Source organism: Eschrichtius robustus, chromosome 5, assembly GCF_028021215.1.
Source record: "Eschrichtius robustus isolate mEscRob2 chromosome 5, mEscRob2.pri, whole genome shotgun sequence".
Lineage (NCBI taxonomy): Eukaryota > Metazoa > Chordata > Mammalia > Artiodactyla > Eschrichtiidae > Eschrichtius > Eschrichtius robustus.
In genome coordinates, this window is record NC_090828.1 from 130,101,928 (window position 1) to 130,172,554 (window position 70,627).

Below are 70,627 nucleotides of genomic sequence, written 5' to 3' on the forward strand. Positions count from 1 at the left end.
AGTGGCTTTCCATTTCTATTAGGATAAAGTCCAAACTCATCACCACTGCCCACAAGGCTAGTTTTGACTTAGCCCCTGCCTGCCTCTCCAGCTCCATCAGGACCACTCCTGGCTCAACCACACTGACCAGCTTTGGGGTCTTTGGCTGAGCCAAGTTCCTCTTCAACTCCAGGGCCTTGCTGTGCTTTGCCTCTGTCTGCAAGGCTCTTCCTCCTCCATTGTCTCCTTAGGTAACTCCTACTCATCCTTCAGGCCTCACTCAAAGATTTCTTCCTCAGAGATACCTTCAGTGCCCACCCCATCACCACTATTGCTGTCTACCACAGAACCCAGACTTTTAATTTGAAGTGCTGATCCTGTTTGTAATCGTACATTTATTTGTGTGGTCCTTTGTTTAACGTCAGCTTCCCATACTGGACTCCCCATCGGATACTCAGCATTTAGCATAGAGCCAAGCACACGGTAGAAAATAAATGTTTTTCTTTTCATTGAATGAACACATTAATGGTCTATAAGCCCAAAGAGATAAGCAAGATCTTCATGATGGCCATTCCCAGCATTAATCTTTCAGGAAAGAGGAGGAACCCCAGAGAGAAAACTAGAAGAGGGCAGGCATGAGACCACAAGGGAGGCACGTGTCTTTCCCTACATCTAGGGCCTCCCTGTCTTGAACTTGGACTTTGAGGAATCAAAGAGTCTAGACACATGTCCTGGGTGTGGGTGCTGAGGAGGTATGCACCCGTGAAGACGGTTACACCTATAATTCAGGTCCCCTAAAGGCCCTGGTTTGTTCCCCAGACTTGGAAAGAGTGGATGCATTTAAGCTGGTTAAGTGGAGATCAGGAAGCCTTGAACCTAGAATCTTCTACTTTTGTGATGGGATCAGGAAAGGAATGCATTTTCTGTCTGTGTTTTGGCCAAAGGGTAAGAAAGGAAGCAGCAGCCGTCCCTAAGGTACTACTAAGTGGTGGTGATGGGAATTAGCAGGAGAGCTCAAGAGGCCTGCTGAATCTCCGGACCAGGACCAGACGTAGAGCTCTTGGTCTCACTACGGCCAGCCAAGTGCAGCCTCCCTCCAGGTCCAACCTTGAAGGATCTGGTCCTGGTTTCTATGAGGCATAACAGGAAATGTCTTTATGGTCCTGTGGCCTACAGTCTCTGATCCTCCAGTGTAAGGGCTGTAGATCCGTGAGAGCTACTGCATTCAAGGTCAACATTAAGGGGCCAACTGTAGACGCAGGGCCTCGGGCCATGACCTCTGAAGGAACTATGCACTGGCCTAGACAGGGTGGCAGGATTGTCCCTGGGAAACAAGGAAACTAGGACACATAAGGAGCTCGGATGCAGTGATGGCAAGGCAAGGACGGACATGGATGGGCCTGGAGAGTGGCAGGCAGATAGGCCAGACCCTGTGGCTCTGCTAGGAATCAGCGTAGCATCAACCCCGTCTCCCCACGCCCATCATGCTGCTCTGGCTCACCCTCTGTCCGAGGAGGTGGGCTGTCAGTCTCTGCGGGGAAGGAGAGACCAAAAGGGAACCCACGCCTTCCCAGAGGCTGCCCAGGGGTCCTGCCATGTGGACCCGAATCAGCTCCTCTCTCACTTCCAAATCACTTCACTCATCCGATGCTGACATTCCAGCCCACTTTTCTTTTTCTTTTTTTTTTTTTTTAACATCTTTATTGGAGTATAATTGCTTTACAATGGTGTGTTAGTTTCTGCTTTGTAACAAAGTGAATCAGTTATACATATACATATGTCCCCATATCTCTTCCCTCTTGCATCTCCCTCCCACCCTCCCTATCCCACCCCTCTAGGTGGTCACAAAGCACCGAGCTGATCTCCCTGTGCTATGCGGCTGCTTCCCACTAGCTATCTATTTTACTTTTGGTTGTGTATATATGTCCATGCCACTCTCTCACTTTGTCACAGCTTACCCTTCCCCCTCCCCATATCCTCAAGTCCATTCTCTAGTAGGTCTGTGTCTTTATTCCCGTCTTGCCACTAGGTTCTTCATGACCTTTTTTTTTCCCCTTTGATTCCATATATATGTGTTAGCATACTGTATTTGTTTTTCTCTTTCTGACTTACTTCACTCTGTATGACAGACTCTAACTCCATCCACCTCACTACAAATAACTCAATTTTGTTTCTTTTTATGGCTGAGTAATATTCCATTGTATATACGTGCCACATCTTCTTTATCCATTCATCCGATGATGGACACTTAGGTTGCTTCCATGTCCTGGCTATTGTAAATAGAGCTGCAATGAACATTTTGGTACATGACTCCTTTTGAATTATGGTTTTCTCAGGGTATATGCCCAGTAGTGGGATTGCTGGGTCATATGGTAGTTCTATTTTTAGTTTTTTAAGGAACCTCCATACTGTTCTCCATCAGCCCACTTTTATTAAAGTCTACACCACATAACTCTGCAATGCATATCATTCTGGATTTGTCTCCAATTCATTCACCTCCAGAGTAGGATGTATGAAGAAAGAATAGGAAATCCTACTTGTGTTATTATCTGGCTAAAGAGTAACACAGACTTTACAAACGTCTAATTCAGGATTTGCCATTGTTGGCCTCACTGGTTCATTAAGTCAGACCCTCAGGCTCACAGTATGGTGGGAATGATAATGACTCCCTCACTCCTCTGATTGTTTCAGCGTCTTGTGACCTACACAGTGTATGTGGAAGTTATGGATTACATCATCTTAAGTAGTAGAATATTTACAGCACTTTGTAATAAGATGTGGAGTGACCATGAATATCTTTTGTACCCTAAGAGGACTGTAGGTTATCTCTTGGCAAAGTATTTTGTTAAAAGTAATCGATTTTAACATGAGTTATAGAGTCTTCTTTTGCAAAAAAAAAAAATCGTTCTAAATTTGCTGGACTTTTTTGTTACGAAACTGGCTCTCATAGTGTAACAGCTGGAATATTCTTAATTAAAAAAAAAAAAATCTATCCTTTCCAGGTAAAAGTAATATTTTAACAAGGAGTAATAAATAACTGTTTTGCCAAAGTAATGTGTGCTATAGTAAAAGTACTCTGAGCACAGATGTTTGGAGATGTTTCCATCACTGTGTAATTTTCTTCTTCAAGATAATATATGTAATACTTTTTCCTTAAAATGCTCTAGTATTTGCATACCTAAAAAAACCTTGGAAACAAGTTTCTAACCTATTTAAAAATTTTCTGAAAGGAGAGCTTCAGTGGATCTCGAACCCATTTGTTAAAAATATAACTTTTGATTAGCTTACAAGAATTGACATTAAGGAAGATGGAAACTGATTAGCTGACTAGATGAATTTCAATAAAAACCTTTGCATCATTGCTGGATGGGATTTTTTTAAATGAGCATCTTGGTTTAGTAAGCATAGCCAACATTGCATTTCTTCCATTTGGATTTCTATGTCTTTATAAAGATTCTTTTTTCAGCTCTGACAACCATTAAAACGAAGTGTTTTTTAAAAACTAAACTTAGCACCAGAACTTTGAATCCAATGGTCTATCACAAAGGGTTAAACCAACATTAAAACATATTCAAATACATTTTTCTAAAACTAATAATAATTTTGAATGAGAACAAAATGTCTTCTGCCATTAATAAATAAAAATAACTTTTTAAATACTAAAAAGTATTACTTAATGCACCTTTATTGCATCCCCTTTTGTTTCTATAAGTATTTAGTTTCCTTTGAATTTCTTTCTTTTTATATTTAGTTCCTTTTGTCCCATTGATAAATGCAATCTTTTAAAATTTTATAAGTATTGACACTTCTTACTTTGTTTTTAGCTCACTCTCATTAGTCTCTAACTTTGTGTATGTTTTATCCTGAATATAACACTAGTGTAGAAAGAGATACATATGGTTTATAAATAAGTAATCATAATGGGGGACTGATGGGGCTGCATGATCAAAAGTGTATAGTGATCACTCTTGCTTCATGTGAATGCCTTGCTTCACCAATAGACTGAAGGCTCCTTGGTGACAGAGAGAGTGACATAATTCTTCCACCACTTCTCTATCCCACCCAACACCTGGCCACTGCTGGTCAGGAAACACTTGTTGAATGGAGGGACGACAGATCAGTGCAGTCAGGAAAGGATGAATACAATTGTCGAGGAGGCTGGGAAGATGCCCTCCCCTCCTTGGAATTCCACTTGCCTGGGAGTCAGAAGACCTGTGTTCAAGTCGTAGCTTTGCCACCAACTTCTTTAGTGACTTTGGTAAGGGTATTACTAATTTTTTTTTCCTTAGCTACAAAATTAAGTTTCTCAAACTTCAGGCATTTATGTACCAAAAGGATTTTTGCCATTTTCTCATAATCCTTAGCCTCTGATTAACCTAATACTTCTCTTTTTAAAAACTCACTTTTTTCACAAGCCTTACGTTAAACAACAATAGCCTGAAATCATGGGATTAATGAAATAGTTATTTTTGTCTACTGTACATTAAAATAAGTATATAACTATTAAAGTATAAAATGTTCATATCCTTGTTAGCCAGAGTGTATGCACCATTCTTTGGAAAACGTGGAGCCAGATGGTATTTCTAAGGTCCATTCAGCTCTGAGCCTTGTGAGTCCGTAATTCTATAAATGGGGAGATCCCTGACTTCCTTAGGGCTCTACAAGTCTGGGCATCAAGTTGGGACAGAGGCTCCCACCTTATTTCCGAAACTCAGGAAACACTTCCTGCTTTCCATCTGGATCATGACTTCAGACAAACTCTTGAGGATAAAAGTAGGATCACTTTTATTTCAATATGACAAGCTCTGTCATATTGAACCACTCCAAACCAGAGCAATATGATACTCTACACATGAGTTTCTGATGATTTCTTCTTAAATTCCAACTTTTAACTCAAATCTTCCTTTCCACCCACAAGCACTGAAGCAACAAAGTAGTATTGCCAAGACTGTGGACTTTATATGCGAAGTGACAAGGGAACTGAGACCCATGCTTTGAATCAGGGGACTGGTTTCTGGGTCCAGACTACCAGCAACTTTTCAGCACTGTCACAATGGGCAAGTCACCTAAAGTACCTCAGACGTAAGTGGAGCTGTGACTGGTCCCGTCCCTTGCGCGAAGGATGGAGACACATACGACTATTTTAGCGTGTGCACACACTGCTGCTTTTATTCATACGACAAACATTGCTCTGCTCCAGGGCCTGCGCTGAGCATGGGGGGCACAGCAGCAGCCAAAACAGAGAGCTCTGCCCCCATGGAACTTACATTCTACTAGGAGGAATCAGACAATAAGATACTACATCATCAAACAGTGGGGGATTTTAGGAGGTGGAGAAAAATAAAGCAGGATGGGGGGATGGGGGATACTTGACAAGAATCAGGGACTCATTCTTCCCCCGACTGCAATTCTCCTCCACACCCTTCCTATCAGCTCCCCTGTTTCTCCCTCCACACTCTCCCCCAATTTCTAAACCCCCTCATGAGTCAGGCCCCATTACTCAGTCACAACTAGTAGCATGAACCATCCACCAGCCCCCAGACCCAGACATTGTGATGTTCCCCATCTGGTCCTTGTCAGACAAGCTATTAGCCTGGCCCTGAACTAAACCAAGCCAGACCTGGAACCTCAAATCTAACCACAGCTAAAGCAGAAGCCCAAGCAGCCTGCTTGTAGGACCTGGGTAAGTCACTCGGCTTCTCTGGGATGTCAGGTCCCCTTTTCTGTGAAATACAGAGGTGGGATTAGGTTATTTCTAAAGGCCTTTCTAGTACGAAAATTCCTCAAGTGTAATTATCAACCACAAATGAGAATGCAAAAAATATTGAGAGAAGCGGATTATACCCAAACCATGATGATACTCCTAAGACCCTATAATGACATTAACCCTGAAATGGGGGCAGAAGATGGAACTGATGTAGCCCCCAAAGCCATCGCTGACCTAAGAGATCTTGGGGAAATATTCCCTATAGGACATACAACACTACAACATTGAATTCCTGTCATCTGCCAAGCGCTGGGCTAGACATTCATTTAATTGTGCCCACGGTCCTACGAGAGCTGGCTTAGATCTTTACAGCACTTTATACAAGATGAATCGCCTAGTAGATTCTGCCAGCTCCTGCCATTCTCGGCTCCACGGTGCCTCCTGCCTGTCCAGAAGAGGGCAGAGTTTCTGGGCCAGAGGTCATACACTGGAGGCCTGCATCTGGCCCACAGACGTTTGACTTGACCCACACGTGCAGTTCACCTGTACCGTATTTTCAAAAAATATTAGCTTGTAAACAACTAATTTCACACTGAAAAAAAAAAAAAAAAAGACTTTATTTTTTTTGCAAAAATCTGAGAGTTTAGCCCACATTTATACCTGGTACTGGCTGGATATGGGCCACAATAGCCGCATGAGACAAGGCATGTGCACACCAGTTTGCCACAGACCCCACCACTCTCTATTGCCTCTGGGTCAGCCCCCTTCACTCATTGAAAATACTTACCTGGACTAGTTCCAGACTCCTGTCCTCTGTTCCAGACTTTTGCCATGCCAGGATCCAATGAGTAATGGGACACTGAAAGGTTCTTGGCCAAGTGAGCTGTAGTGAATGTACATTAGATTTATGTAGAAGCCAGAAATGAAAATAATAATAGCTACCCTCCATGGAGTGCCCACCCCACCAGAAACCTGTGCAAAGTGCTCTCACTGGGCATTTCATCTTGTCCTCGTGGCAACCCCTAGTAAACTTCGTTTCCAAAAAAAAGGACATAGAAATTCAAGAGAGGTTAAGTGACTCATCCAAGGTCACACCTTTGATATTTCGAGCCTAGATCAGCCCTACTTGCCTTAAGCCAGACTTCCCCTCATCCCCACACCTTGCATTTGTCTAGTCCTTTTGACTTTTCCAAGATGTGAACTCTTGCTCCATTATCAAAATCAGGATTTTGTTCTAAACTAAATGGTGTTTGAAGGGGTCAACCAGACATATTTACTCACTTGTACTGATGGCGAGGATGGCAGGGCAGAGGCAGGGCTAGAGGCAGACGGAGATAGCCTGGCAACAGTTGAGCCATGTCAAATTTGGGAGTGTTTGTGCGACCCATTAACAAGCATGCCTGTGTCTTTTGCAAGACTTCAGACATTCCAGGCCACCAGGCTGATCAAACCAATTTAACGGGGCTAGAGGTGAGGGTGAGCTCAGATTTGCTCAATGTTAGGCTGTGTCTGGGCACACAAAGTCGTGCATTTCTCCCTGACTGGTCAATACCACTGCAGCAAGGAGAGAATTAAAGAAAAATGAAAAATGAAAACTGCACATGTTGCTGGTGTTAGATCATCCTGCTGTTTGCTGGTTTGTTTTTGTGATAGATGATCCTCTAGAATCGGCTCTCGGCCCCGATCACGATGGGACAGTTGTCCTTTGATTCAGCCCGTCCTCACTGAGGGTCGTTCTGTGCGAGGTACGTGCAGCAGACGACTCAGACGTGATCCTTGCCCTAGGAGAGACTCCCATGCCACTGGGGACAGACAGACGTGGAAGCAAAGTGCTCTGGGTGCCCCTCTAAAACTCTGAATGAGGAGTTGGGTCACTTGGCCATGAGTTTTGTGACCACTCCGGGGCTCACTTTTCCTCTCTCCACAAGGGTGACAATGTAATACCTACCCCACAAGTTCATTGTGAGAATGACCTCACTGGGCACCAACAAATTTTAGTTCTTCTCTTCCCGATCAAAAGGGAAATTGGAGGGCGAATACTTCCTTTGTCCTCTCACCTCACCCCAACGAAGCTTGACACCTTGGTAGATGCCCCTGGGGCTCTCAGAAAATCCTCAGGCCTTGGGATCTAAGGAAGGATGCTGCGACCCAAGATCTCAGCATCTTGAAGAAGAGAATCTAAAGTCTGCAGAACAAAAGAGGAAGGTCCTAAAAATAGCTAAGGGGAGAAAAAGAGGTGAAGGGGTTCAGGGGCCTTTTGCGAAGAATATCCAGAAGGGCAGATGTCAATTTCAATTCAGTTACGCATCTAGCTTTTGAGTGCTTGTCTCCTCAGCTATCAGGGTGGGAGTCACAAAGACGAATCATATCCCGCCCCCTCTCCGAGCGGTTAGACTGTAGATTAGTGAGATCTCTGGGGTCCAGCCGCTAGTCAGTCAACCTTGTGCCTTGCTTACCATGCAGACGCCCAGTAAGGGTTTGATAAAGGTGTGACTAGACTCCTGGTGCCCTATCATAGAGCCTTCTCTGTGTTCTTCAAAGCCTACCCACCACTATATCCCTGCTCCATCATCACGCATGTCTCCCCAACCTGAAGCCACCCCGGGCCCTGCAAACCCTTCAGACTTCCTAGGATCACACTCTATACCAAACGCTTTGAGACCAAAGTTGATTCTGCCTGTACAGTGCACAAACTATCATTTGCCAGCACACAGTAGGAGCACAATGAAAATTAACGAATCAAAGCTCCTTGAGAGCAAGGACCGTGTCTTTCTCTACGTCCCAGGCCTATTTGGTATGTTAATAAATTCTTGTAGCTGAGCTGTGTGCTTGCCACAGACAGAGAACATGCAGCAGCCTGGGAGAAGGCGGAGACAATGTCAGTTAAGTGGGCCTCGAGGCCAGAAGTGGCACTGGCCGTCCATCCCAGGGCGGACCCATGTGGTCACACACAGTGGCTCAACAGCCGGGAGTGCCTGCTAAAAAGACCAGCCCTCTGACTCCTTCCGCAGCTCAGAACCCCGGGCTGTACCTGCCCGCAGTCTGAGCCGCTGCCCTGCCCAGTGAGTGCACAGCAAACGTTCTCTTGGTGAACAATGCTGAAACCTGAACCTGCTCTGGGTGAAAAGCCCCATAGAGGGAAAATGGTTGTTTGCCAAGTGATGCTTTTCAAAGCACGCATTTGAAAAGTTTAGAAGAGATGAGTCACAACCCTTAGCCTTTCCCCTCTTTGGATCAGGGCGATAGTGATTGAAGGATAGCTTTAGTATTTTTCCCAAATTCAGTGGCATTAACCTATTTAATTAATTAGACAAAGGCAACATCTTTCTGGTTTGCATATTTAAAGAAGAAATGTGAAACTGTTTAAATTTCCCGGAGCTTGGCACTCATTATTTTCCAGTGAAGTGATGAGATTTGTAGCTCCAAAACCAAATTCAAGCCATTTAAGAAATTTCATGTCAAGCCCCTCAAGGCCAGGTTTGGTCTCACATAATTTTTCTGCTCAGGCTCAAGTCTAGGCGAGGAAATGGCCCAAGGAACACAGGAGGTCCCAGACTTCTTAAGGCTGGATGGTCCTCCCACCCGGAAATTCTCTTCCGAAATGTAAGTAGCCGAGAACCAACCTACATCCTTAAACTCCAGGGAAAAAATATCTCATCCTGGTTGCGACGAATTTGATACTTTTGTGCTCTGTGCAATATGTGTGATATATAATCCGTATCAGGATTTCTAATCCTGCATGTAATATGCTTCCTGGAAAGAGAGTAATTCTTTGCTAATCTTTTTGAGTTTATTGCATTTTCTGTCTGGGAGTACTCGATTCTAACGAATCCACTTCTGGCCTTAAAAATCGCTCACTACATTGTTTGTCTATCTCGTAATGTTATCAATGGAGTCCGGTTATTTATTTGATGAAGAGCAAGGATTGTCCTCCGAGACCCCTTTCTCTGGTTCTTTAACAATTACAATAACTGAATCATTATGCAGGAAACTAAACTCCCATTCAAAATGAATTTTAGATTTTGTTCCTATGCTTTCTGCACATTGAATTGAAAGTTCATGAGTTTTATGACCCGGTTGTGAGGGTGCAGACGAGTGCTAGGGAGGGGAGGGGGGGATTCGAAACCTCTTGGCTTGTCATACCGAGAAATCACTGTATAAAATTTTAATTATCTATCTTGAAGTAATAATAAATGTTTGATGAGATAATAATGAGACATGCAGGGAAATGTTAATGAACGTGTGGAACATAAAGAGTTTAAATAAAGGAGGAAGCGGGATCGCTTGGTAATCTGCTGTTACTATTCATGTGTTTGCGACAGTGTCCTGGAAGGATGCCTCATGGTCTTCCTGCAGTCGGAATAATATTGTGTTTGTTTACGGTGGAAACAAAGATCTTTGCATATTTTTCCACTGGCAAAACTGTTACCAAAATAACTCCTAGGTTTCCCTGGGATCTGGAGCCCTGTCCTGAAGTTCCATTTCATGATTTTCTCACTGTATCTCTGGGCTGGTTCCTACTTCCTTGTTGCTACCGGCCAGAGAGAACTTGCACAAGAATGAGGACAGTATCACAGTATCGGAAGCCTCAGGTCGCTGACGTCATCAGCAATCGAGGTGCTGGGGGAGGTTCCCAAGTTAATTTCAGCAAAAAATCAGAAGGTGTGTTCTCTTTCGGTGGCGTTGTTTACTTAGAAAAACACCATATAATTAAAACCACTTTATGAGTTGTTGCAAGAAGAGAAATGATGACTCACGCGGCAAGATTTGTGGTTGGCGGGGAGTAGGGGGAGAGTCGGGGATGGGGATTCTACTCAAGTGAGAAATAGAAAGTTGTGGCCAGATGGGACATTTGCAAATAGTTTTAATTTTTCCCTTATGCTTAGCGGGGCCTTACCCCACCCAGGACTCCAGGAAGAGGCAGAACCAGAAATAAGTAGGATGTGCGAGAGCCTTTATCTGCTGCAGGACCAAACACCTCGGCATCAATTCTGAAGCAAGATTTGAGCAACACAAATGCCCTCGAATGTGGTAGAAAGAGGATGGGGGGAGGGGAACACTCAGAACTGGCTCCACGCAGACTTTACATTTGGCTCTTGCCGAAATATTTAAACGACCGAAAGGAAATTTTCATCCGATAACAGAGGGGTGGCCAACACTCCAAGTCTTGCAGTAGCAGAGGTAACTTTCGGTAGGTACTTACCATGTTCTAAGGCCTGTATTAAGCACATCACAGGTATTAGCTCATCTGGTCCTCAAAGCCCCAAGACATAGGTACTCCTACACCCATTTTGCAGATTCCATAACTCAAGGGTGGAGAAATTAAGAATTTGCCTCAAATCACAATGCCAGTAAGTGGAAGAGCCAGGATCAAAATCTAGTCTCTCTTAAGTTGAAACCTGTGGGTTCTCTCTGCGCGAGGTGGCACTGCCCCTCCAAGCCCTTCCCTTGCACTATTGGGGTGACATATTCCATGCATCGACATGGGGCACGCCTCCAGCACCTACTGTGTTACCAGCCCTTCCAGACCCATATGTACTTGCTGCAGAGGTTGGGGACGGATGGCCACCTGGACTGTCAAAGGCCTCAGAGTGGAGTTTAGGGACCACCTTGGACAGACCACTCACTTTACAGGCCAGGAAATGGGGAGGCCTGGTGTGGGTTGGGTGGGAGGGGGTAGGAGAGTGGAGATAGGAAAGATCTCTCACCTCAGTGCCTGCTTTTCAGGACCTAATTGTTCATGCACTTTCTGGTCAACTTCATAAAACCACCTCTCCCAGCACACAACGCGTCAGAAGGGCTCTGCCCTTTAGAGCATCCAAGTAGGGGCTTGATGGGAGGAAGGGGAGGAAGGAAGAGAGTAAGAGGAACTAAGAAAGAAAAAGGGAAGAAAGTAAGAAAGAAAAAGCTGTGCCTGAATTCCAACAAAACATATTCCGTTGGGACTGAATTCCTTTTTGTTTGCATGTATCACCGACTCAGCATTTCAGAGGGCACACCAACGGCATTCTCACACAAAACTGAGTCAGACTCAAATTCCACCATTACGACTTAATACATCCAGTATGTAATTTGCACTTAACGGAGAGATATTTGGGACCGTCTCCCCTCCCACTCCACCCTTCAGACTCCCAGCTCCACAGCGGGAGGTAGGCCTCAACGCAACACGACCTTCGTGTTCAATCTTCTGATGCCAGTGGCGGTTGGCCGGCTGGAAAATTCCATCAGTCTCCTCCGAGGTCCTTGGGCCTGGACCCTGGTTCTCTGGCAAGAGAGTGGACCCTCCTGGGTCCTGCTTCACTGACATTCTGGAACAAGCCTCCAAGGCCCAGAGCCCGGAGAGAAACGGGGAGCAGAGGACCCCAAGCCCTTCCTCCAGAGAGAGTTACCTCATCAAGTTGGGTGCCCTCCCTCTTCCCTAAAGTTAGAGACTAGCCTGGCGGACGCCGGCTCTGAAGGTGGCCACAGAGGCTGGTTTCCCTTCCGAGGCCCGCTCTGTACTGCCCACAGTGTATACGTTGGTCCTCGTAGCTCCTCACCAGGCCAGACCAGGCAGGCTTTGCAGAGATGCCCCCGCCCCAGCATCTGCAGAGCAAGCTGGGTGGTGACAAGGACATAATTTAAACTGTTGCCTAGTGTTCTCCTAAGCCACGGCCTACTTTGCGGGGGGGAAAAAAAAAAAAACCCTTCATCTTCAGGCAACAGCTGGAAGGCTTGGATGAATGGTGTGGCTTCAATGTGGAGGGTCACAGAGTCCTGATCTAAGGGCTGCGAAGGCTTGCTCACCCAACTGTTGACACTCAGTAAACGAACGGGGCAGGCGGGGCTGGTGTGGGCATCTGGGGAAGAGGGCGCCCACGCCCCCCAACCCCCCCAGCCAGAGAAAGAATAGGAAGCGACTTCTATTCAGGCTTCCCAGGGGTCCCGGCTCCCCCTCCGGCCCCTTCCAAAGCCACCAGGCCCTATCCCTGCCTCCAAGTTACCTTGTATTATAACAGGATTAAAGTATATTTAGCTCCTCTATTAGCATACTTTAGCCCCATTTTGGCCTACTTAAGGCTTCCGGCTGGCTTTGATCACTTTTGCGTTCTACTGGCCAACAGGAGGGCCTGGCACACCAAAAAAAAAAAAAAAAAAAAAAAAGGGTTGGGGGGAGGGGAAATCAGACTGTGAAATTATCCCGAGGCTCCTTTTCTTGTTCCGAGTATTCTGTGGGCTTCCTTAAACGGCCCAGTTTACACCCAGAATGGACAGGAAAAGAGGTAGTAGGAACCAACAGTAATTAGGTCTTAGTTGGAAGAGGAGAGAAAGGGTTTGAGCATCTCCTAAGAAAGGAGGGGGGGAACCCTATAATTTCTACAGTGTCTGCCTTTTTATTGCTTGCATTTGCATATAAATTAAATCCATATTGTAGCTTTAAGGCAAGTCCGGGCTTAGAATTCCACACAGCTCGGGGTCCCATTGTCTTACAACCAGTTCTAGGCGGCAGGGAAATGAAAAGGGAGGGGACAGCAGAGGAAGGCGAAAGTCAGCTTTGTACCGGTTTTAATTGCCTGTTTGTTTTCTCCGCCAATTACGGGCAAATTAATATTTAAACTTTGGGAGGCTGTGAGGAAGTGCTTACAAAATAGGTTTCAGCCTCCGCGGTGTGCGGCCCGCTGCTTTCAGCCATCCTATGGTTGAAATTTCGTGGTGGTGAAAGAAAAAAATCATCATCGGAATGAAGGAACAGCGTGGACCTAGATCCTGTTTCAATTTCTTCTCTCGTGGTGCCCAGGGCGCCGAGATGTCCCTGTGCTTCTGGAATGACCCAGGGTTGCCGGGAAGGGCGCCGGCTGGGTGTCCCTCGCTTTCTTCAGTTTTCCTGTTGACCAGAGGTCTGGCCCAGTGACACTCAGCTGTGTGACAAGTGGTCTCGGGTTAAATTCTGATTCAGTGGCGTGTCGCCAGGGAGCCTTCAGATGCGGGGTGAAGCCACTTTCAGAAACCCACATGCCGTCCTAGCAAGCACCTCAGGACGGGAGTGATGTCGCAGGTCTGCGAGGAACATGGTGGGAAAGGGTCTCCCTGCTGTCTTAAAACTATTCCGAAGTAGTGGGAAGGAGTGGGCTTCTCCCTTGATGTTCAGCCTGGTCCAGCCATGGAATGGAAGCACGGAACCCCTGAATCAAAAAGTAATCATTTACACAAGATTCTAATAGAATGCCAAGAAGGCAAGAAGTCCCAGCTAGGCCCGTGTATCCCTTTTGTGGGATGTGTCATTTGGGTTTATTTCTTTAATTAATATAGGTACCCTACACTGATCCCTCCTCCATCCCACTCCCCTCATCTCCCAAAACATTTCTCCTCCTTAGTGCTGCTGTGGACGTGTGTCGTCTAATTCGGGAGGAGGGGTCAAGTGAGTTATTGTTGTTATTAAGTTCCTCTTATAAATCTCCATTCTGACATTACTTCAATAAATGGTTCCACGGAGTGCTTGGCACCTCTTTGGAGTTATTTGCCTTTGTGAAGCCCCCTCAGAGCCAGTTTGTCTAAGTTCTGTAACCGTCTACACTCTTGGAGTTGATCTGTCTAGAGGTTTTTTGCTCCCACCCGTTTCCTTTTTTTAATTTCCATAATGTTTCTTTCCTGGAAAGAGAGCCAAAAATGCTTCAGCTTCCCAAACACAGCCTCTCCTTTCCTTTGTACACAGAATCTCAGAAGAAATCCGTAGTTTCCCCCCATGAACAGACACTGCTTCTCCCCTGCATTGAGGTCTTCTGATTCTCATTTTCCTTCTCTTCAAAGACTACTCCAAAGGCTCCGTGTTCCTCGCTGAACTGCACAGGATTTTTTACTTCTTTGAAACAGACCCTTCATGACTCCTCCCTGACCGGGTCCCACGTGGGCACTGCCAGATGGGATGCAGTTTCCTGGGAAACAATGGTGAGTCTAACTGGGTACATTTTGCCCATTTGCCTGATCTGTATCTCCGGAAAACGTAAGCTGCCCACACGGGAGATGCCAATTTCAGCACCTCCCACTGTGTGTCCAGAAAAAAGAAAAGTTCAACCTGGTAACCAAATTTTTTTAAGATCAGTCATTGACTGACTAGATGTTATCAAGTTGTTTCAAAATAATGAGAATGATAAGAATGGAAGCAAATATTCTTGAGTGTTTACTCCAAGTCAGGCTCAATGCTAAGTGCTTTAGGGCAGAACATGTATCTCGTTTTAATCCTCACGACAACCCTAGATGAGCTATGTACTATTTTTTATCCCGATTTTACAGATTATGTAACACAGAGAGGTCAAGTAACTTACCCTAAGTCCCACAGCCTACAACATGCACAGCCAGGATTCAAACCTAGGCCACCTGCCTAGAGCCCATTAGTTAACATAACCATCTGCCAACAAGGTCACCTCAGTGACACCAGGTAACACGGGCATCTGGGAGGGGCTGAGACTCTGCACACCACACCCCGACTCACATCGCCTAGTGACAGCCTGCAAGGTGCATCCCCATTTCGCTGATCAGAAACTGAGGCTCAGAAAGGTGAAGGATCTTGCTGCTATCTATTGTTAAAAGATCAACTGAGGCATATTAAAATGTTTGAGTTTATTTGAGCAAAAATTGATTGGAATCAGGCAATGCCAAGCCTGAAGTAATTAGGCACCTCACCAGAGGAGCCAGGAAAGATTTTATACAGAGAAAGCACAGAGGCAAAGAAAGGAAGTTATTTGATTGGCTAAAGCTTAAAGCCTAGTTGGCTGTTTATGACTGGTCGTCTTTAGTGTTTTGATTTCATAGCTTTGAGGCATTTATAAGCTTAGATTTTGGTCGGCTTCCTTAGGTCACCACCAAGGCTCATCAGTGTAACGGCTTCCTCGCCTGCACTTAGCACGATATTCCTCATATGCGTAGAGCCCGCACTCAAACCCAAGGCAGCGGGGCTCCAAATGCCACCTTCTTCCCACTGTACCACCTGCTCGCCGTGTAGACGACACCTGGGCGTAAACAGCCATGTTGGTAATACCCACTGACCCCAACAGCTAGCTGACTCCATCACCACCCTTGTAAGTACCCGCAGGGCAGGTATGCATGCAGCACTGCTGGGGCAGGTCACACAGGTCATCACAGATTCTACACAAAAGGCTGCGTGACTGTCCCTGTCCTCACAGACCACACCCTCCGGGGTTGGGGGACAGAGGAAGCCAGACAGACACTGGGAAATGGGCCTGTGATTTGACCTAGCCATGTGTTTTCAAGATCACGGGCAATTCCAATGCTCTGTTTTGATTCCAGTGGATGTGAGGGTTCCTAGACCTGCTGAGCCAGCCCGGCTCCTCCCCACCCCCAGGCCTTCTGTGGCCCGCAGCTGAGCCAGTCCCAGACACAGCCTCACTCCCAGACCTGCGCCTCATCAAGGCCACTGTCACCCGGAGTGAGACTGTCACTAGGGGGTGAGATTGGCCTGGAGATCCTCCTCTCTGAATCTCAGATAGCTGAAGCCTTTAAAACAGGGAATATATGCCCACGACACAAAATTCAAAAGGGACAAGAGAGCACACAGTGAAAAGTTCCCCTCCACCCCCATCTCTCAGCTCTGCAGTCACCCAGTTATCCTTCCCAGAGGCAACCACTGCCACTATTTTTATGAGTATATCCTTCCAAAGACATTCTGTGCATGTGTAAGCAACTTCGTATATATATGTATGTCTATGTAGATACACAAACACATATATATGTATATATATTTGTTGCTGTTTATAGAAATAGTAGCATTTGTTGTGCAATTATACTTTTCACTTAACAATATATATGAAGGATTATTCTATATCCATGTACAACGCTGTCTCATTCTTTTTAATGGTTATGTAATATTTTATTATATGGATATACCATAATTATACCATAATTTATCTAATAAGTCCTCTAAGTTGTTTCTTAATTACTTGACTCTTATTTGTTGTTCCCAGTGCTGTAGTGAAAATCTTTGTATATGATCACCTTGCAAGTGTGCTAACATATTTATAGGAAAACTTCCTGGACCTAAAAGGAAATGTGCATTTTTCATTTTGATAGTTGTTACCAAATTATTCTCTGCAGAGATTTTATCAATTTATACTTCCAGCAACATTATATAAAAGTGCCTGTTTCCCCACAGCCTGGGCAGCACAAGGTGATATGGAACTCTTTGCTCTTCGCCAGTCAGGTGAAAAGCATTATCTCATATTTTAACTGTGTTATTTCTACTATTATGAGTGAAGCTGAGCAACTCTGCAAATGCTTAAGAGCCATTTGAACTTCCTCTTCTGTGAATGATGCACATGCTTTGTCAAATTTTCTGTTGAGTTGGTGGTTCTTTTCTTATTAATTTATAATGGTTCTTTATGTACAAAGAAATTCACCCTTTCCTGGTATGATAAGTTGCAAGCATTTTCCCAGTTTTTAATTTAATTTTGTTGGCTTGTTTGTCTGTTTGTTTCACCTAAGTGGCCATTCTACAGCCTGGATTCTACTTTCACGTTCCCAAACTGCGAGTTACTTGATAAACACGATGGTGTTTAGAGATGCTGATACTATTGACATTTTAAGGAATCAGAAGTATAATAACACTGCTGAAATTCAAATTGCCAGCAGTTCAACAAACAGCTCTAGATCTCAGTATCTTGGCCTGTGGGATGAGGGGATTAGACTAGATGCTATGTAACTTCCAGTCAACTCTTGCCTCCTGTCCTTCCCTAAATCATTCCTACAGCTCCCGGGTACCCCTGGGCCAAGGGTCTGGCTGCCCACTCTGCTCCTGGGCATTGCTGCTGGATGCAGATGCGCGAGGCTTCCTTGGCACAAGGGCCTTGCCTCGTCTGAGCCACAGACTCTCGTCCCCCTCCTTTGGGGTAAGCCTCTGCCATCACCTCCACTGGGCAAGTGTACTGAATTCACACCCAACGCTCTCTGGCCTGCAGAGCACAAAGTAGACAGGAATCTGGGTCACCAAATATAGCCTTTAACTTCAGCCTTCCCCGCCAAAACCCCCCAAACATCCTCTTACACGTGGATGGTCACCGAAGCTCCCTGGCTCTGCCTTTGGAGTTGCTTTTTCGATCTACACTCAGCATCTACAATCGCATAAGAAGATACCCACTGTTTGTTTTCAATTACCTGGATGATATAAGCAAGATAGACTTGGGGGCTTGGGGTCAGGTAATGCACTCCACAGAACCTGAAGAGTGGTGACTGTGCTGGCCTTTGGTACTGCCATCATGCTTTTCTGGACAAACGCTGATTTCCTTCCGTTGGTCTGTGTCGTCCCCTGGGAAATTTATATTTCTTCCTGGCATCCATCCTACATCTTCTCTGGCTACCACGGAGACAAAGAACTCCTTCCCTGGCTTTGAGAATGGCTCGTTTTAGAATTCCTCGCCAGCCTCTCAAACAAGGCCCTGGTCTGGAATTTAAGAAGCCCCTTTTCTCCCTCCTGCCCTAACTCACAGCCTCAAATGACATTTTCTGAGATCAAAAACTCCTCTTTGAAACAAAACAGCATAACCCCTCTTCTGGCCTCGTGGCAAAGGCCTGTCACTTAAGCACATAATTTAAAGGGTATCGGGGTCTTTGTAAAAAGGAATATTCTCTACACCCCTCGAGCTGAGCTGGCCAGACATTTTTACCTTCAGGATCACTCCTTTGAATGAGAAATAAGTAAGACTATTATATCCAAATGCTCCACTAGGATTGACTATTTTGAATGCCCTGGGCCAGGGCTGGGTGCTGGGGACAGAGAGGTGAGGGGTTCGGTTTGCCCCCTGGTGACCCAGTGCAGGCAGCCAGGAGAGCCCAACAAAGTTCTAGTGGATCGGACTCACAGCCCTGCCTGGGAGAAGAGCTCAGGGTAGCAGGCTTTCTGATGTTCACCTTGGGAGGCCCAAAGCATCTCTGACCTTGAGAAGATGAGTTGTGGGGCAGGGGAATTTCATGCTGTACAGCTCTATTTGTGCATCAAAGGGGAGCAGAGAGAAGAGGGACAGTCGGAAGGAAGGAGGTGCCCAGAACACCTCCCAATTTTGCCAGAAGTAAAGCCTGGGTCCAGCCTTGATGCAGCATGCCTGCCAGAGCCAGCCCCAAACACCCCTCTCAGCGCTGTGCTATAAACAGGTGTAGTGCTGCATACGTACAGGGGGGGACAGACCCTGGGCCAAGGGCTCTGCAGGCGTTATTTTACTTAAACTATCCCCACTAAGAGGGAGAAGAAACAGGCTTGGATGAGTAGAATGATTTGTCCAAGGTCACCCAGCTAGGAAACTAGAAGAGATGAGACTAAAATGCAGGTCCGTTCACCCCAAACTGACATGTTTAACCAATTGCACTTGCTGAGCGGGACAAGGGCCAGAGGGACACAGAAACCTTTGTTCTTTCACTGTTACCCGAAACAGACCAGAGGCCACTGCGGGCCTGGACATGTGATCAAGCTTCTCTACAGAGCAAGGACCCGTCTGACAAGCAACAGATCACACGCTGTCGGGCTAGATGGAGTCTCAAAAAGCATCTCGCTTTGCAAGGGTTCACATGTGCTCCAAGGAACCCGAGGGGCCAGCACAGCATCCAGGCCGACCACGAGGCTGGCCGGGGTCTCCATTCTCAGCCACGTCAGTATCCTCGTGGTCTTCACAAGCTTCTGAATAAGATACCATTTAAACAAAGGGATCCTTGGCCCCAGATGTTTACAGACCACTGAACTCTGGAACCCTCAAAGTGTCTGGTGAGAGGATGTCAGAAGGTTGAGTTGTGTCAGGGGCCTGGGCTGGGCTGAGCGCAGATCCCAGGTCTCTCTGAGGTCCAGCTCCATCCTCGGCCTGGGAGCACTTGTGAGAAAGCAGAGTATGCAGGGAAACCTGCTCCTGTCAGGTAGCATGTGCCCCGGATGCCAGCATAGGGTGGGTCAGGGGGCCAGGGGATCTGAGGGGCCCCCAGGCACTGAGGACCAGCAGAGAACACCTGTGCTTCAGGTCAGACGGCCTGGGTTCAGCCAACAGCCTGCACACAGCATGAATGCAGTCAAGGGTCTTCACGTTACGCACCAAGCCTGTTTATCACCCACGCTCTAGTCAGCAAAGCGTGGATTTCTGTGTATGTCCAAGTGAGCCTGGTTACCTTGGCCTCTGAGTTTCATTTTCTTCAGCTGCAAAATGGGGCTCATCAATCCTTCCTCACAGTATGTGCCCTCGCTTTGGAACTGAAGGCCTATTATTTGATTTCCTTGTGCCTCCGTTTCCTTGTTAGCAAAAGGAGGTTAGTAATTCCACCTCCCTCATATTCTTCCGGGGGGTTAAATGACTCCACATCGCTAAAGCACCTGAAACAGTGTCTTGCACGTACTAAGTGTTACACATGTACATATACATACATACAAGTATCAGCACTTGTTCTTCTTGTTGTTGATCATGTTAAGTCACCGTGGCTGTGTCTTTGTGCGTTTGGGTGGCTCTTGTTCTCTGGCTGGGGAGGCCCTCATCTTCTGTGTTGTTTGGTGCCCCTGCGGCACCTGGAATGTTCTTCAGCCCACAGTGGATGCTCTGTGACTTCAACCCTTCTTTCAAGTCTTCAGTGTTCTTTCACCGAACACCTCCTTAGGTATCTCCGGTCCCCAAAGGGTCCGGCAGAAAACCGCTACTATTCTGCATTGGCCAAGTGAAAATAACGATTGTGGCCACACAGCCGAGGTGATCTGGGCCAAACTCAGAAGGCCTTCGCCTTTCACAATGCGTTAAAATGACATCTTCTGGATTACTACCCTGACTCTGCACCTGGGTCGACAGACAAGAGAGATGCAGGAGGCTGTCTTCCTTTGCTTTTCCCACAGCGGAGAGGAAGCTCTGTCCAGAGCCTCCCAACACCTACGGCCAGCCAGGCCTGCTCTGGGCCTACGGCACACCCACCTCGGGCAGGCCCAGATGTGCGGGGTCTCCCAGGGGGCAGGCCCCGGTCCTGGGCTCGGAATCTTGCCCATCTGCGCTGGCATTGTTCCTTCCAGCCTTTGTCTCCTGCCTTTCCTTCCCACAGCTTCATGCGGCTTCCAGAATGGTCCTTTCCAAGGACGTGTTGTCATCAAACACACACACACACACCCCACCTCCATCAGGCTCACGTTCATAGAACCTCCACCCCCGGCAGGCCTCTGCCTGCCCCCCGCAGCCATGCCCTGGCAGCCTGCGAAGGCCCCTGGGCCCTGCCACGGTGCCTGCCCCTGCACACAGGCCCTTTATAAGTCCCTTCAAAGGGACTTTACGGCTGAGTACTTGCGGAAAATTTGCCACTTCCGGAGTTTTCTCTCTCTCTCCTGTCTGCCACTGGGGCAGGTAGGCCAGCACCCTTTTCATAACAGCCCAGTTTGCTTTTCCATCCAGAGTTTTCCCCAGAGCCCTCCAAGGCAGCCCATCCTCCTGAAGGAGGGACAGGAAAGCCACTATCCCTGCATCTGCCTCGGCCAAGCTGAGCAAACTGGGTACTCAGGAGTGTCAAAGGGATAATCCCCCTGCCTCCAGGCAAGTTATTCCAGGGCATCAGCTGTGCTTCCAGAAACTGAGATTCAAAATCCATTCCAGAATTTCAGAGCTGGGTGGTGAGCCTTGGTCCCGTGCGGTCTGAGTCCCTGTGTTTGATAGTGAGGGAAGCCCAGCCTTGGAGGTGGGCGTGACCGCCACCAGCCGCAGCAGCATTCCCACTACCACTTACTGGGCACCCACTGTGTGCAGACACTGCTCATTCAATCCTCATAACAGCCCTGCCAGGAAGACTCCATCAGCCTTGCCTCTTTAAAGAGGAAGAAACTGAGGCACAGAGAGCCTAAGGAACTTGCCCCAGATCCCTTGGAAATATGGGATCCAAGATTCAAGCCCAGGCAGAATTCACCACCGCACTGTGTGCCCGGGAAAGCTTAGACCCAAGTTCTAGCTCTGCCACTCACTTGCTGTGTGACCTTGGGCAAATCACTCCATCTCTCTGAGCTGCTGACTAAGATGGAGGAAATAATACCTACCTTTGGATAGCTAGCAACGATGCAGGTATAGGCCTGCCCGTAATGAGGGCTCAATAAATCAACCCATTCATTCTTGCCTGATCCTTGTAAAATCTGAGAAAAGCCCACTCTCACCCTGAGATGGTTTAATGTGGTTGCCTCCCTTCTTTGCATTCATCCAATGTCAACTGGAACTGGTTTCCCAGCTAACACATCCAGCCTCATGATGGAAGCCCATCCAAGTTCTTGTGTAAAGACAGGGGTCTGCAGTAGGACTTTCTCAGGGTCACAGGTAGATTTGCCTATGAGGTATACCTTTAACCTGAACTGTGCACTTTATGTGTAGACACCTTTCAGGAAACACATGACCATTCATGGAAAGCCTCTGTGCCTTTGCACATGCTGTTCCCTCTTCCCGCATCCTTCAAAACTCACTGTGGGCAGCATCCCCTCCAGGAAGTCTTCCCTGATTGCACCCATGCCCACCAACTCCTGGGGTCTCACGTCTCCCACTCTAGGTTTCCTTAGCACTCTGTCCCAGCAATTACCATCCTACTTTCTTTTAGCACTTAAACCACTCCATCTCAGGGGGCTGCTTCTCATCTTCCCACTCAGTGGTCCTCACCTTTCCAAGTGCAACAAAATCCCCTGTGGAGCTTTTTAAACAGACACACACCAGGGCTGCACCCTTGGAGCTTCGAGGTAGGTAGGTCTAGCATAGGACCCATGGAATCTGGATTTGAAAAGCTGCAGGGGTGGTTCTGCTCTGCACCAGCAGTGGAGAGCCCTCAGGGCCAGTCCTGCATCCTGGTCTCCATAGTAACCCCAGCATCCAACAGAGACCTGCACCCAGTTGGTGCCCAAAAATTATTCACTGGATTAATGAGTTTTGCCTCTCTTTTCCTCCTATCCTCAGATTTTTATCAACCTCTATGCACAATTTTGAGAATACAGTGGGGAAGGAGTCAGGAGGTAGAGGGGAAGGAGAAGGCACTTCCAGGAAGAAAATGGGGAATTCAGTAATTCCTTGGCTAACTCAGGCCCCTAAAGGCCCTTTTGAATCTAATTGTTAACAACTATAACCTTAACACCCTTGCTTTGGTGGTTCTTGATGGCTCTCAAAAGGGTTCCTCCTATGAAAGAACAGGGCAAGGGTGATTAACCCCATTTCACAGATTGCCTCAAAGAATTTCAGAGAAGGCAGAGGTCCAAGAGATTATTCTAGCGATAGATATCTTGTTTATTTTTAGATCAGGAATGAGGCCCATGGAGAGTGAGGAGCTTCTGATGGCCAGAATGAGAACTCAGGTCTCTGGACATCCATGGTCCCTTGGCTGCCTTAGGGGGCTGACCCTGTACAGCCAGGAGAAGGGAGGCTAGTGGGGGGAGGGGGTTCAGCTGCCAGCTTGACAGCTCCACCTTCAAACAGACCCCCTGTCTCGCCCTTCCCTGACTTCACTCTCTTTCTTTATGGCTCCTGACGTTGAGGAAAGTTCTCAAAGGTCCCTGAGGTTCATGGGCCCACGGAGTCAACAGCCTGAAGTTCGGCCCCTGCAGCCCCTCTGGTTGTTTCAGGCCTTCTCCCCAGTTAGAGCCTCAGTGCAGTGCTGCATGTGACACAGCAGGTGGCCTCTTCCCTAGAGGGGCTTCCAGGACAGCTCTCTACCCGAGGCCAGGCGCTCCCCACACGCACCATCACAGCTTCCCGCCTCTGGTCCTCCCTCACACATGGGTGATTCTCAGGGCACTTCCCTGGGCCCTCTTCTCCTTTCCCTCCACACCCTCCCTGAGCCCATCTTGCTCTCACCCACGCAAGAGACCCCAGATCTGCACTTCTGGCCCATCTCTCTCCCGGACGCCATGGACCACCATGGTCATGTCCATCTAAAAGTCTAACAACACCCATCCCCAAACTCAATATGTTTGTGATGAATCTCACTATCAACCCTCACAAAAGACAGATCTGTCCTTCTTCCTTCACTCCCAGCCTCAGTAACCCCATCCCCAAACCTGGAAAGAGCCTCAGCCTCTGCCACCACCGCCCCCTCCTCCAGTCCCATGGATTCTTTTTTATAAGCATCTCTTGACTTCTTTCTCAGCCAGCTCTCCTTCCCAACGCCCACCCACCAGACAAGGCCTCAGCTGCCAGCCTCCCTGCTTCACACACCGCGGGTCAGGGCACTGCCAGGCCACATCACCTTGCTCGGCCCAGGCCCAGGCTCCCAGAGGGCGGGGAAAGGGAAGAGTCTTCTTGTACTGTCCATCACAGTGCTAGACTAAGAAATAAGGTTTTGTGGTGCTTTTCGAACTTTTTTTTTTTGGCCACAAAATCATAGTTAAAAATAAAGTCACACTGCAACCCAGTACATATGCATAAATTTTTAAATTGTAAAATGACAGCACTCTTACTACACAATAGAGACAGACTCATATTTCCTATCCTATTGTATTTATCTATTGTACTTATTGTTTTTGAAAGTTGGTTGCAACCCAGTGAGTCGATTTTGTGACCCATTAATGGGTCATGAGCCACAGTTTCAAAATCACCTGTCTATTGGAATGGAATTTAATTATAGAATTTTCATTTTGAGCCTGGTGGATGACGGATTGTAACCGGACCTGGTCCTCAGACGGAGGATCCAGAAGACCAAGGCTCTTCTGCTTGTGCGGCCCTTTGTGCTGGGAGTTTGGATGTGAATCCCACAGATGAGGCCAGTTCCCTATGGCAGTCGACAAATGTGTGCAGACTTCTGTGGTCGCCAGGGTCCGGTGGGTCAGGCCCTTGTGTATGTCGATACACGTAAGAGGTCTGCATGTGGGGGCAAGAAGCAGCTCAAGTTGACGTGACTGGAAGTGTCTGCATGTAAGCGTGAGTCAGCGGGTGTGCACCCGCTCTGAGAGAATCACAGTGGAATCACAAGCTGCACCTCTCAGTGTTCCTGTGGACCTGACCCTACTTATCTGCCCTTTCTCGGCAGCCCCCCACCCCTTGTGGCAGCAGCAAGGGAAGGACCCTTGAGAGAAGTCCCAGGAACCCAGCCAAACTCATGAAAGCCTCTGGAGAAGGGCTCCACCCTGAGGCCTGGTGGGTTCTCAGATGACACATGGCTCATTGGGGTGGGGGAGGGAGCCCACAAGGGAGAAAAAAAGAGAGCCATCCTCTGTTCCCCCCCATGTCTCCCTTTCCCCCGTGGTCACAAAAACACCACAGTTGTGATGTCTTGTCTTCTGAATCGTGGTCTCCGAGTCTCTCATTGGCAACAGCATGGTGGGCTACTTATGTGCATTCAACACCTCCTGTTTCTTCCAGTAAGACACGGCACATGTAACGTTCCCAGGTACACCTGACCACAACAGGGTCTGCTGCTAGTATTTACCACTGCATCTAAATATTCTAAAACATGTAAATGTTTAAACCGTAAGTCAGATACGGGCACCCCAGCCCTGCTCAAAACCCTCCGGTTACTCCCTGCCCCAGGAATTATACCCTAACAACCTGTGTCCCAGGCCAGAGGCCCTGCCTGCTCGGTCTCCCGGCGGCCCCCTCACTGCATCCGGCTCCACCATCCCTCGTGGGTCCAACACACTGGCCCTTGGCTCCAAACCTCTTCCCCCAGAATTTCACATTTCTGATTCCACCTCATCTTGAAGAACTTGGCTCAAACATGAATCAGCCCTTCAGCAGTGTTGGTGCCAGAGGATGGGCTTTGGGGGACGTTAGTTTCTTCCCCCTATAAAATCCAAAATAGCTCACTCCCAAAGACACCTCCAAATAAACTCCCAACTTAAGAAAAAAGTCATTTCAAAACAAATACTCTGACCCCACTTTCCAACCAAATATCCTCCAGACCCTTCCATATAAAATTCAGCTGCGGCTGCTGACTTCCCAATTTAAATACCTATATCATCCCTCTTTAGCACTTATCATTATGGGAAATTCTTATCTTTGTGTTTACCTGTTTATTGGGTGTCTCCCAGGCTAGACCATAAGCTCCGAGATGGCAGGAGTCTTGCCTGTCTCCTTCAGGCCTGTATTCTGGAACGTAGTAGGCGCTCCATAAACAACTGTTGAATGAATCAGCTGACTGCATAGCCATGGGCTGCTTATATAGAGATGGCTGTGTTCACCGTCGCCCTCTCCAGGTTGCTTGAGACCATCTGAAAGGAGGAGGAAGGAGACAGTAGTAAGGGACTAAGGTTTACTGAACGCCAGACTCTTTGCAAACATGACCTCATTTAATCCTCATAACAGTTTCAAGAAATAAATACCAACGACGCCTGCAGCACCACGCTAACCCCATGGTCTCTGCTGGCTCCCACCTGCACATATACCCCAGAGGCACACTGTCAGGCGGCTTCTCACCTGCCCTGTCCCCTCCCCAGGCAGCCCAAACCCCTCTGCATTCTGCTCCCACAATCCCCAGGCCCCGACCTCAGTGACAACATCAGCTCTAATGAAGCCCCCCAAAAAGAAGCAACTAGAAGTGCAGCCCTGGTGGGAGGCTGCTATCTATCAGGACACCCCCAGCCCGGGGGGATGTAGGCAACCATTTACAACTTTGTGATCACAAAGGCAACAGCAAACATGCTCTGATATCAAAGTCTAAAGAAATAAAAAGACTTAAGGCTGTGTCTACCTGATGTTTACGTCTGTGTCAACGTGATACGAACAAAGAAATGGGCAGGAGCTGGAAGGGGTGGAAGTGAAAAATGATGACTCGATGGGAGAGTGGTAAAACTATGCAATGAGTGATTCTTCAAATTAACTGTATTATTGTTTAAACACTGATTTTGAAAAGCAAATATTAGGAAGGACAGAGAGAGAAGGAGGGAAGTAGGGAGTGAGGAGGGAGGAAGGGAGGAAAGCAGATCCTTTGCCAGTTTTTCCCGGAATATGACTGCTATCTACAGAGCAGGGGGCCAGAGCAGCCCCTGCCACCAGTGGGCAGAGAGCAGTCTCTGGTAGCCAAAGAGAGAGGCAGAGCCAAAGGTGTGGAAAAAAGCCAGGTGTCCCACACCTGTCACCTGTCCCCAGAGCAGCAACCACAGCGGCGTCACTTCCAGCTTGACCCTCCCCAGGGCCTCAGCCTTCCTCCATCACCCCAGAACCAGCACCCCATCTCTCCCCCTCTCCTTTACATACATCCCCTCCAGCTCAGTACACGCCCTATCCCTCCATCCCCTGCACCCCTTTCTCCTTCAAGAGCCAACTTAGAACTCTTCTCCCTGGAAGCACTTCTGGATTACCTTTCACTCTATGAGTCTTCAGCTTGCTAATGTTTGCCTTCTTTATACTGTAAGATATTTCACCATAGAGCAGCAAATCTTTAATATTTGGAAAGACCATAGTCTTTAAATTCCAGCTCTGCCACTCTCTAGCTGTGTAAGCTTGGGCAAGTTACTTAACCACTCTGAGCATCAGTGTCTGAAATTATAAAATAGAAATACTGATATATCCTGAAGGGCTGTTATAAGGAGTCAATGAGATGAGATATATGTAAATAGCCCAGGAGAGTACTGGGCAAATAAGAAGCAATCAACACATGGTAGTTCTCACTATGACACGGGGCATGAAATTCTAAGAAAACAATCCTGGAGCTGTATTCTTAATTGCATTACCTCTATAAGAACTATATGTGAAATCACTGAGGAAGAACGCTGTCCCTCCTAAGTCTTCTGTCTCTCCCTAACCCATCCCTGTTCCCGTCAGAGCATGCAATCCACAGTCAGGAAGCAGGCAAGCCATCGGACCCCTAAGACTTTTCATGCACACTCCCAAGACCCTGCCCACTAGGGCAGGCTGGCTGGTCCAGCTCGGGGTCAAGAAGGAGCCGGGAGAGGGGTGGGCTCGAGGTGGAACAGCAGCTGGAGATTCTGCTCCCTAAGATTCAATGCCTGGGAGTCGCCGGGAACCGCCACACCCGCCTGCAATAGAAGCTGCAGCCAGTGGAACCTAAGAACATATGATTTCCTGGAGGGGCTTGGAAACCAGCCTCACAGTGGCTCCCAACCATCCCCCCCATGCAGAATGCAACGTTCCTGCTGTGCCCACATTTTGAAAGCTTTTGCCAACCAAATAAACTATAATAAAATGAACAATAATGACCACCATTTACTAAGGGACAACAATACGCCAGGTGCCTTACAAATGTTATTAACTTTTAAATATTTTGTTAAATAAGGAGACATTTCTTTTCCCATTTTTATTAATCAAAGGTACATGTACTCAGCAACTGCCGGTCAGAGTTCCTGGTCAGCGCGAAGCAGCATCTGTGAGCGCCATAAGCTGCTAGACCTTCACCCCCGCAAGCAAGGGAACATCAGCTTTGGCTGGCCAGGGCCGCCTCAGCAAGTGGAGTACAGGCGTACTTCCAGCAATTGCCTGAAACATGGGACTTGCTCTAGGTCCCTCCTCCTCTCATACTCCTGTCAAGGACCTCAAGTAGCAGACAGGGGATGGCTGAGCTAACCCAATCCCCTCATCTTGCAAATGATAGGCCCACACCAGGAAGTAACAAGAGTCCCACCCCAGGTCACATGCCTGGCAGCTGAGGAGGCTTCCTGATCCCAGTGGAAAAAGGAGCCTGGACCCCCTGGGGCAGTGCTCAGACCTCCCAGAGGAGGTGCCCTCCACCCGCCATCCTCCCCCCCCCCCCCCCCCCGCCACCGCTGCACTCTGCACCGTGTCCCACCCGCCCCCTTTGACTCTGGGCTCTGGGCACACAGAGAACTCTCCCTCCGTAAAAAGAACCCGCCTCCAGCAGGGCCCCATCAAGCACTGGCTTCGTTAGAGTGCCCACAAATATAATTCAAAACAAAACAGCGCTCACCAGAAATCTAGGGAGAAGGAGACCTGAGAGAGCTTTGATTTTTCCCCTAATGACTGTGTTGATACTGTCATTCAGGTGTCAGATATCAAATTCTCTGCCCACAAATGGTTTTGGAAGCCCTTGCTTTACTGATGCCACACGCTCAGGGCTATCAGGGTATATTCTACTCTGCCTCCTAGTCAGCCCTCCTCCAATGTCCTTGTTTCTAGAAGAAAGGGCGGGGCATCCTAGGGCTCTTTAATATATATATATATATATATATATATATGATATCAATATTATATATATAAAATAAATGAGTGGAAACAGGAAACATGCTTGCTACAGATTAGGTCTCCTGTCAACAGAAATATATCCTCAGAACATGCCTCATGGCCAATGAATTTTTATACATCACTGTTGTCTACAGATCTACATTATGGGAGAAAAGACTTCAAGATGCAAGTAGAGAGTTCTGTAAAAGACACCCCATTGCTAGGTTCTCTCATTCCAGACATGTTATCATGCCTTAAACTAAACCATTTGACTGGCGTCTGAGGGGCCCGGCCTACCATGTTTGAAATGCAAACAAATCTTCACTTGAAATGTTCACTAGTTCCCCAGTGCCCACTGGAGCCAGGCTCAGGCAGCTCGGTGGGTTGGGATGGGGTGAGGTGGGGTAGGGAAGGTCTGCTGTCCAGGCTCCAAGGTCGGAATTTTCACCGACCCAGAATTTCCACACCCAAATATATCTTGTCCCCTTCCAAAGAGACACGCCAGAAACTTATATTTTATTCTAACTACACTGCCATGCTTAAAAGTCCCAAGAACTCTTCTTCTAGAAGTGCATCAGAGCCTGTGGCACACTCTTTTGAAAATCCTCAGTGCTGGAGAACTTTCCTCCTTCAGAGAGGATCTGAGTTTGGGCAAGAGTTGAAAGTCGTTCTGAGCCAAGTCTGATGAATAAGGCCAGTGAGTTTTGAGCAAGAGTGAGGTTCGGATATAAAATAACAAGACTCCATTTATGCGTCTGTGATGGTGTGTGTGTGTGAATATATGATTTGTAAACTAACTTCGGAAAGGGAAGTTCTTAAGAGGTTTGAGCAATTGCACTATTCCTGGAACAAGGGCATATACTTGAAAAGTCACTGCTTCAAAGAGGTCAGCGGGTATTGGCAGATAGAGACAGGAGAGTACCAAGCCAGGTGTGACGTCATTACCTTGGAGCCCCACTTGGTGAAAGGTGAAAGGAGCGAGGTTCTATGGAGGGCTGGAGCGGAATCCCCTCCGTGACCAGGCACTGGACTGCGTGCACGTTAAGGAAGTCACCTCGGTGGGAAGGCTGGGAGGGCGCTGGGCGGCCCCTGTGGCCGGCCAGCTCTGTTCTGAATGACACAGCTAATTAAGGTAAGTACTATTGCAGCTCTGGGCTGGAGCTGCCCAGACGGGGCTAGCCTTCCTTGTGTCACAGCTTCCAGATGAATCCATATTTCAGGGGTTAACAGTTCATCTGTAAATAAAATAAAATGTCCTCTGGGCTGCAGTCAGGTAGCCCATTCCTGCCTTTGGCCTGAATGTGATTAGCACGTTGGGGTAAAGGCAGGGAGGGAGTGAGGGGGCAGCTGGAGGAGGGAATCAGTGGGTTATTTTTTTAAACCTCTGAGAAGTGATTTTGGTGACTGATTTCCAAGAGGGGTTCCCCCTTGGAACACTACCTCCCTAGCCCTCAACTTTTTAAATTAAGCCCATTTTGAGAAGAAACCTAACATAGTAAATTAGCTACTTACTGCTCAAGGCCTCCGAACAGACTTAGTGAGGCTGGGGCACGGGACACGCCTCGAAGGTGCACAGGTCTTCCTTGGACTTGGAGGGGAAGGGGGTGAAAGGAGGCTGGGTTTCAGGCTGTGCCCCAGTTTTTGTCGGAATCTCAAAGGTGACGCCAAGAGAGACTCAGCAAGATAACACGAACTATATCTGTAGAAGCAAACAGGCTAGGAGGTTTAGGAGGCAGTAAAAGCACGAGGCACCTCCATGAAAACAATCCACGAAAATCTGGTCCTTCAACTAAACCTAGCTTAAAAAAAAAGAAAAGAAAAGAAAAGAAAAACACTATTTGAATACACTTAACTGTTATTTTATTTTCAAAACTGAGTTTGTGTGTGAAGCCCCTGCCTCTTCTTCAAGGTAGACAGGAGCCCTGATAAAGTTACACAAACCACATTATATCTAACCTCAGAAGGAAGCTTTCTGCCTCTTGAGAATGTACTCAGGAAGAGGCACCCTCCCCGCTATTGTAATAATAAAATGAAGGCAACAATCTTCACAAGTTTTTCTGTAAATCGAAAACTCTTGGAAAGTAAAAAAGTTGATTAAAAAATAGCAAAGCGACATCATTTAGGTGTAACACGCGCCTATGTAGCAAAGAGTCATCAGTCACACTGGGTTAGGTTTTGTTTAATTTTCCAAAATGCCCTAAGTGTGTGTCCAGGTGATATTTTTATGTCTTTTTATATGTCTATCTATTTCGTCTCTTAAATAAGCTTGGAATGATGATACACATGGGTTCCATTAAGGGCTTAAAAAGTTTTCTCACATCCAGCCACGCAAGAAATTCCTCCCAGTATATCTAACTTGACTGCGCGTCTGCTCTCTTGTTAACTTTCCAGCAACCTTTCCTTTCTTCACCCCAATTTCAGCATGTGGTGAAGGCATTAGTGAGGGTCGCAACACATTATTTCCCGGTTCCAGTTAGATGAGGAGAAACAGTTGACTGTACTTTTAAAAGCGCAGTCAGCTTTGGAAATCATGGGGGTTTTTGTCTTTTTTTTTTTTTTACCAACAGCTCAGCTGTAAGAAGCCCGTCATTCCTCAGCCTGCTGTAGAACGCCTAAAAGCCAAACTCTAGCAGTTGTCTTCCCACACACACATACACATACATACAACTCAGCTTCCATATTTCTAATATCATCCTTCAAAATACTTTTAACAAATTATTCCTACATTGGGAGTTCCACAGAATACGTTACGTAGAGTAAGGGTTCTTCTAAAATCCAAATCTGCACAGGAGTTTTCTGTTTCCCTGAAAAGCTTTCTAAGATGTGCACAGAAAATGAACTTCCGATAATTGTCTCCACAGTATTAACGTGTATCCTCTGTTGGGAGAAAATCTGTAACCTCATCAAGGAATAGAATTCAAATAAATTTTCATTGTCCCACTGCACAAAGCTAAGCTTAGGCGAATCCTAATTTGTTATTCATTCTTCTTGTTTAATTCATAATTTGATGCTAAACGTGGTGACACAGCAGTGCCCCACAAATTCAACTGCATCTGTCCTCAGATACGTTTCTTGCAGCTACAAGGGCTCATGTTTTACACTAAAAATGTTTTTAAGCTCGCCGAAGTGCAACATAAATGAAGGGTGAATTATTTCTTCTTTGTGTAGCAAGGCAACATTAATCTCTCTCCAAATTCTGGGTCCCGTTTTCAGTTTTTTACTCTCTTTTCCCCCATTCCGGCTAACTGCTTCTCAGTATTTCCTGAACGCTTATTTAAAGCAAAAATTCCTCCTGACAAATGCTTTTGTTTGCCCCAACTGGGTAAATGCCATAGAAGCAAAATGGTTTTCAAAAAATATTCCACAAACTGATTTTTAATTTACTGCATCATCAGCTACTTTTATGATAATATTTAATCTGCTGAAACAAAACCAGCTTTAGGGGAAAAAAAAGCAAACACCAACAACGAAGAGACAGTTTATTTTTAGCAGCTTCATTCTCACGTAAGGTGGCTATTGAAAAGGGAAATAGTCTCACCTAGGAACAGTAGTTTCTCTCTTCTTTCTTTCTTTCTCTCTTTCTTCCTTCTTTCCATTAGTTGTTTCCTCTCCTTTTTTTCTCAGTAGCTGAGCTAATCACATTAAAGTTCATATTTCACTAAGTACAGTTACAAGTCTCCATAAGCAAAAGGCTTTCAGAAAGAAACTATCTCCCCAACCCACACAAAAAAATTTATAGTGTGGTGATAAGCGTAAATAGTCAACCGTGGCCCAGATGTGCAAAACCCCAAAATGAAAAGAAGTTTAGTGACTTCACTGCTTCATGAGGTCAGCTTTGGAAGATTTGGCTCAGATGTCCCAAGTGCCAGGCCACGATAGTAATAGTGTCATTATTTAGAAGTCAGGAAAGTAGGCAAGGGAGACAATAAAATGCCTCAAAGTTCAGAGGGTTCCTTCAACTCAGGCGCTTCGGACTCTTTGCTCCAGAGTTCATTGTTTTAGAGAAAAGTCAGATGGGAGAGATGGCAAAGCAAACTAAGCATTCTTCGGGCTTTTATTGGTCTCTAAATTCTATGTCTGTTAAGACAGATTTCTTAAGAGCTAAGCATTCTAGTGAGAGGCAGTTAAGCCTAGCACCGTGCAGATAAACACATGCCTGAAAAACCATGCCCTGAAGATGCAAACTGTAATGGAAACGAAGCCAGGCCGGTGGGCGCCTCCCCCCCTACTTAAGGAACTGCTTCCAATCAAAAGGTGAACCCCTCCACATGCCTCCGCATTTTTAAGCACTGGCCTATATATATCAGGCAGCTCAAAGCCATTAGAACGGGCCTTTCCTGAGTGGGAAAGACATGACTGAAGTTTTGCCTGTGTCTTTGGTAGAAAGTGGTCCTTCCCCAGGAGCGCTGTGCTGGTGGCTCCGTGTTCAGCAAAGTAGAAAATGTCACTTGCGCATGAGCCGTGACAACAGCACGTACATGCCCGCACGTACACTTTCCTCTGCTGAGCAGCTGCCGAGTTGCAAACTGCAAAGCAAGCTCAAGAGGACTAAAGAGGCCAAAAACCCCAAATCCACAAGCAGCTCCGGCCACGGAACACTGCGAGAGAAAGTTCAGGTTATGTCAGGATGTCTCCCCTCAGAAAGAAGGGGAAGTTTCCTTTAAGCTCTGTAATTAGCTTGTTTGAAAGCTCTCTGATTCACCTCCCAACCCGAATTCTTAAGATCATGAATTTTGCATTATGCTATGCACAATAATGCACATAAAATTAAATAAACAATTTAATTAATTTAATTAAAATTGAATATTAAACATATTGTGTATAAGGAACCTGTGCCTTTGATTTAATTGGGCATGAGTACCCCAAGCAGTTTGGGTAACAGCAGAAAATAATTAAAAACAACAAGTACGTTAGCCTCTGGGTACAAGAAATAGTTGGGAGCCTCCTCTTGAGAAAGGTTTATTTAATTAAAATTAAACTAATCTTTGGAAAACATTTGATAAGCATTTCATAATACAAATCATAATCCAAAAAATGAGGCTTAGCCCGCTTCTTCACAATACAGGAAAATCGTGTTAAATAATTTAGCTCTGGCAGTAGCTACTTTCTCCTTTACACATGCACAACACACACACACACACACACACACACACACACACACAGAGTAATTCAGGAGACAGCATGTTTACTAGTTTTGAATTCTACGCAATATTTGATTCATTTAGAATCTAGATAAACATTAGCAAAGTGCATTAAGCGTAATATGTCTGTAGTGAGAATTTAGGAGACCTAGTGCTTGATTTCGTCGAACTGGGTATTGATTTACACAGCCAACAAGCCTCCATCCAAAAACATACTGGTGAATTTACTTAAAAGGAGAATGCAACTGTTTTGGCAAGTCACTATCTTGGTCAGCGCTAATATGGCCCCAGATACACAAAGAGCGGGGATCCCACAGTCATCCTCAGATACATTTAACTCACAGGGCATCACGGTTAGTGCTTCCGACCAGGAGAGGAAGACAGTTTATGTTCCCACTTCCGCCCCACCTACCCACCCCCGGTTGCTGTGGCTAGATCTGTTATTCGGTTGCAGAGCGTTAGATAAGATTAGACACAGACCACAAAAGAAAGAGAGCCACCAGGCCCACGCACACGCGACCCCAGGAACTATATTCCTAGGGCCTGACCTGCCAGAACCCCAGACGTCCATCGTCTTTACTAAACTAGGGCCCAGTTTGACACCTACAACCTGAGCAGGAATATCACCAAAATCAGCTTGTGGTCCAATTCCAAAGTGACTGAAGGCATGCATCTCAGCTGGCAAGTACCTAGAGGCATAAGTCTAAGCCTAAAGTGTCTAAGTACCAATTGTCCACCTCTTAAAACATCACATACCCCTAAAGGAAGATCAAAGTTAGACCAGCCACTGGCTCGAATAATTCCCTTCACTTCTATTTCATTATATAGAACGACTTAGTTTACCAGAGGAGTTAAAATATTTTCTTATATTCTAATGATTCATAAAGGATGAAGCAACTATATCCACCTCAGATAGCTGCTGGGAGCATATAACAAAGCATTTTTGTTTTGTCTTTACAGCAAAAGATTTTCAATATATGCCTTGACGACAAATCATATTCTCCAGTGGTCACATGTAACCTAAAAAATCATTGTGTGGGCTGTATATACCCACAGGTGTCACGCACATAGAAAAATATGAATCAAACCTAGTCCTGCCTATATCAAGGTTATTTTGTAGTGTCTTTGCTCTGTAAAGGAAGCTGTAACGATATACAACATGCTATTTTATAAGCAGTAACTCATAATGGCAACTAATAATTATTCCTGCAACATCACGCATTCTTCAAAAAATTCAGCTAAGCTTTTAACCATTTTTTTCTGTTTGGTTCATCTTTTCTTTGATCAGAAGAACAAAGTACCTTTGGAGACTTACAGTTGGGCCGAGAGACATGGCGATCCAAAGGGTGGCTTGCCTATTACCAGACTTAAATTAAAATAAAAAAATCTGGAGATCGGGCAGAGCTAAGAAGGATTGCAAGCAAAATATCCCAAAGCCACCTCCAGTTCAATGAACTCTTTCACATAATTATTGGAAAAAGGATGTTTAACCCTCTAGAAAGCACACAGCGAAGAGCCTGGTGCAGCCCTGGCCTCCTGCAGCCAGGACCACGGGCTGCAGAGGGTTTCTCCTCTGCCATCCAGGGCTTGTCAGTGGTGCCCTTCATTTGCATGTCAATCCTTTTACATGATTAATATGTATTTATTGACCAGGAGGCCTTCCCAACCTAGGACAAAGGGAGACAGGCAGTCAGTCCCCTTTTACAGGGCAGCCATAACTTTCCTGGCAGGACTGACAATTGTGCACAGAAATAATTCTCTTCCAGATAGAAAGTTCCCACCATTCAGACACAAGAAGTGATGGAAAGAAAACAGTCTAAACTGAGCACTGAAACCTCAAGTGCACCCTCCACCCCTTTCCCCTAAAGTTCTTAGTCTCCATTTCCTTCCACCTCAACTGGAGAGTACAGACAGGCACTCTGAAGGCCAGAAAAAAATGACCCAGAGCCTGAAGTCTGCACGTCTCGTTGGGCCCCCGAAGGCCTCTGAAGCTGAGGCTTGCCCACAGGCGAGGCCTAACCAGAACCCTGAGTTACCAGAGGGAGGAGACCTACCTTCTTCTGAACGAACGTGAATCTAAAAACAGAACGAATCTGCACCCAACACAGCCCATGATTCAACGCGTCATCAATCTTTCATCCATTCAAAGAAACGTCACATTTCCCAGACTGACATGTGGAGTTTTATTTATTAAACAGCAAACTCCATTTTTATAAAAAAAAGATCAGCCTTATATCTACCATGGAAGATTCCCAGAAATTCTCTCCTCTTACATCCCTTCACTCGACCCACAGAGGAAAGAAAATAAATAAACAACAGCCTGGGCGGTCAAGCAGTGGCATAAACTTCCATTTTCACTCTGGCATCTGCCTCTCTGAATGTCAGAGCTGAGACTCCGGACAAGTTTAGAAAAACTGTGCAGGATTATGATGACTTGTTTGTCCTGACGCCAAGGATATTGAGTCAGAACCTCCGAGAGGGTTTCTTCATCTTTACCCTGGGTGGTTCTGGGACTTAGTTTGATCGTTGGTGTCCCACCTCTGTGCATCTCTGCCCCACAGAGAGGCTGACAGCTCACCGTCTAGGGTTTCCAAGGAAAAGTACACAGGTCCATCTCTTTTATAAAGTCCTTAACTGTAGAAATTAAGAAAAAAGGGACTTTCCCTTAGGTTGAAGTAGTTCATGTGCAGCCTCTCCGTAAGCTCCTTAACCTCTTGAAGGAAATGTGCAGACATTCATGAGGGGCCTAAAAGGAACAACCAACAAGAAACGAGTCATCTTTCCACTCAGAGGCCGGCTCTGAATTCCTCCCCTGGGAGTCAACATCCTGGGATTTTATGAAAGGTATTCATTAGAGGTAAATTCACTTGATTTTAAAAAGGAGTTCTGGGGTATCAGTCCCCCCATTCTGTCCCTTACCTACACCCTATCAAACTCTAGGAAGTCGGGGACATATGGTACACTTTTCAGGAGGATTGGCCACAGGCCTGCTGTAGACCTGCCACAGTCTGGTCTAGACAAGGTGAGGAAGTAGTTTAAACGACCACATTGCCGTTTGACTTCAACCAACTCTTATTTCATTCACTGTGTCATTTTCACTTAAACTGGTTTACATGTATAGACTGTTCCTAAAAGAATCCCAGGAAGAGTCCTAGAATTCCAAGAATGTAAACTTCAAGGGCTAGGCCTGCAATGGTGAACTTACCGCAAGCAATTTAACATAAAATGGGCCCAGTCGGATGTTTCAAATTTCTGCCCAAGTTCTGCCCATACAGAAATGTGATGCTTATGTTGAAGAAGGTATTTTTCTTAATAATAACTCTGAAGAATATTGCCCCAAAACAGACCTGGAATCGTTTCAACGATGCCCCTCTAGCTTCATACATTTTATATGATGTCCAGAATGCCAGGAGTCACGCTGGATCCCAGCTCTAAATGCCCTGTTCCAAATTCAAGTCTACGCTTCTGGAAACTATTTAAGACCGCTCCGTACAACCATATTTCTCAGAAAAATCCATCAAAAATTCAGGCACGTGTGTAGATAGCCCCTGATAACAAATACAAGGATGAGAAGGGAAAGTATCAAGGAAAATAGAATATAATATCTAAATTCTGTAAATCTGTGGTTTACTCTACTAACCCGAACAGATGTATGTGGTAAAGGTAGGGAAATATTTTTTTTTCCTCAAGCTACTGACATAATAAACTAAGGTAAGGGCATCTAAACCTGCCTTTGTTTTCTATTTCACAGATCATAAATTCAGCTAAGTTAACCAACCAAAAACAGTCCCACAGGTATTGCCTGTGACATTATTAAAATGAAGAGATGGGCTCCGATTGTGTTTACAATATGCCAAACAGCCAGCCTTCAGGAATTCATTTGGCTAATCTGGAAATCTGGGCTGTGCCACAGCTACGTGGAAACCTGGAACCCTGGGAGTGCAGCCCACTGGTGCCCACCTTAGGGCATCACAGGCACTTGACTCAGGTCAGGTTGAGCGATTGAACAACTGATCAGGACACAACAGAGGTTTTCCCTCCGATGTTTGTCATCGTTAGAATCCAACCTCTGTTCGTGAAGGAATACTTTTAAGTTTTCAATTCACTGACCACGACTACAGGCATTTGGTAGGGGGAGGGGGTAGAAACAACAACCAAAAAAACCCCTCTAGATTTGAAAGAAAGCTTGAAGACTCCGGAACACTTCTACTCTCCCTTTGGTCCCCTCCTCATCGAATTTTGCAGGCCATCAATCCAGAATGGGCACTAGAGCATTTTGGTGTTTGCTTTCACATTAAAATGACTGAGTAATTAATGAAAGTTGGCAACTGTTCATGCAAGAAGCAAGCCCTCTTTCCTCCTTCCCTGACTTAGTGCGGTGTTATCACATCTACTTCGTGTCGCACCCCGTCCCCACCCAGCTAGCCCTGCCTCCCCTCACTGCATCAGTGGAACCTCCCCAGGCTCCGCGGGGTGACCTCGCTCTCAAAGATCCGTTTAGACTGCCCCTCTTGGCCACTGAGGACCTTGGTGGGGAAAGAGTCATCCTCTATTAAAGGCAGAAAGGACAACTACATGGGCTTGACTCCCTTGCAAGCTATAAACAAGTCACTAGCCATGTAAGGGAAACTGCATTATTTCCAGACTGGTCTGTGTTGATACGAGAGCAAGTCCTGCACACACGCTTCCATAAGATAGAGCCTTAAGAAAAACAAACCCCTCTAAAACAAAAGCAGAGCTAACTTCCACTTTCCCTGCAACCTGTGAGCTGGATAAGGTGAGAGAAAGAAGGGCTGGTGGTCCCTCCTGGTTATCTACTCCCCTTGCAAACAATAGCCTTTGTGTTGGAGGGGCCCCCAGAGTGGGATAGCTGGAATATGGGGCCACCACTGTGTTGCAGTTGATAACACAGTGTCACAAAGGAATTTAAGCCTGAACTTGGGAGGTTCTCCTTCTAGTAGTTTATACTTTTTCCTCTTCAAACTTCCCTGCTCTGTCTCAAAAGAATAAGAACCCTCTATCATTCCCCCTCCCCCTGCCACCCCGAGGTCATTTCACTTCCTTCCAACTGCCTCTTGGTGAAATGACCAAAGAATCCCTGATTATGGAGGAGGCAACCACCAGGCCACTAGGAGAGTTTTGGACACCAAAGGTAGAAAGGCTCTGGATCCACTTCCAAAACGACCCACCCTTTCCAGAGGGGAGTGCCTGCCCTTGAGGCTGTGTATATGCATCAAAATAAAACTGTGGCCAGAGAGCTGCCACTGTGGACACAAGCTCTTGGCCAAGCACGGTCAGGGAGGGCTAGTGTAGGGTTGGAATGAGAAAGTGAATGAGGTCAGGAGGGCACACTGGGTCTCCTGGCTCTCTCCTGCAGTGCACTCCAAGTTCCAAAGAACCCCACTGTAAATAGAAAAGGGAGGTGTGGCTGTGAGGTTAGCAGTGTCTCCCCCGCCCACATCCACAACATGGCAGGGATCCGCAAGGGTGACACTCTGGACACCCCCCTCCCCCTGGTCTCACATCCCTCAACTCTGAAGTCAGGGGTCTGTAGCTAGGTCTTGACCCCAGCCCGGGGGAGCTTGCTGTCCGCAGCCCCAGCAAACAGCTCTCGCCTTCCTTAGGTAAGCCCACTGCAGGGGCTTTCTCCGACGAGGCCGTCTCACAGCCAAGTGAGCTTGTGAACACGGAGACGGCTGAGAATCCGGGACAAGGAGCTCGCTTGCTGGGGCTCTTCGGGGCCGTGTTTGCCATTTGCGGGAATAAATGAAGCATCGGTAATCTCCATAAAAGAGCTTTCACGCTCCATCCTCTGAAACTAAGTTGGGGCTTAGACGGAAAGAGAAAAGGGGACTTTTAATTTAAAGTAATGATCATCAGCACTCTGGCTCTAGAGGGTCTCTAGGGGAGGGGTCCCCTCTCCACCCCGAGAAGCGAAAATTGGGAGGAAGGGCCGCTGCTCCCTCGCCTCCCCAGGCGGGTCTTGACTTGCTTGGATTGGTGGGCCAAATCCAAACGCGGGCAGCCCTTCCGGGGGTAACCGAGGAGGTTGAGGAGCCCAGAGAGGGAGCGATCCGGGACCGGGTGTCCTGGAGAAAGGAGAGTGAGCATTCCCCATGGCGGCCCGGCCACGACTGGGGGCGGAGGTGTCCTCTCCTCAGGGCAGGCAGGAGTCAGCTGTGGCGGCGCCTCCCCAGAAGCCCGCGCATCTCTGCTTACTTTCAGCCCGTGGCCGCTTCTATCCGGGGCCCAAGTTTGCACGTGGGGTGCACAGAACACTCAGAATCTCCCCCACCTCGAATCCCCTGGTCCTGACCTGTCCGAGGGCCCCCAACAGTTCTATCCCCGAAAGAGAATTCTGTTCACTTTAGCTGAATGAAAGTAGCTTGGAGCAGGCTATATCCTTCAAACTCCCCTTCCCCTACACTCACCCAGCACCCGGGGCCCCTCACTATGGCGTCAGGCCCCAAAGCCACAAACGCTAGACTTCTCACTCTGCATGCACCTCCAATGAGGTCGGCCCTGTGAGGGCATTTTGGAGAACAGATAAGAAACTGAGGCCCGATGAGCATGGAACAGAGTTCGGCCGTCCTTGCAGGGGTGGGATCTGCGGCCCCATTCCCGACGGAGCTCTTGGTTTCCGCCGGCTGAGAACAGCACGTTTGAACCCACCCTGAAGTTGGGAGACTAGCAGTGAAGGCCAGAGCTCAATCTGCTGAGGGAGGAGGCAGGGGGAAATCGAGCAAAGGATCGACGACCGCGTCCCAGCCCGGCCCCGGCCACTGTCGCGCCCGCCTTGCCGGCCGCGCCCTTCTGGAAGCTCTGCAGGGCCTGGGTGGGCGCCGCCCAGAAAAGACGTAGATCGAGGGCAAGTTGACTGCGCTAGTTTTAAAGAAATTCCAAGTAGACAGTTAACCCGAGCGGGAAACCACAGCTGTGCCTAGGAAAGCGAATTGGCCAAATATCTCCAGAAAAGAAGGAAAGGGGAGGTGGGCAAAAGTCTGCGCCCTAAAGGTGGGTCTTTATTGTGGGAAGAGGCGGCAGGGGGCAGGGCTGCTGCTGCGGCTGCCACTTTTTCTCTCGCCCCCAAAAAACGATCCCGCGTCGGGAATTTCGGAAGGCGCTCACCTAGTCCGGGAAAATGCAGGTGGCGGCCCTTCGCGAGCCAGGTCCGCCCCAGCCAGGCACCGAGGAGGCCAGGCACCTCGGACGCCAGGGCCTCCGGGCCAGCCAGGGCCGCTCAGGGCGCCGAGCGGGCGGGCCGAGCCGGGCAGCCGAGCCAGCGAGGGGTTGGGATCCCCGTAGCGGGTGTGCGCGAGCGCGCACCTCGTCTAACCGTTCAGGACAAGTTGAAACAATACAAATGAAGTCGGGTCTCCACGGCCTTGAGGTCCACCCCTCCTCCTTCCTGGTTTGACCCCCAGGCCCGGCCGCTCCGAGGCACGGTTTGCGCAGCCCAGATTGAAAGCCTCTGCGCGTTACCGCCAGGGGAGGGGCGCTCCCACAGTGGCCACGACTGGGTAGCCCCGGAGTCAAGGGGGGCCGGGGGTGACAGGGGGACACAGTGAGGGGAGGGGAGGGGGGGGAGCGTGGCCGCCTCCAAGGTCAGCGCTGGTCTCCACGCGCCGGCCCCGGGAGGGGAGCGGGAGGTCGAAACGCCCCGGCCTCGCTCAGAACAGCGGAGCGAGGCAGTCTGGGGAGCAAACTTGGGAGCCGGGCTGGCGACCAGAGGAGACGGAGGGCAGAGAGCCAAAGGGACGCCCCCGGCACACTCTCGGCGAAGGCCGGGTCCGCGCGGCCGGTGGGGTTGGCCGCAGGAGGGCAGCCTCCGGAGCGAAAACGGAAAGCTTGGAGCAGGGGGCCAGGAGGAACCCAGAGGCCGGGAAGCCCATAGGAAATGACCGAAAGCAAAGCGAACCCGACCTAGACACAAATCGAAACTGTGCAAAGACAGTCGCTTGAGAGAAGCCGGGCGGGGAGTGTCGGAGCCTGCGGCCGGCGCGCGGGTCCCTGTCCATTGCCAGGAGCCCGGCGCGACTAAGCTGCCGGGGCGGCCTTCCCCTCGGCGTCGCCAACGAGCCGGTGCCCCGCGCCGGACCAGCAGAATCGGGGTTTCGCGGTTTCTAGAGGGAGGGCGAGCCCCAGATGCGCCCCGATCTCCAGCCCGACTCGACTGGCCAGCGCAGTCCGGGCCTATCGCCGTCGCCGCGCTGACCGGAAGTGCATCTGCGACGCGCCCTCCGCGGACCGCGCTGGGCCCAGGCAGCTGCCTCCCGGCTGGAGTTAAGACCAAAGGACGAGACGCCCGGGGAGGGCTGCGTCAGCTGACCCAGCCTGGGCTCAGGGGGGAGAGGAGGGCGTGAGGGTGGGCACTGCTGATGGTGGGTGGAGGGGGTCATCATAATGGGGAGAAGATCGGAACCTCCTAGGAGCCTGACTTGAGACCCAGCCCGCTGGAGTGGGGTTTGAGAGCAGGAATTCGGACGTGAGTTACTAGCTTGAGGGAGGAGGGGAGAGTGAGGGCTGAGGACTACTCCTACTTAAGATTCCAGAAGAGAGAGAATAGTCCTTAACCCAAATCCATGCCTCTCCCTACCTTGTGCCGAAGTTTCCTTACTGCGGAAACTTGATAGTGCGCAGTGGGAATCGTCCTGGAATTTTATGACATATAATTACAGGGTAAGCTTTAATGTGGTTTGGCGTGACCCTGGACCTCATTTTTCTAATCTGTAAAATGGGGATGATAATATCCGCCTCAAAGAAGTGTGTGAGGTGGAATAAAGTAAATTGTGTCAAATGGCTACTAGCAATGTGCGACGTTGTCTCTCAGTAAGCAGCGATTATGTTATTTTTAAATTTCTGCGAGTGTCATCTTCTGAATTGCCTCTACCCTACCAAATGGACAAATCCTGCACGTGGAAGTGGCGGGGAGAGGGGGGCGTTGGGCAGGGAGGGACCTGCTGAGGTGGCTGCTGGCACTTGCTTTAGTTTTCTTCAGTATCTACATTATATTCAGCTCGGATGATATTGGGACTCTTAACGGCTGCCTCACTCCAGCCCCATGCAGACGCAGAGCAGCAGCAGAGCTTTTATCGGTCAAGTTCCCCACTGCGTTGGCTTCATCAGATGGCACAACTGTGGGCCTTTCTGCCAGAACTGCTTGGCCTCTGTCAGGGCCCTAGACCACTCTCGCAGTGGTCATTGCCGAATTTTAAATACCAGTGGGTCCCTCTCTTCTTTGGATTCCTTCCATCTTACCCACAGGGGTCTCCCTCCCCTCTGCGCTGTAACTGCTGTTCCTGGGGTGCCAGCAGTCCAGGTCTTCCGGCCACCACGGGGAGGCTGAGGCTTCCCACCACCCCTGTGCCTGCGTGGCAGTGGGGCCTGGGAGGAATCTTCTGATGGCTGCTAATCCCTAAAAGCTTGCTGGCGTTTGTACCCCATCCCCTGGCAGAGTTGAGGAGGGGGGAGGCTTGTGCTGACTGCTCCCCCCTGCACAGCGCTCCTCCCCTCACCCCGTTCCCCTGTAGCCAAAACCTGAGTCTGGAGCGGTGGATCTGAATCCTCTCTTCAGAATAAGATGTGTGCGTCTGAGCACCCACAGTGAATCTCTGCTTTTCTGCAGATCCACAGTCTTCTATTATTGCAACCTGAAATCTTCCCAAATGTCCTCACAGCAACCCACGCCGTATCTATGGATGGGGAGAATTCCAGACTGGAGGGACCCACTCCACCTCCAGAGTGGGTATCTCTGGGAGAGGCTGCGTTCAGAAGCAAGCTCAAGGAGCAAATTGTAATGGCCCAGGACTTACCCAGATCTCTGAGAAATCAGTTTTGGAAGTCTGCCCCCTCCTTCCCTGGGCCTGCCCCACCCCCAGGAGGTACACCGGGGAAGGTGCAGGGTAGGCGGGGCGGGAGGGAGGGATGGAGACAGGTGTAGCAGCGTATGTGTGTCTGAGCCCAGAGTCAGCCAGCCACAGCTATCTCTGGGGAGAGGCAAGGGCTGCCTTGACCCCAGTCTTTCCACCCGCATACAATCAATCCACCCACTTCAGCCCCAGTTCTCCCTGGTGGCCTCCACGAAAAGGAGGGGGCAGGCAGGTATGTCCCCAGCCCTGGGAACAATGTCCCTGCACTGGCTAGGAGCAAAGCCCACCAGCTGGGGCATGCAGGTGTATATTGGACACAAGCAGGTGTACTCCTAGACCATGTATAAATGTGTGCCAGAAGCTTCTACCCGGGCAATGGCCATGTGCTTGCTAGGAACCCACCTCTGTATACATCAGCTCCAGATATCAGCCCATGGCTACTCGTTTGTAGATGTGTACGTATTTTACATATGTGCACGAGTGAGTGCATTTCTGTGCACCTGGATGGGCGGAAGTGTATGCACGTATTCTGTGTGGCTGCGTGTGCATTGGTACTACCCGCTCAGTGACACACTGAGGCTCTTAGTGGACTCAGAGGAGATGTGTGGATTTTGCCTCTCATTTCCTGTAGGCTCTCACACCCTGAAAGGCACTTTCCCTCCCAGATCCCACCCTCCCACTCCCTCCCATCCCCCCGCCCCACACCCTAGTTAAATGAGACCTGTTACTCAAGAATCCCTGCAGGACCCCTCCAACAATGGGACTCCATTAGATGACTGGCCTAAGTCATTTGGGGAGGAGTGGGGGGCTGGTAGAGTCCCCAACCCTGCCCCTTTCCACAGGTTTCCACAACCCTCTCACCTGGGTTCAAAGCGAGAGACAGCGGAAGTCCCAGGCGTGGGTGATGAGGGATGGAGCAGTGCTTTGCCACCTCCCCCCAGATGGAGTGAACAGGATTTCCAATGTAACCCATGGTGACATCCAGATAAAACGGGCCCCAGGCTGTGAGGCAAAGCTAGGAGAGGGCTGCTTCAGGGGGTGCTTATATTGCCAGAGGAATGGCTTTCAAGAAGAGGAAAAGCAAGGACACCTTTGGAGGAGCTGATGGCTCCCCCCCAGAGAAGCCACGGCCGACACCTTCACGGAGCAAGGAGTCTGGGGAGGGCCTCCCTGACCCTGGCCTTGGCCTCTTGGAGTCAGCCAGGTTCACCCCTACCCCTGCAGTTAGACCCTTTTACTGAGGGCATTGGGGCACAGTGGGCTCCCTGGTGATGTCATCTCTGGAAGCCCTGTCACAGGTTACAGGGCTGTGAGGGCCAGGTAGGGGGTAAGCTAGCAGGCGACTCTTTCTCTGTACCCTGGGCTGCCTGGCCTAGAGGGCCAGAGAACTGGGCATATATACACACACCCACAAACACCAAACAATCGCTATCGGCACCCATACACTCAAAACACACACTTCCACATCCCAAGCCTAAATAAATGTACTCAATACCACCCCTATGTGAATGGCCATGCACAATACGACACACAAACACACAAGCTAACACAGACCTACGACGCAGCCCCAAACACCCAAATACCCCTTCTTTCGTCCACCCCCATCCACTCCTCCTCCTCCTGACCCTACCAAAGGAAAGGGAGTTTCCAGGAAGAAAACAGAGACCTTTGCCCTCAGAAACAGCCAGGGATCAATACTGTTTAGACTTGGCTAGTGTGTATTTCCTCCTGGGCTGAGGAAGATTTAAGTTTATGGTTCAATCCAATCTTAAAAAAAAAAAAAAAAAAAAAAGGTAGAAAATAAGGAAGTTGGGATAGCACACTCCAGTATTTATTTTGATGCAGCCCCAGACTTTAATACACAGGCAGCTGGCTAAACCAGCCCCATAAATCAGAGAAATCGATGCCTGTTTATGTTTATTATTACTTTCTTTTTTTTAGTAGGGGTGCACGAAAGAGAGATGACCAGAGTCCTCCTTCCCTCGTCTCTGCCCCAATCAGGAGGATTTTCCAGTGGGGATGGGGGAGAGTGAGAGAAGATAGGAAAGTCATTCTGGACGATGACTTCAGGGCCTTGGTCAGATTGCTGAGAAAAAGGCAGTTGTAATGAGTAGATGTGACAAAGAGGAAGACACAGGGGCACAGAGGAGGCATGGACCAAATGTTTAAGTTCTCAGAGCTTCAGTTTTCTCATCTGAAAAATGAAGAAAATGTTGCTTACCCATAGAGATTGGAAGATAAAAGGAGATAATGGGCCAGAAATCAAATTACATAATAATGACACATCTATACACTTTACTAATATAACTGTGGGGAGAGGTAACCACCTCTTTCCTCTTCCCCAGGGTGAAGAGGGAGAACTCTTGGCTTTGATCTCTTGCTAGAGATAAAGAGGAGCCTCAAGGAACAGGATGCTTCTTGGAGTTGCTGCTCAAGCTGGCCCCTGCCCCCTGCCCCAGGCTCTGGATCTAGTGATCTTGAGGGGTGTGGGTACCCTAAGGGGCCACATTGAGGAAGGGAGAAGGGCAGCCCAGTTTCCAGGCATTCAGAGCAGTAAGCTTCTCTGTAGAACTGGGCACCCCCAACATCGTATCTGGATGTGGCCGGGAAACTTCTTGATATTCTGAGCTGTCCGGATTCGGGAAGGGGTACCCTGGGCCTCAGGTCTCAGACCCCCTAACCCAGAGCCCTGGAGAGCTTGGAGATTCCAGGCTCCTCCCCCGCATCCTCCTCCCCGAAAAAAGCAAAGGATGTACTTCCAGCCACTAGAAAACAACTCACCTGGACCATCCCCAGGGAAGGGCCCACCTCACTGCTTCCAACTCTTCACTCAAGGACTGGGTGAGCACCTATTATGTGCAGAGGTTACTCCACACACCCCAGAAAGGTGTGAAAGGAATAGAAGACAGAGATCTACTGCAGTAAAGTTGGGAACCCATGGCAATGTCAAATATGCTCTCCAACTCCAGGTCCCTGAACCCCAACCCCCCAAGGCCTTGATCAGGGACTTCAACGGTCCTTTGGCTTCCTAGACCTGGCACCTAGCACTGTCACTTCCCCCAGACATAGGCCCAAATCAGGGGGAATTTTTCAAGAAAAAAGGCAGACACTGGTCATACCCACTTCTCACAAAATCAATCCAACAAACAGGAAAGAAACCCAAGGGAAGAGCACAGAGGCAGAGTTCCCATGTGTGCACAAACACACCTGCAAACATAAATAAGCACATGCACACACACTGTGAACTCACAAACATCCAAGTGTGCATCTAATTACAGAGACATGAACACCCAATCGCATAATGCTCACACACGCAGGAATACACAAAACCCGGTGGGGTACTCAGATGCACCAATATCTATCTCCACGTGATCACATATACACATGAGGTTTTCGGGACACCTACGTATCCGGCCACACGAGTACAGGTACATACATACATACTACAGAAGACAGGGGAAAGCGGAGAGAACATAAGTTACCATTAAAAAAAATCCTGGACCAAAGGGAAATAAGAAGGGACCTCCCCTTCCTCCTCCTAGTCCCTGAATGGCGGGGTCCAGGGGCTACCCAAGAAGTCTGGGCACCAGGGTCTGGGGCAAGTGTCCAGACATTTCCATCTATTAAGTCCGGGGGTCCTGGGGGCCCGGGGGTCGTGTGTCTGCGCCCCTCTCGGTCAGAAAGCGAGCCAGGCTTTGTTGGGATTGTGAAAGGGACCCTGCTTAGGCTCTGGGTTAGGGTGGAGTCACACCTGTGCCCACGTCGGAGGTCGCGGCCCGGAGCGATCCCGGCAGCAGCGGACCGAGGGGCTGCCGCTCTGCAGAGCTTCCCAGCATCCGGGCCTCCTCTCCCGGTTTTACGGAGCCAGGAGCTCCGAGCCCCGCGAGGCTCGTGTGCCGCTCTCGACCAGCCGTTTCGTCAACGAAATCACTTCTCCGAACGAAGAGCGTGAAGTCCCGGCAGCCCGAGGCGCCCCTCGCTCGGGAGGGGAGTCAGCCCCTCACCGCTGCCCCGCCCTGGGAAGGCCTTCTGCTTCTAGAGGAGAAAACCTCCAGCAAAACTCGCATCAGAAAAAAAAAAAAGAGAAAGAAAAGCAGCAAGCTGGAGCGAGGAGCAGGTTGAACCAGAGCAGGCTGCAGCCGGGCTGGTCCTGGCTCTGCGCGGGAAGCAGCCCAAGAGCCCGGCAGTGTTTCCGAAGTCAGGACTGGGGGTTTCCGGCCTTTGGGCTCCTTTGAAGGCAATCGGAGACCAAGAATGTCCCCGCAGACCCTCCAAACCCGGGCCATCCCCGGGTCTGGGCCGCCCCTATCACCGCGCCCCCCCTGGCGCCCCGTATTCGTTGTGTGGTTGATGGATCTTAAGGCCCGGCCGAGCCGCGGGGACTCCCGGCCCGGTGAGCGCGCGCTGTGCGCGGGGCCGCCGTGTGCCTGCGCCCTCGCCCTTCCCCAGCCCGCAAAGAGGAGGGCCGCCAGCCGCTCGTGAGCACAGCGTACACTTTATTTCAGACTACAGGTTTCTGAACATAATAAAATCTTTGGCTTGTAGCGGCGGTTCAGTCTCGCAGTCTGTGGGGTCGTATTTCTCAACAAGTCTCCGGAAAACGAAAGGGGTGGGGGGCAGGACAGACCGACAGAAGGGGCCGGGAGAAGGGCAGACACGCGAGGAAGCACACTCTCACGCACACAAAGAAAAGTCCCAGAGAAACGAGGGCCAGCGATGCGGGGCGGGAGGCACCGGAGAAGCAGTGACATTCAAAAGAAAACGAAACTGGGCTGGGGGCGGCGAGGCGGGGGATAAAATAATTATAATAATTATAATAATTATAACAATAATAATAAAGGAGATTAATAAAAAGTCCAGCAAATAAGAGATCGCCACACATAATTCTTTTCCTTACCTGAAATTAAATATATACAAGGTCGTAAGCGGTTTGGCTAGATAGAGCTTTAAGGAGTTCGCAGTTTCGTCCCTTATACTGTGAAGAGAGAACTGATCTGATTTTTCGATAGCACCTGTCCCGAGTCTTTCTCTCTTTGGAAAAATGTCTCGTTCCAACGCGACTCTCCGTCCTGGGGACCCCTTTCTCTCTCTTTTCCCTGTTGTTCCCTTCCTCCTCCTTTGCGCTGATTATTTCTCCCGGAGCGTGGGGCCGGCAAGGCGGCGGTGGCGGTACCAGGAGGGGGCGCGGGCGCGGCGGCCGGACCGCGCGGCCCCTGCCGGCGGCGGCTACTCGCTCTCGTCTTTGTCCTGGACCGTAGTGGTTGAGTGGTTGTATAGTCCCTGCGCCATGAGGTGCAGCGCCAGGCCGTTCTTGATGCCCGTGGCTTTCTTGATCTTGGCGCGCTTGTTCTGGAACCAGATCTTGATCTGGGACTCGTTGAGGCTGAGCTCCTGGGCCAGGGTCTGCCGCCGCTGCTCGGTGATGTAGCGGTTCGCCTGGAACTCCGCCTTGAGTCTCTGCAGCTGCTCGGCCGTGAACGCCGTCCGCGGCCGCTTGTCCTCCTTCTCGTTCTTCTTCTTCTTTAGCTTTCTGGTGCGCGGACCTGCAGCGGCGGAGAGGAACGGGTGGGAGGTGGGGACGGAGGGCAGAGGGGAGGGGGAAGAGGGCAGAGGAAGCCGTGAGAATTGCGGAGCCGAGCGGGGATCGCGCCCCGCGCTTCCCGGGCGCTAGCCGAGACCCCGTTGCCGCCACCCCCCACCTATCCCCCTCGCCCGCTAGCCCCTAGATCAATCGGCTGGCTACTGGGGTCGCTGGGTTCCCCTCTGGGATGCCAGAAGGGTCACGGAGGCAAGTTGGCCGAAGTTGTGTGCGCACCCACACCCCAGTTCAGCACAGGAGAGCCGTGTGATAGGCTTCAATCAGAGAGTCCAAGATGGAGAGATATTTGGAGCTCCATCCGGCCCAACCCAGAGTTGGAGATCAGGGGCCTGCTGTCTTCACAGTCCCGGAATAAAGAGAGGCTCAACACTGGAGTAGTAAAGACACTAGGACAGGATTGCCTTGGGGAAATCGGCAGCCTGAAAGCCAATCCTCTCCCCCTCCTCAAGAAGCGCACCTACACCCACACACCTACAACAAGACCCCATCTGCTTGTAGCTATTGACTCCAGAAAACAAGGGAATAAGGAGGGCGCTGTCAGAGACCTGTCTAGCTCCAAAGTATTCAGCATCTGCTCTCTCGACCTGTTCTTCTGTCCCTATGGCCTAAAACGAAGCCTTTTATAGAGTCCCAGCAAGACGCTGGCCACCCGTTTCCCTGAAAAGGGAGAAAAGGCCTTCACCCGGTTGTATGCCTTACCCACGTGCCCTGGCCCCTGAGTTCTCTGTTTTGTCCCTTGGATGGTGCCAGTAAGAAAGAGAGAGCCCTCCCCATTCCTGCATCCAGCAGCACAGGCACGTCTCCCTCATCTCTCTTTTGGACACAGAAGCTGCAATTTCAGGATTGAAGACTGAATAACAAAAGCAAGCCAGAGCTGCTTTCCCTGCCCACCTATTTGCAAGGTTATTTATCCACGAGCAAAACAGGGGCAGAGGGACACAGTGAGTGGGACAATCCCGACAAAAATCTGTGCTTTGCCTCTAAGATGGGTATAGGAAGAGGCCACAGGAAACCTTCCTAGGAAAGTGAAGTGTCCCTCAGAACCTAGTCTGCGAAGAGGGCTGCTACGGAGCCCAGCCCTGAAGAGAAAAGGCAAAAGAGAGAAGAAGGCTGACCCTACAGCCTGCACCTCTGCCCATCAGCCTGCACACCCAAGTCTCCTGGCGTTTCCTTGCTGGGCCCTGTCTTGGTTATGGGAGCTTCCTGAGTCAAGTGAAGTCCCTGTCAGGGCTGTTAACCTATAAAACAGTCTGGAAGAAGGGTCTTCCCCAGCATCTCCAAACCTAGCAACAGAGGGGCAAACTGGGCACCTGGCTTCTGGGGCAGACCAGCGCTGGGGTCACCAGCTGTCCTGTGACAAAAGAGTCCAGGCCTGGCCGACCCGCAAGTCTGGGCTGGGGTTCGTCTCCCTGAACTGCCCATGCAGGAGAAGGAGCCAGCACCCTGCCTCCCCAGGCTCGTAAGAAGAAGAGCAGCCAAGAACAAAGACAAAGCCCACTCCTGAGCCCGGTGCAGAAAGCACTGGGAGGCGGGGTGGGACGGCAGGAAGGCCTTGGTTTAGTGTGGTCATTAGCCTAGCGAGCAGAGATGACCCAGGAAATGTGTACATCCTCAGAAAGACCCCGCTGCGCGTTGTGCGTCCCGGACGTGGTTAGTGTGTTGTTGTTGTGTGTGTGCGTGTGTGTGTGCGTGTGTGTGCGCGCGCGCGCGCAAAGGCAGGAACACTTGTAATAAAATCGTAGCCTCCTGGCCAGCCCGAGCCTCACGGCCTGACAGCTCAATCACTCTATCCATCAGGCGAGTCAATCAAAGCAGCTTTTCGGAGGTTCAGGAGCCCGACGTGTCAATAACGGGGCTCGAGATGGCGGGGGCTGATAGCGCGCATCGATCCGCGCCCAGCCGGCAGCGGTGGGGAGGCGGAGACCAGCCAGAGTAGAGCGGCGCACCGCTACGCCGTTCCCGGCCTCCTGCCAGACCCAGGTGGCCGGAACCCCAATCGGAGGCCAAGAACCCCTGCCGCCCTCCTCGTGGCGCCCACCGGTCTCCCGGGAGCTGCAGTCCGGGGAGGCGGGCAGGCCGCAGTCTCCTCTCCGGGGGCCTAGTGGCTGTCCCACAGTAGGTCTCAGCTTGGGGTTCTCGAAGCGCAAGGAGTATGTGGGTAAAGGGCCGATGGAAAATCGAGAAAAACGGGCCTATGGCTGACAGAAATCTGCTATCTGGCAGACGTGCGAAAGGAAGGAGTGAAAGAAGGAAGGGGCAGGGCCGGGAGGATGTGCGAGGCGTGCTCCGGAGAAGCTGGGGCGGAGGGGGGCTCTCATGCCCTCGGCCCGGCTTTCTGACCTGAGCCTGGCCTGTCTTCTCTCCCACTGTCTGTCAGCTCTAGAAAACCAGGGGCCAGGGGCTCTCGGCACCCACCGTTTCGGCAACCGCCCTTCCCTGAATTCCACCCACCCGGGTCAGACTCTCTTGGCTACCCGGCCTGGGGAAGAGGGACGATCTGACGCGTTTCTCTCTCTTCCTGTGTCTCCTTAAATCTATCTGTATGCAAGTGAGCTCTCCGCAGAAAATATCGATATGCTGTTTGTGTCTGTAAGAACACAAAGTGAAAATTATTGCTCTAATCAAAGCTTTGCTCGATTTCGGCCTCCGCAGAACCAGGCTGGCGGGATTTCAGACCCAGATTTCTAGGCCCACCTTCTCGCTGATTCTAAAAACCCCTTTCCCTGGACGAAGAAGCAACGACTGCTTGTGTCTTTCCTAAGAATAATACAGGTAAAACACAAAGAAGGCCGGAAGTGCTCGGAGTTCAAAACCGAAGGTTCGAGCTTCCCGTGCCATGAGCTGTAGCCTCCCGGGAGGTGGCCGCAGAATCCAGGGGGCTCGACTGTGACTGAGACCGAGGTCAAGGAGGAGAAAGCAGGCGTGAGAGAAGAGGACGCCCGAGATCCGGCATGCTCTCCCCAACCCGGAGGCTAAGAGTTCTAGGGGCGGCGTCCGCGGAGCCGAAAGGCACGGCGCAGCCTGGGGCTGGGTACTCACCGGAGGACGGACGATCCGAGTAGCGCGTGCAATAGACCCAGGCGGGCCACACGAGGGGCTGCTGCGAGTCAGTTTTGACTACAGGCCCGCCGTTGGCTGAGCCCATTAGCAGGATGGCCGGGTTGCTGTGCTCCGGGTACTTAGCACCCTGCGCTCCCGGGCTCCCCACGCCGCCTCCACTGCCACCGCCGCCGTCCGAAGGTTTGGCCGCCGCTGCTGCCGCCGCCGCCGCTGCCACGGCCGCCGCCGCCGCCGCCGCCGCCGCCGCCGCTGCCGGGTTCCCAGCTTTGGACGCACTCGCTCCGCCGGCGGTGGCCGGCGGGGAACCGTCGGGTGGGCCACAGTTCGCGTCCGGGGCGCACAGGAGTGAGGCGGCGCCTGGCGCCCTCGTGCCCAGCGGGTGGACAGGGTCTCTACCTGCGCCGGTCTGGCCTCTGTCACGCTCGACCCGACCTCCTCCTGCGCCTCCTCCGGCCGCCGCCGCCGCCGCCACCAGGAGCTGCGGCGGCGGCTGCTCCTTTTTGCAGCCGAAGTCCGGCCTCAGGATGTTGTCGATGAAAAAGTTGGTGGTGCGGTGCAGCTGGGCCGCGGGCTGCGGCTGGTGAGCAGGCGCCGCGAGATGCTGCTGCGGCGGCGGCGGCGGCGGCGGGGGCGGGGGGTGCGGGGGGAGATGCGAGTGGTGGGCCAGGGGCGGCAGGCAGGGCGCCGCGGGCGGCGAGGGGGGCGCGGGCTGCGGAGACACAGGCACGCTGTCTCCATCGCTGCCGCTGCTGCCGCTGGCGCCGGGGCTGAGGCTCAGGCTGAGGCTGCCGGGGGCCGCCGCCGCCGCCACTGCCGCCGCCGCGCCGAGGCCCGAGTCGCGCTGACTTTTAGGTTCCGGCTGCTGTTCTTCCATGCTCGGCCGCCCCGCCGCCTCGGCCGCCGCGCCGGCCCCCGCCCCCCCCGCCTCGCTCCCCACCCCACTTTGCCAGCGGCCCGTGGGGGTGCGCGGAAGAAGGAGGCCGGCGAAGCCCCAGCGAAGGCACGGGGCGGGTGCAGAAAGAAAAGCCCAGGCGCCTGGCCTGGATCGCTCGCTCTTATCGAGCAGATCTCGCTGTCTCTCCCTCTAATTTGTAGACATCCAGATATGGAGACACTTGGCTATTTCTTTTTTCTTTCTGCAACCAGATTCAATGATTTGTTTTAAATGGGGAGTAAGCCACGGCCAAAAAGAGAGGAAAAAAAAAAAAAAAGGAAAGGAAAAAGAAAGCAGTAAAAAAGAAGAAATCTCCAAGATTTTTTTTCTTAAAGATAAAAAATAGTCTTTAAAGTCTAGCCATCTTCCTAGGCAGTACTGAGGGGTTTGACTTCCCCGAGTGTCACGCTCAGCTGTGCCCAGAGCGCGAGGCTGGCAGCGCCTTTAATCGCCTTTGCTTTTTTGCAGGGAGAGCGCGTCTCCGCCAGCGCCGGGGCTGCCTTTTTTTTTTTTTTTTTTTCAAATCTCTGACAGCTCGGATCTTTGCTCAAACTCTCTCGCTTAAAAAAAAAATCACCCAGGCACACTTTTTGCCTTCAAACCGGAAGCACGTGAGTCAGGGCCGCACGTGTGCGGGGCCAATGGCGAGCCAGGACTCGCGCTGACACCCGGGCCTCGGCCCAATAGGCGCGCTCGGGACTTTGCGGATAAATAATCCGGGGGCGGCGGCCGCTGGTGGACAGGGGGCGCCGCGGCGCGGGCCCCGCGTGTCCGGCCCGCCCTCCCCAACCAGCACCCGAGCCCCTCCCCCTCTTTCGGGCCAAGACCGAGGAACGGGCAAAGGAGACCGAGGAGGGTTGAATTTCGGGGTGTAGGCAAATAGGGAAGCAACTGCATAAACAACTTGTTGGAGAAATGCAGGATTACGGGTGCGTGCGCGCCAGGCGCAGGGTCAGGAGACAGGGGAATCGGCTCTTTTGGCAACCCCCGTGCCTAAGAAGCAGCCTTTTATTTTATTGCTCTGGCTTTTTCTTGCTGTTATTAAGGGTGAAAGGTTGTTGTCTCTGTCGGGGTGTGCCTGTATGGTGTATGTTGTGTGTGTGTGTGTGTGTGTGTGTGTGTGTGTAGTGGAGGGGGAGGGGTGAGACGAGGAGGGTCGGCGATGTGAAACAGACCTAGATTCGGTTACTTTCAGAGGAGCAGTTTATTTTTAACAAACAGCAAACCCCGAGGCCAGCTGCGCCTAGCTAGCACCGTCTGTTTGAAGGTCTGTAGTGTATGCTGGCCGGCTGCACTGCGTGTCCTTCCCGGGATATCCGTACCCATGCCTTTCCCTGGCGGGAACCTTCGACAACTCCCCCAAGAGCTGTTCTGCCGCCGTAAAGCCAGGCCCAGAGGGCACGAGAGAGCCCGAGCACCAGTCCTTCCCTGGCCGCCGGAGTCGAAGCTGTCCCATCGGCCCCTAGGCCAAGCAAGTCAGGGTGCGGATACCCGCGAGGCCCCGGCTTTTGGCTCAGGGCAACCTCCGTGTTAGATTTCCCTGCAAAGTGAAATCAAACAAAAGTACTGCACCCCAGGTATTTGCCCTAGCCTGCTGGACAGCGAGTTTCCCCCGGTCGCCCAGATTTTCCTAGGATTGCTCCCGACTCCGTGGAGGCCTCTCGCTCTAGCCCAGAATATTCTTCCCAAGCTTTGGGGGGGAACTGCAGGGGCTCCCGCCGCTCCCACGCTCACGGAGATTCATCTCCAGTCGCTGGGCTCTTTTTCACTGTTTCCTGGTCGAGGCACCCCAAAAGTTTTCCCACTGCGAGGGACAGGGTGGGGGAAAGTGAGGCATTGGACATCGGCGGGGTTTGTCTGCCGAGCCTTTTTGGAGGGCCAGGATGCGACTGTATGCTGAAGCCTTCGGTTCGAGAGTAGCTAAAAAAACTCCAGCAACTGAGGCCTCCGCGGGGATGTTGTCTCGGAGCTCCAGCGAGCCTCTGGCTCTGACCACCATCCTTAACTGGGACAGCGGAGAAAGGATCTGTTCGCGGATGTCGTCTAGCGGAAACATGCAAAATAATCCCCTGTACCCGGAAAAGTCACAGAGGGTTAGGAAGAAAATAAAACGAAAATCACAATAAGCCGAACCACCGCACTAGCCGAAGTTTCTCAAAGGGGCTGGTGGAGAGCGGGAGTTCGTATAGCTGGCTGCATCTTCGGGTCAGCCGAGGGTCTTCTGAAACTCGGGCTCCCAGAGTTCCCAGTTGGACCTTCTCTGCGGCTCGGGGGGCAGCGAGAACCACTTTCTGAAACGCTGCGCTAAAGCAGGCCCGACGTGATCTACACAAACCTCCCAAGTCGCCCCCCAACTGCACCTGGGAGTCTCCCGGGGCCCTCCTCAGTTCTACACCCAAGGGCTCCCCGAAATCTCCCGGTGCCCCCCACCCTTTCTCCCCGAAATGGGGGTGGGATTTTATTTATATTTAAGTTCGCAAAATTGAAATCTTTATCCCGCAAGCGAGCGTGGGTACTTAATTAAATTCTAATTAGGACACTATCAATATCCTATTTAGCCGCGTAGCTTTTGTGCGCTGCGGTCCCTTTCAGCGCCGTAAATAGGGTCTCGACGCCTTATCTCGCCTGCAGGAGACGCCTCGAGAAGGGCTGCGGAAGATAATTTATAGGTTTTAATTACTCTTCATTCCGCCTGATCAGCTTGGCGTTCATCACAGGCTTGTGAATAAAACCCTGGTCAAAAGCTCTGTCACATCGCGCTGGCAAGACGCTTAATCAAAGTGAGCGGCCCCGCGCGCCGCGCGGCCCGGCTCCTCCACGTAATTTCCAGCCAGCTGATAAAGCCAGCTGAATAATGCGGCGGCCCTTTGGAGACACCATTTACAGAAATGACTTTATTGACGGCTTAACGTCGGTAATTCATTTTACCTTTCATGTAGTGGAGCCCGGATTTGTTACAGTAATGGGATGATAAATGCCCCCGCAGCCCGCGAGCTCCGGCTGGATTAGGCGCCGGCGCTCGGCGCGCTGGCTCGCCCCCCATCCCGGTCCAACCCCCCCCCCATCCAGGTCCTCCCCCAGGCCAGGCCTTCGCCGGATGCTCGGCACCCAGAGCCTCCTGCTCTCCGTGACCCCCCCTCCGAGCCCACGCCCTCCTCTACCTCCTGAAAATGGACATATTATTGGGAACTCGGTGTTAGCGGTTTGGTGTCCTGGCAAGCCTGACAGTAAGGTGTCAGAGCGAGCAAATGTTGACCCAGGTGGGTGTGTGAGGGTCCAGAGGACTCGGAGTGAGCCCAGGACTGTGCCTGTGGGTGAGCAAATACGGGCAGGGTGAGTTGTGTGTACAAGCATGTGGGTAAAGGGGTTAGGTGTGTGTGGAGCAATGTGTGTGCACATGTGAGTACACTTTTGTGGCAGTCCTTTTTGGGGTACTGGTTTGTGCCTTTGAGGATTAAGGAATTTCTTCCAACTTGATAGAGTCCAGGTAGGGAGGTGGACTGACAGGAAGCAGGTTGGGAGAATTTACGCAAATGGAATGGAGCCCTTTTCTCCCAATGCCCTCCGCTCCTGGGCCAAAGATATGGAAGTCTGGAGACACATGGTGCCCGTTTCCATTACCTGAAGTTCTGAGCTGTGCAGCTCTGCTGGGGCAAGATGGCCCACAGGAGGCCACTGACCTAGCTATACCTCTGCAATAAATTGACTGTCCCCAAGTTCCACTTCCATACCCAGCCCACATAAAAGTGGAGAATGACGAGAAATAAAAGAACTTTAAATGCCAAAGGGGGCATTTCTTTCCCTACTTCACTGAAGGAAGAAGGGAGCCCAAAGAGGCTTTCAATAGCGGAGGGTGGGGTAAGAAAGACAGGGGGACCCCCCAAAATTCCTGCCTCCCTCCCACTCCCAGACTTCCTCTACTGCAGCTAACCAGGGCCTTCCACTGAGCGAAAGGCACCTGGCCAAACCGAGGGGAGAGTATTTGTGTGTCTGGGGGATGCTAGAGAAGTGTGGGGGTCAAAATGATGAGGGGGTCGTGATGAGTGCTTCTCACAGTGAAGGCTGGGATATTGTTCCTTTGTTTCCCAATCTTGCAAAAACTACTTATGGATGTGGAGAGTGGCCCTTGGCCGTGAGGGGTAGGAGCCTGGATTCGTGTCTATTTGCTTGTGTATGTAAGAACCAAAGAGAGAGAAATGAGTCCATAAAAGCATTGTTTGCGTGTCTGTGTGTTTGTGTGCATGGCTGGAGGCTCGTGTATGTACACATCAGTGTGTACCCCCGAGTCTGCGCCACCAGTTGGGCATGGAGAAATGTGTTTCCTGAGGGTTTGGGTGTATGCTGTTCAGAAAAGAGAAGTCTCCCTCCATCTCACATTTCCACAGAAGTTTGGATTTCGTTTAGGCAGAGACAAATGTCACGGTCCTGCCTGCTTCCACCTCTCTTTTGTGGATGGGTGTGAGGAGGAGAATTGTGAAAGAAAACCTCGCAGCCTGGCCAGGCGTGCGTGCGTGTGCGTTGGGCCGAGAGTGCGAGCGTTTGCATGCACATGGTGGTAATCGCATTTCGAGTGTAGATCAGATGGCGGTGGGGCCTCGTGGAGCGGGACATGAATGAGTTGTCGTAACACAATAGCGGGCAGCCTTCCTACGGGGACTGGGTGACCAGAGGTTTTGTTGGGAGTGAATGCGAGGAGATTTCTGCTACAAGTGCTGCGGTATTATTATGAGCCGGAAGGTCAGACTATACATCGCAGGTCCCCAAAGCCTATAGACCTTGGGAAATGTAGGGCCTCGGGCCACGTCATTGTACCTGACAGTCCTTTCAATAGACTAATTCAATTAGCGCTTGGGGTTTTGGTCTTCATTTGGAGGCGATAATAATGTGGAGGTGGGTGGGTGCAGGGGGATTCCTTGGGTATTGGTTCTGCCGGAAGCTTGGAGTGGAACTGGGGGAGGCAGGGGAAGGGATAAAGCTGAGGTGGGTGGGGCAGTGCGTGGGAGGCAAACCCTAGAAATAAAATGTTCTGTTGACTCTAGAAATTGGGGCGGCTGCTTTATTTGTAGATAACCTAGAAGATTAGGGTGGGGGGGGGGAGGCAGGGAGAATTTCTCTTTTTTTCTGTGTGCAAGAAGTACAGCTATAAATGTCCAGGTTCCTAGAAAGCCACCCAAAAGCCTCCTGTGGGAGGTTGTCACCTTTGCGGATTTCAATATTTGGATTTATGCCCCTACCATCCTGCCTCCCCTCAGGGTTCTCTCCCTTTTATCCGAGGGAGGGGCAGTTCACAGCACGGATTTTTTTGTTCTAGAATCAGTTTTTGTTTTGCTGTGCTTTTTCCCCTTTAAAGCCGGACAAGCAGAGAAAATTAAGCCCTTTCTCCGCTTGACTATGGGAAATGGGGGAAACATCTCAGTGACTTCCGAAAATTGAGCACGGGGTCGGCTCCTGACATCCCGGACACCAGGGCGCGGACACCAGACCCGTCGCTGCCGGCGGGTTGATTCGTCGGCTTAGGGCTGCTCAGGGTCGCTGGGGAGCGAGATGCAGGGCCCCTTGGCTCGGATTACGGAAAGGAGCCTTTACCTTCTCCTCGGTATCCCCAAACCACCCTAAAGCTGTACCACGCCATCAGCCAGGCCCCCTGGAACCGGGAATTTTAGAGCTCATGGCTCCCGAAAGCAAGGCGACTACATACACTCCTCTCTGTATTTTTCACTTTAATCAGACATCCTGCTTTTCTCCTTACATTGAATTCCACCCAAACCCCAGAATCGAAACCCTAATGTTCGCACCCTCCCCCGCCTAAAAAAAACCCAGAGTAAATTCAGCTGCTACGCTCGAATTTTCTTCTCTCCTTTATTTTGCTTTTCGCCTTCTCTCACTCCCTCCTTCTCCCCAGAAGGTTCCCAGAGCCTGGCGACCGCAGGCCTAGGGGGCCCCCTGCCCACCCAGGTCCCCACCTGTCCGAGTGGCGGCTCCCGCCTCGATCCGGCTCGGCGCGGGTCGGGGTCCACACCGACTGGCCTCGGGAGTGTGCAGCACGCCGGTGGGTACCGCTGTGAGAGCGAGTGAGAGGCACCAGCGTGGCTTCCGGGTTCTGCTGCCCCCCTCGGCTGAGTCCGTGCTCCCCAGGAGGTCCAGACCCAACTCCAAAGGTGTGGTCAAAAAAAGAACTCAGGAAAAGAAAAAATCACCCACGATATCCAAGTCCTTTGCATAGAAGTGCCCCTGTGGTTCCAAAACCGTGTTCTCTGGCTCGCCCCAGAGTTAGCAGTCATCCTTCTTCCCTCGACTCCTACAGGGGTGAGGGCTGGTCTCAGGGCTCTTCTCCCACTGACCCGGGAAGAGGAAGCAGAAGTCCGCGCACCCGGCTCTCGGCGCTCGGGCTCCCGGCCGGCGCCTTCCCTCCGCCCTCCCCGCTGGCCCCGGGGCACGAGCCAGGCCGCGCCCCCCTTTGGTTCTCCGGGGTGCAGCCTCCCGACCCCCTTCCCGGGGAGAGTGCGGGGAGGACTCCGGGTTCCCACCGAGACCGGCGCTGCGGGGGACTGGTGGGGAGGTGTGGGAGGGAAAAGTTTGGGCTGGAAGTGGGGCGGGTGGGGAAGGGAAGTCTGACGCGCCTGGGAGAGGAGAGGGAAAGAGGGGCGAGCACCGGCGTGCCTCCCCCCAGCCCCCGGCCCCACCTCCGAACTCAGACTGGATCGCTTGCGGGGGAGGTCGGCGGTGGGGGGGAGGGGTCACTGCAGTGTCGAGGCCTTCTCCGGCCACCTTCCCTGTCCCCCTGCTCCTGCAGAAACCGGAGTGGGGGGCGGCCGTGCGGCCGTGCGCCTGCGTGTTTGTACGTGACTGTGTGTGTGAGAGGCCCCAGGTGGGTGCGTGTGTACGTGTGTGCCAGTGGGCACGAAACGGTTGTGCGCATTTTTCGTGACCCTCTAACCCTTGCGTGGTTGCGCTGTGTCCGTGTGTGCAAGTGTAAGTGTGTGCATGGGCTCTGCCCCGGTGGCTGTGCTTGTGCGTGGCCCTGTGTACAGTCTCGGTGTGTGCGTTTGCGTGCCAGCTGGGAACCTGAGAGCAACTCCCTCCGACCGAGGCTCTGCAAGTGAGGTGTGTGAAAGAGCAACGATCAGAGGGTTCTGACCCCAAACCTCCCCTACCACCACTCCCCCGCCCCCGTCACTGACCTACGCAAAGGCAGAGGGAAGTAGTTGTTTAAATCCTGATTAAAATAGCCACTGGTTCTCTGTTCCCCACCAAAACCCACCTGTGCAATCCCTAAGCCCTAAGGCCCCACTGGGGGAAGAGCGGGCAACACGTGGCAAGGTCAACATCAAAGGGACCTCGGGGAGAGAATAGCCCAAAAGCCCATTCCACAGATGAGCCAACTGAGGCCCAGAGCGGGGAAGGGACTAGGTCAGGGTCCCACAGAGGCCGTCAGGAACCTTGGACATCTGAGTTTTGTCCCTCGCCCTAAGTGCCAGATGAGAGCGTGGTCTCCTTCCCGCGCCTGCCAACCCCATTCCATTCACCTCCAAGTAAGGTGCATTCTCTCCCCAATCTGTCTGTGAGATAGAAGAGACAGCATCTCTTGGGGCTGGGAATGCAGTGGGAGGCGAGGGGGAAACACAATCCCTCCCCTCGTCGGTCCCACTGGAGGGCGTTACTGTTCCTGCTCCCACGGGGGGGGGGGAGGCGGGGCTGGGTCTAGCTGCTTCCTCTCCACCCACCCCCCCTCGCCTTCAGAACTTTCCAGGCGTGAATGGTGCTGTTAGGGGTGGGAGGTCAGTGAGAGGAAGGCTGGCCTCACGGGCAGTGGGCGGGGGGAGGGATGGAATACGGACCCCAAAGCCATTCCAGGCACGTCCTTCCCCTCCCGCACCAAGGACGCCCGCCCCAAAATTGTTATGCAAAGGAGTCAAGTCTGTGATCTTCTGGCGATCAAAGCGGCAAAACCAAATATTAGAAGAGAAGTCAATAATGGATGAGCAGATTAAGAAACCCATCTCGAGGACAATTATCGTCGCAATTGAAAAAGCGCCGGGCTTCCCTACTCCCCCCCCCCCCCCCGCCCCAATATTAAAAGAAAAAAAAAAAAAAAGTAGGCGGAAGAATGGGGCCTGGGGATAGCGGCAGAGGAGGGCAGCCGCCGAGCGTGCGTGAACGAGCGGGTGCGTGGACGCGCTCGTTGAGGGGAGATAACGCCCCCTACACCCCAACAGGGGGTGACCCTGTTGGGTCCCGGTGTTTTCTCTGGCCAAGTGGGCAGAGCCTTACCCTCTGCCCTCAAAGGTCTTTGGCCTCTTAAAAGAGAGCGTGAGGCCACTCTGAGCCGAAGAGCTAGAATCAGGGTTTCTAGGGTCTTTCTTTTCAAGCCCTCCGGCCACCCAGCCCGAGTCCCCCGGCTGCACCCCCTTTCTGTCCGTTTTCTGTCGGGAGAGGGACCCTAGGCGGGTGGGTAGGGCAGGGAGCCGGGTCTTACGGGCGCGGGCGGATTCCCGGCCGGTTTTCCTGTGAGGAACGCGCCACCTATCGGTGCTCTCGGAGAACTGCACCCGTGTGGAGCTCCCCGGCCCGCGAGGCTGTTGCGGGGGAGGTTGGATTTGAACTCCCAGGGCCGGGAGAACCAGACCCTTTCCTGACAGTCGACACCTGACTGGGGACAGACTACGGGATTCCCGGAAGGGGATCCTTCTTGGAATCCCCTCGCCTCGTGAGAGCTAAAGTGGAGAGAAAAGACTATGAGGGGCTCTTTGCTCTGTGATTCCTAAAGCAGAAATGCCTGAGTTGCAGTGGGACGGGCCCTGCGTTGGGAGTCACGACTGGATTCCTTTGACGCCTCTGCCTGCCAGGCGACCTTGGGAAGGCCCCCGGCTTTCTCCGGGCCTGTTTCCTTACTCCTAAACTGAGAGCACTGGATTATATTGATCCCCTCTCAACTCTGACCTTGAATCTAACATTGAATCTAAGCGGTATATGTAGACACCTGTGTCTTGTATTTGTTTCTAGCTCTTAATAGATTCTGGACCTTTATATGCCATTTATATCCTAATCTCTTATACATATTTAATGTATACCTGCTTCAGTTAATACTACTGTTTTCTCAGTTGTCCAAAGATTTCATTTGAGTGGGGTCAGGATGATCCTTGGCCCGAATAATCCTGATAAATGCCCATTTACTTAAACTTGAAAAAAAAAAAAAAGAATCTAACAGGAAAACTTCGTTCACTTAGCAGTGTGGACACTGCTGGGGAGGACTGGTGTCATGGGGTCAGGAAGAACATAATGGACACTCATGTGGGAGGGTTAGGAGAGAAGACCCAGGCCCTGGACTGCGGCCAGTGTCAGAGAGGACCCGGAAGGACAGAGGCTAGACGGAACTAGAGAGACGGCTGAAGCCATGGACACTCTGAGACCCCTGGGGTGGGGTAGGGGGTAGCTCCTGACCGGAGGCTCCTTGATAGACGGTGTCGCAAGAGCAAAACGGGTGGGCGTGGAGACCAATGTAGGATAGCTCAGACCTTAAGCCAGTTCCCCTTGAACTCTGCATGGAATTAATAAAGAACGGAAAGAGGGGGTGGGAGACAATATTTTGCTCTAGTTCCCCGGAGATCTCTTATGACTCCTGCTTGGAGTTCCGGGTTTGTGTAGCGGAGGGAAGCGAGGGTTCCGGCTGTGGGTCCTTTCCGCAAGGCCTGGAGCTCGAGCTTGAGACAGCCTGCCTCTGCCCAGGTTAGACGTGCCGACTGGGGAGCCCCCAAACGGTCCGCACCTGACAGAGCAGCAGGCAGGCCCGCTAGCCTCGTCCTCAGCTCCTGAGTGGCCAGTGGCAGCTCGCAAGGCCTGATCGGCTGCATCCGACGACAGCTGAGCGAAGGCGCGCATCCCCTCCTCTGGGAATAGAAACTCCCCTTGGGACACCCAGAGGGGCTGCCGCTTTGAACCTGGGACCCATTGCTTTCGGAATGGAGGGGATGCTTCTGGTCTTTCGATCCGCGAGTCCAGGAATCGTTATGGGCTGCCGGCTGCTCGGAAGTGGTGAATGTCAGCGTCTTGACAACCAGCGCACAGTGCGATTCAGGGCCAAGGGTTAGTGTTCTTATCTGGAGATGGGAAAATCAAGGGTCTGGTCACTTGTCCTGGTGAACGTGAAACGAGACCTTGAGGGGTCCGGTGGTGGCGTAGCCCTGACGTCCTGGCGGTCTGTGCGGCTCAGAATTTTTCTCCCGCTTCCGCGAGGTCGAGTCACGTTAGTGGCCGGCGTGGGGAGGGAGGGGAGGCTGGTGGTCCCGGTTCTCCGCGGAACTCACACAGCAAGGGCGCTTTCCCAGCCCCTCAGACCTGACCCGTGGAATTCCGAACTTTGCGCCCCCTGGCCTAGGTGTTGAAGCCCTGTTGGTTGCCACGGGTGCTAAGCCAGGTCGGCCTGGGAGATGGGAACTCCAGGCTTGGGCCTAGTACGCACGGCCCGCGCACTGGGGCCCGAGGGGAGCCCTGGGCTGCCGCTGTGGGCTGAGCGGGGGTGGCCGCGTGGACACTGTCTCCCGGCGGAACGAGGAATGGCAGGGATTCCGTGTCCATCCCACCACCTCCTGGACTGTCCCAGGCGGGCCAAGAAACCCAGATTTCAGGAATCACAAGACGCCAGTGACGAGTGCACTGCGGAGAGCTGACCGAGACACGGGAACTTCGTCCGCGCTGGGGTGGAAAACGCCGGTTCCAGTGTGCACAGCTCAGGCTAACCTCTGTGGTGGGACAGACATAAGAAAAGGAACGGATTTACTTTGCACGTTTCTCACACTTCACTCAGATGTTGCCCGTCTACAGAGCCATCGGGAGAGACAGAGCGATAAGGAGAGAGATGGGGGGGAAGGGGAAGGGGAGAGAGAGAGAGAGAGAGAGAGAGAGAGAGAGAGAGATGGATTAAAGGTCCCCTTTCTCCAAAAGAGAAGCTAGGACGCTGAGGAGTGGATAGCCAGCGGACATCGGGTGTGCTTTGGACGCAGCTCGAAGCTCTCCACCTGGGTTAGCTCATTTACTCCTTACAGTAACCTACTGAGATAGGTAGCTTCTCCTCTCCGGTTTACAAAGGAGGAAACTGAGGCACGGAGAGTCGTAAAGTAGCCCAAGGGCATGCCCCTAGCAAGTGGAAAATAGAAAGCAGAATCTGTCCGCAGCTCTGGAGGAGCCAGAAGGGGGCAATCCGCTCAGGGCACTCTCGAAGTCGCCCCCAGGCCCCAGGGAGGACGCAGGTTATCATTTTCCTCCCCCCGCACCGACGCGAGGCCTCAGCGCTCCCAGGTGCTCAAGGCGGGCGGGATTCCGGCCCTGGGCCAGAGTCTGGCTGCGGGGCTCCTTCAGGGGAGCCCTCAGCCCAGGTCTTCCCGGCCCTCCCCGGGGTAGGCAGATCTCCCGTCCCCTGCAGGGGCTGGAATCCTCTCCGGGGAGATGACCTTCCGTTTCCATCACTCGGACAGCCCCGCCGGGGCGCATCGCGGAGGAGGCCGCAGCCACTCATTGCTGGTGTTGGTGCTTTCTTCACGCTTCCGAGTTTAGTGATCTCGGAAGGGGCCCAGACTCGGCCTTGGTTGGCTGCAGCGGGCGGCGGGGGGCAGAAAAGCTGGTCCGGGCAGGTCGGAGCTGCTGGGACGCGCCTCCACGCTCCGTGGCTGGTCTCGGCTGCTGCGAGGGTGATCGCCAAGGCCCAGACTTTTACAGACTTGCTTTCAGGCAGCGGACGAGGACCCCGGACGGGACGCGCAGGGCGCTCGGGTCCCACGCAGAGGACAAGTCCCCGGGCTTCCTCAGACCTGCGCCTCAACCGTCCGGTTCAGGTGATGGGCGTCCTGGCGGTGGTTGAGGCCAGTGGCAAAACAACGGGAACCCAGCCTTTCCCAGCCGTCACCCCTCGGGATCGCTCCCCTCCCAGGCCCCAGCAGCCCTTCCCACGTCTTGGAGCTCCCTTGACCAGGATGAGTGTGGGAATGGGGAGGAAAGGACGCGAATCTCTCTCGGGAGGGAAGGAGGGGTCCTAGGATAAGAAGCGCCAGGAGACACAGGTCCATCCCTCTCTACCTTGGCTCCAGGTCACCTGCAGGCAAGGGGAAACTGCCGTCCCGAGAACCTGTAGCTGGTGCTTCGCAGAAGGGGTTGCCATTGGTTCCAACTCCCCTGGGCCCTGGTGAAAGGGCTTTCCAGGCAGAGGAAAAGGAGGTGCCCTCAGCTCGCTTCAGAAAAGCGCAGGTGGGCTGAGAGGACGGGGCTGGTGTTGGCCCGGGGTGGTGCGTCCTGAAGCTAACCGCCTGGGGTTTTAGTCTTCCAGCCACGGCTCCCTCCTCTATCTCTTCCCCGGAGCTTTCTCCTTGAACCCCAGGAGCAGAACTAGAGGCCTTGCTGTGAGGTCTTGTCTCTAAGGTGGGATCTGTGGCTTCCCCAGTGAAGCCACTTCTCCAATGAGCAGTGAGCGGGAGAAGCTGCCCCTTTCACAGCCCAACTCTGAGGTCCGCTGGCCAGCACCACTCTATTTTAACAAACCTAATTAGGACTCGTCAGATGCTAAAATCTTCCTATCCTATCCAAGGCTGCCCTGGGTCTGGGAATCACAACCCTGTGAATTCACAGTTTGCTTTAATGGAGATTTGGAAAGAGACTGAAGGTGTCTGTAGTTATGAATGAATTTGAACTTGAACTTGACTTTTTTTTTTTTTTTTTGGAAATGTGTCTGAACCTTGAGCCAAAATACACCAAAGAGATTCTCCTCCCCCCGCCCCGGATCCCCACTCCGTCCTGGAGGTTACAGTTACCTTGATTGTGGGGTTCTGGGGATTGGGAGTGCAGAATCTGCAGGGAGTAGGGGAGGTTATTTATCTTGGCTGGGTCACCAGAGAGAAGGAAAGCCAAGAGACAGTGCCGCCATCCCCTCTTCTCCATCAACCTTTAGCATTTATCTCTCCCTGCACCCCAACCCCCTGTCAGTCTCCCAGCTATCAAGTGTGGACTCGACAGGAATGTTGCAAGGAAAAACTAATTAAATGGCAGCACGAAGCTTTGAAAATATTAAGTGTCATGTAAATGCCTAATGCCAATAATAATCTTGATGGAGGTCATTATGTGCCAGGAAGCACATCCCAGACAGCCCAATGCTGAGCCCAGATGTGCGAGTCTAAGAGAATCCCAGGGAACACCCGTCCTTTCTGCTGCAGAGCCCCAGCTCTGAGTGGCCAGGTGTAAGGTGGGGACTCTAGGTCCTGCCCCCATCCCCTGTAAATCACCTGGGTTTAATTCTGGCTGGGAGTCCTAAAGTTACTGCCCTCTCTGACACTGGAGCCCATCACCTGTAAAGTGGGAAGTTAGTGATTCCCAGGGTGTGGCAACCCCCCATGGTGGATTCTGCTTCCTCCAGGCTCTGACGGGCTCCACGGCGTGCTCACATCAAGGTCTGACCTTTGTGATCTGGGTGTCTTCCATCTTCCAGAGCTTGGTTAAGACCTAGCCGTTAGGAGGGTTATACCCTGGTTACCCTTCACGCTTAAATAGAAGGATGTCCTGTTAGGGAACACACATCCCTAACTCCCCTCTGTCTCTGAACTGTCAATGGGAGGGGCAAGAGGTCTCAGGTCTTTAACATTTTTCTAGTTTGATGAAACACCAGGCCTTCCCCAGGACTTAAAGTTTCCTTATAAGGCAATTTCACCACCACCCATCCCCTCACCCCCATCCTCTCCCAGCTGAAGCTTCCCCACTACTGCTGGGCTGAAGATATGGGACACTGAAGTCTGCCAAAACCAGTGGAGGCTCAGAGGGCAGCAAATTACAGTGACTCATGATTGAGGCTTTTGGAAATTTCCTCCAGAAATCATTGGGCCTTTTAGGGGTTTTGTAGAGTCAAAACCTGGATACTTTACTGCTACTCTCCTCACCCTTCAATTTGCCCTAATTTTATTTCTCAGTGACTTGGGGAATAGGTTACAATTTCAGGCTCCTCCGGCTGCCATTTTTTGTTAGACCTAATTTGGTTGGATTTTCAGTCTTTACTGCTATGTGATGACATACCCCTCATCATTTGGGAAGAAAATAGCTGACTTTTTTTTTTATTATTATTATTCAAAAGAAACAAATTCTTGTCTAGTTAAGCTGTAAAAACAAAGTGCTTTGTTTTGTTTAAGCTAGGCTTCAATAACTCAAAAACACCTTACCTTTAAAAGTAAAACTTTTTACAAATCATACAGAAACAGGTGCTTTCCTGGGTATTTTTTTAAGGTGTCCAAATAGGAGTGCTATTAACAGTGGGAGTGTTAGGGTTTGGGGGTTAGGCCATGTGATATTTCACGGTCAAAACTGAAGAGGTTTATAAGGTCAGACACTGACAACACACACACACACTCATACACACAACACAAATGCACAGTTAAAAGGAATTCTAGACTTTGCCATTTCACTCTTTCCTAGGAACCTTTGGGGGGAAATGGGAATGAATATGCATGTGTAACTTTTGTCAATTTTCAACAAGTTTGTTTTGTTTTTGTTGTTGTTTTACTTGGCGCCACGTGAGATTCTTGCTGCATCATGAAGAATTTGTTTCCAAATCAGATAAGTCACCAAGTTAAGACACACTTGATGTTGCAGATAAGTTTCTGGCAACAGCTGCCGAGTCAGCTTTTTTGTTTTTCTGAAGATGTTACTCACCAGAAAACATTCCCTCCTCTAGGAATTTCATGGCCAAAAAAAATTTTTTTTTAAATTTCTGTCCTTTGGTTTCCTTCAGTTGGTGGGAGGGGAGTGTGGGGTGAAGTCGAGGCGATACAGCAGGGCCAGGTTCTGGACCAAGGGGAGAGAAGGTGGGGTAGGGGGGAGGCTGGACAGAGAGAGCAGTGTCCTGTGGGACGAGGGTCTCAGCTCTGTGGTGCTGCCCAGAGCTACTGTTTTCCCTCGCTGGCTTTATTTGTTCCTTTTCACTCACTGCCACCATCCTTTTCATCACGCAGAACTCCCAATCTTTATTCAGCATCTGTATTTCTACCCTGGCTGCTGTGTTTGTCGTGGGCTGTGGGTACCCAAGCATTTTGTTTCATAATGTTGGTTAATTCTTTTAAAAACACTCTGATCTGAGAGGGCTGTTCAGGAAATGTGGCTTCTATTCCGCTGCGGCAAGCAAGCCCTTCTCCTCCTCCGTGGGCTGTCAACACAGTGTCAGACACTGAAAAACAATCTCTCTCCAGAAATTCAGATATTTCCACACTGTAGGCTGTCTGGCCCTGGGAGCCGAAATGTTCAACATTTCCTCCAGATAATAGCATGTTACTAGGTCCCACAATAGCCTGGGAAATCGAGTTCCCCTTTCCCTTCTCCGCAGGCGTCCTTACAGAAGAATGGCCCAAAGGCCTATAGAAACCACCAGACTGAAATTCTCCCTCAAGGCGGAGGCGGGGGTAGGGGCGGGGGGGGGGGGGGGGCGGGAGGTTGGAGAGGAAGCATGGGGACATCGTTCCCATTTCTGTCCAGGGGAACCTGCCCAGCACCTGTGGATGAGACTGCCCCGTCCAGTGCAGACGTGCTGTCCTGGGCCAGGGTGGTAGACGCATTGCAGGAACTGGGCTCACAGAGCAGGCGGGCTGGCCTTCCTCCGGCACTTCTGCCCAGAAGCTAATTTGATGGGAGGGCTGGCGAGCTTGGCTGTCCTGAGCATTCCCTGTGAGGGGTCAGGAAAGCTAACTGGGGGTAGGGGTGGGTGAGAGAGGGTTACAGGGCCTTGGACTCTCTTTTTTTTTTTTTTTTTTAAATATTTTTTATTTTTTTATTTATGGCCGTGTTGGGTCTTCGTTTCTGTGCGAGGGCTTTCTCCAGTGGCGGCGAGCGGGGGCCACTCTTCATCGCGGTGCGCGGGCCTCTCACCATCGCGGCCTCTCTTGTTGCGGAGCACAGGCTCCAGACGCGCAGGCTCAGCAGCTGTGGCTCACGGGCCCCGTCGCTCCGCGGCATGTGCGATCTTCCCGGACCAGGGCTCGAACCCGTGTCCCCTGCATTAGGCAGGCAGATTCTCAACCACTGCGCCACCACGGAAGCCCTGGACTCTCTTTGACAAGTCTCTGGTGGGCCAGAAAAGCTGCTCCTCTGTCCTCTGGGTCTGTACCCTTGCCCGTGGAGGGAGGACCTCCTGGCCCACATCCTTCCTTAAACTCAGATCCCAGGTCTCTGGCCTGTGAGTCAAAAAAGAGAAGAGTGTGTCACATTTAGGGGTTAAATGATATGAAGCCCCGAAGGAGCAGACGGTAGAGTTTCAGGCATTAGCCAGCAGGTGGCAAGGAATCTGGGGGAGTGCAGGCTGACCTGGTGCTATTGCTAAATCAGCCTTGCACTTGGGATGCCCCTGGGTCCGACTATCCCTCCACTGTGTGTAAACTGCTTCTCAGAGCTGGTGCGTGTGACTCTGTGTCAGTTCTGTCCAGTACGATGGCCACTGGCCCCATGTGGCCATTGAGCACTTGAAGTGTGGCTGGTCTGAATCGATATGGGCTGTCAGTGTAAATTAAAACGCAGCATAACCAACAAGGACCTGCTGTATAGCACAGGGAACTATATTCAATACCTTGTAATCACCTATAATGGAAAAGATCTAAAAATGAATAGATATACATGTATATGTAAAACTGAATCACTTTGCTGTACACCTGAAACTAACACAACATTGTAAATCAACTATGTTTCGATAAAAATTAAAAGAAAACACACAGAGCAGATTTCAAAGACTTAGCAAGACAAAAATAAAGTATCTCATTAATATTATTATGCTGATTATATGTTGACATGATAATTTTTAAATATGTTGAGTTAAATAAAATAAATTATTAAAATTAATATAATCTGTTTCTTTTTATTTTCTTTTAATGTGGCTATTAGAGCATTTAAAATTACATTTCCAGCTTGTATCAGGGTTCACATTATATTTCTATTGGACAGTGCTGGTCTAAGTAAACCCTTCCCTTTTGAAGCTATTTTGAGGACTTGCTTATTAGTTTCCTTCTCTTGTTAGCCCCATGGCATGGAGGCTGCGCAGAGCTCCAGGGAAATTCCCTTTCTGCTAGATAGGGCACTGAAACGGCAGAAATAGGCTGGGAGCCCTAGTTGACTTATTTCCAAAAAGTGGCTTCTGGTGACATCATGTGGCCACTGCTTGGTACTACACCAACGACAGGCTGCCTGCGGTCCCCATTTCCCTATCCTGGGGTTACCCACTGCTTGCTGTAGTTACCACACTGGATGGGCT

General features: G+C 50.8%; 1 protein-coding gene and 1 long non-coding RNA gene across 5 annotated transcripts; both read right to left on the reverse strand.

The window, feature by feature from the left end:
• Positions 1 to 5,163: 5,163 nt before the first annotated feature.
• Positions 5,164 to 41,342, reverse strand: LOC137764962 (uncharacterized). Of its 4 annotated transcripts, none has more exons than XR_011074092.1 (5): positions 41,037 to 41,342; positions 36,487 to 36,654; positions 25,640 to 25,841; positions 6,474 to 6,569; positions 5,164 to 6,278 (listed from the first exon to the last, which is right to left on the reverse strand). It is a non-coding gene; the product is annotated as an uncharacterized lncRNA (long non-coding RNA). The 4 variants fall into 4 exon arrangements; XR_011074093.1 differs by lacking the exons at positions 36,487 to 36,654; positions 41,037 to 41,342 and adding exons at positions 30,280 to 30,466; positions 32,306 to 32,476 and having other exon boundaries at positions 5,164 to 6,229; XR_011074090.1 differs by lacking the exons at positions 36,487 to 36,654; positions 41,037 to 41,342 and adding exons at positions 30,280 to 30,466; positions 32,306 to 32,476.
• A 6,911-nt stretch (positions 41,343 to 48,253) lies between these two features.
• On the reverse strand, positions 48,254 to 53,918 carry EN1 (engrailed homeobox 1). Its single transcript, XM_068545265.1, has 2 exons — positions 52,416 to 53,918; positions 48,254 to 49,320 (listed from the first exon to the last, which is right to left on the reverse strand). Exons 1-2 carry the CDS (start codon positions 53,308 to 53,310, stop codon positions 49,004 to 49,006), a joined length of 1,212 nt encoding a protein of 403 aa, XP_068401366.1. The 5' UTR covers positions 53,311 to 53,918; the 3' UTR covers positions 48,254 to 49,003.
• Positions 53,919 to 70,627: the final 16,709 nt, after the last annotated feature.

Excerpts from the sequence above, each read along its gene's own strand:
- EN1 (XM_068545265.1), bottom strand. The coding sequence starts at position 53,310 with ATGGAAGAACAGCAGCCGGAACCTAAAAGTCAGCGCGACTCGGGCCTC. Across the intron at positions 49,321-52,415 it reads CTCGGATCGTCCGTCCTCCG|GTCCGCGCACCAGAAAGCTA; the intron begins GTGAGTACCCAG and ends CCGCCGCTGCAG.